The sequence below is a fragment of the Vitis riparia genome, chromosome 14, assembly GCF_004353265.1.
Source record: "Vitis riparia cultivar Riparia Gloire de Montpellier isolate 1030 chromosome 14, EGFV_Vit.rip_1.0, whole genome shotgun sequence".
Lineage (NCBI taxonomy): Eukaryota > Viridiplantae > Streptophyta > Magnoliopsida > Vitales > Vitaceae > Vitis > Vitis riparia.
In genome coordinates this window covers 17,995,995-18,068,083 of record NC_048444.1, presented here as the reverse complement: position 1 = coordinate 18,068,083, position 72,089 = coordinate 17,995,995, and the positions used below count along the sequence as shown (strand labels likewise).

Genomic DNA, 72,089 nt, shown 5'->3' with positions numbered 1-72,089 from the left:
CAACCAAATTAATTGATCTTGATTTACAGATCTCGCCCTTGTGGTCTCTAACTCCTCAATCTTTCTTGCATATGTGGAAACATTGGCTTGCAACTCATTGTCTAGATTTATGGAGCACATTCCATTTCCCTTAAGATTATTGGAGATAGATGTTGTATTCTTCTTCAGGAAATCATCCTTAGTCTAGGATCTTCCCAACTATTAGATATGTCTTCCATGCAATCTAAAAATTGAATGACTTCATTTGAATTCTTTCTAAGGAAATCTCCTTCACATATAGTCTCTACTATTTGCTCCATTTGAGCTAACATTACCTCAAAAATATGAGACCAACATCCAATTATCGAACCTGTGATAAGGGTAGGCTCCAATGGTCTCCTTAAATCTCCCTGAACATGGATTGATTTTCTTCCCATCTTTGGCCATAAAGTTTGAAATCTCTCACTTTGACATGCTAGTTCAATGGGTTGAGAAAATATTTTGAATGAAGATAACTTTTAAATCATTCCAACTTTTAATGCTCCTTAGCTTGATAGTGTTGAGCCATGCTTTTGCTCTATCCTTCAAAGTCAATGGGATGGGCTTCATTCTCATGATATCTAATGGCACATTAATGTCATTGAAAGTGAAGCAAATCTACTCTACATCCTTGATATATAGGGATGGCAATTTTTTGGGCTATCCGGGTAACCCGCCCCTATCGGGATAGTCATGAGCAAGTGATAATTGAGGATGGGATGAGTTTGGGAAAATTTTTAAAACCTAAATCGGGTTCAAGGCGAGGATGGGTTTTGTACCAACTCGCCCTGCCCATCCCATCAAGTTACAAATTTAGCCTTCAAATTTTATAAAATACTAAACAACTCCTTATAAATAGTTTCTTTTTTCATTGCCCTAGATCAATCGCTACTCTCTTCTCATTGTTCTCCTCTTATCTCCACATATTGCCCCTTTCTACTTCAACCTTTAGAAATCCATCTTCAAGGATGAATCCAAGAACAACAAAATCGAGAAGCGTTCGTGGAGAAACCCTTTTCTCCTCTTCAAATAGAAGTGGAATCACAACAATAATGAGCTCCATTACTATAGTGACAACTTTGACATTCATCAAGTGCCAAAGCCTTCACCCTCTATTTCAAGCCCTCTCATATTCTGAATATATTTTGATTTGGTTTTCAACCCTAGTTGTATTTTAGGATTTTGTCCGGTTGGATTGTGTAAAAATACTTTTTTTTTGGTGGAAAATTTGGATCATTTTTCCTTTCTAATTTAAGTTTTGGTTTGATAATCAACTTGCATCCCATATTGCTCCAAGTGTGAATCTATCTATCTCAGATCCATTCATTTTTTTTGCCCAATATTTTCTTTTTGAAGGTCATCGTGATCTCTCAAAATTTTTGTAGTGTTTTATGCTCTTTTTTCAAAAAAGTGTATAGGCATGAAACTTATGAATTTGTTCATTAAGGATTTTGTGGATTGATGTAATGTTGTTAGTTTTGGGAAAATCATCCTTCCCATCCAAACAAAAATACATATCCGGGTTGGAACATGTGGGGATGGGTTATCTTTCTTTCTTTTTTTTTCTGTAAATGAGGATGAGTACTCATCAACATGCCCCAACTCGGGTTTGGGATGGGGATGAGGAAATATTATATAATTGGGACATGAATGGGATAGAGGTGCCCCATTCCAAACCAGCCTTGTTGCCATCCTTATTGATATGTGCATAGGGGTTTTCATTCTCCATTCCTTTAAATATGAGCAACAAAGGTACAATATGAAAGCTTGATTGTGACATGCTTAGTAGGCATCATGAAGCATAAAGGAGTTATGGTCCTTGAAGGGTTAAGATGATCTCCTACAGACCTTTGTATTAGAAAGGAAGGCTATTTTTTTTACCACAATGGTTTTTGTGATTTTGATCTCCTTCCATTTCTGTCTTAGAATTGTTTACAACTTGATCAAATCTCCTCTCTAATCTCTTTGCAAAATTTATTTCCCAACCACTTTGTATGCAAGGTTAGTAGCCCAAGGGTAAACAAAAGCAACTTAAAAGAAAAATAAAAATGAAAAAAATTAAATACATATTCCTATCTGAATGAAAACCGAGTTAAATAAAAACTAAAGAAAACATCTAATTACAATTAGAGAGTTATCTTTAATCTTTTCAAAAAAGGTACTTGTAGTTCCTAGCAATAATGCCACTTTTTAGTTTGGTATCGAGTTGTTGAAAAAATTAGAAAACTTTATCTTTATTAATCAAGATCATGCTTTTGTTTTACCAACCAAACAAAGAAATAAAAATCAAAAGAAAACAACAACTATAGTGATAGCAGTTTTGTCGATCCCACAAAGACTATTATTATGTACTTGAACAATGTAAAGATCTAAGATAAATGCCTAAAACTCAATGGAATTCAAAATGTAGTATTTTTGTGAAGTTTTCTTTTAAAAAATAAAAATAAATAAAGGATTTACTATGTGAAATTAAACTTATCCAAATTTAGGGTCATTCCTAATATTGAATCTCAAGGGAAATAGGGTCCGTATTTTTGAAATCGAGTGCTAACTCCCATTTCTTATTGAATTAAATGAGGGTTCGGTCAATTTGACCCCTCCCTAATACGGCCTTCCCGGAATTCCGTCCAAAGCCTATTGAATAATTTTTAGTCCTTCGTGGCTCTGGTTCTATGGGCTTTCTTATAATTTGGAAGGAACTCAACAAAATAGCCTTGTAACTTCGGGTAGCGGAAGTTGTGGATTCAAGCCCCGTCAGTCCCTTAATGGTATCAAACTTAAGCATTCACATCTCATTTGAATTAAGGTCAAAGCTTCATGGTTTAGAAATTGATTTGGATCGTAAGGAGTTAACCCATTTTAAAAGAATTATTCACTAAACCTAACAAGCTCTAATCATGCCTTATACTAGTGGATTTATTAGCTAGAGAGTTAATTTTCCTTTTGAAAACATGAATTTGTGAATCTTAGAGTAGGAATTTGTTCTTACCACATCATGAATGCATTCCCTTAGGAGATTTTTCTCATGTGGATAATAGAGCTTTTAGCCACTCATGCTCATATGCCATTGATTAAGAGAATAATGAACATGTCTTGGAAAAAGAAGTATGAACTTATATTCCGCCACACATTAAATCCATTCTAAGGGCATGATCGTCATTTTACAATTCAAGCTGAAAATTTAAAGTGTAAATAAAACATACAAGTATCTTATAATTAAAATTTTACCAATTACCAAAATCCTATTAAAAGTAAGTAAAATATACTACTTTCATAACATCAAAATACTTTGATACTATCCAAAGTAACTTTAAACCTAAACAATATAACTACTCACTATTTGTTATCATTGAAACAAATAAGCCTAAAACAAAAGGCTAATGCAATTCCTAGCAAAAAATAAATTCCTATCTTAACCATCACTCATCGTGCAAGATTAGGGTACCTAAGCTCAAAGCTTAATAAAGAAGAATAATACAATTTCATGGATTAAATATTTTAAAATAAGAAGATATAAAATTTAACAATCATAATCATAAGACTTTTTCAAGTTCAAGCATGTAAACAAATTTTAAATTTCCATCAAAATATTATTTACATCAATAATAAATAAATATTAAATTAAATAATTCCAAAATATTTTTACTTTAGCTATCAAAAAGTACGAAATGGTGTCCAATTAACAAGGACTTTACAAATGGGTAGCTAACTTCAATTATTGTTTATTTATTTATTTATTTATTATTATTTTTATGGTGGATAGATCCAAATTGTATTAGTTTATAGCCTTTAACCAAATTCCTAAAGGTTAGGATTCAATGGAATTACGTTTCCCACCATAAGAGTGTAAAGCCAGATAGTGATTCCCTTGCCAACTAGAGTCAAACAATTTATTTTTTAATTTTTTATTTGCATAAACATATACCTCCATGCACTTTTTGTTATAAACAACCTAAGATGATCTAAACATATTTCCATACAAAATTTATTTAATCCATATTTGGAAACAAAATATAATATTCTATGTAGTTTGAACATAATAGATGAAATGTTAATTTCTCTTACCTAAAAAGACACTCATATTCTTAAATAATTTAAATATTGAAGAACTTAATCCTCACTTAATATAATATATGTAAAGTACAACTACAATAAGCTACTTACCTAAAATTATAGCTTGACATTCCTAATAATATTATGTGTTATTATTATTATCACATTTTTCTCCCTAATATTAAATTTAGGTATTACATCTTCCTCACTTAACAAAAGTTTAGTCTTCTAAATTAGACATACTTGGCTCCATGTAAATAAAGATGTTTTTCTCTTATCTCTTCCTTTAATTCCCATGTAACCTCTTAAGTACTATGATTGCTCCATTGATATTTTACTAGCTTGACAATGGAATGGCGTAATACCTTGTCTATCACATCTACAACATGAATCAGTACCTCTTCATAGGTTAAATCTTTCGAAATCTAAGTAGGCTTTATGTCACAAGATGCTTCAAATGACCCTTCCCATGGGCTTATATAGGAGGTAGGAAGCTTCTAAAGACCCCTGGAGACATCTATACTTAGATACAAGATGGTAAAGTGTGGAAGTTTCTAGAGAGGGCTAGAGATGTCCACACATCTCTACACTTAGTTAAGAGAGCATTGGAATAGTGTGGGTGTTCTAGAATTTTCCAAAGTCATCTTGTACATACCCTTGTACATAGACTAGTGTAGGAGATTCTAGATTATTCTTGATTTGTAAGGAACCCTCCAAGGTTCTAGAAACTTCCTAAGGTGCCTATAAATAGGTGAGGCCCTCATTTGGCAAAGGCACCACCCAAATCACTTCCTAACCAAGTGAGTTCCAAAGCACTTGTAAAGCTTCCTTTGAGTAATAAAAGCTTCTATTCTTTAAGAGTTGCTTACTACGCCTTCTAAATCTTTCAAGTCGTGAGCATCTTAGCCTAGCAAGCTAAGCATCGGGAATATGGTTGACTTAGCAAGATCAAGGGTCTTGGCTTGTCTAAGTGTTGCACGAGCTTAGGAAAAGACTAAGTCCATGACAATTGGTATCAGAGCACTGTTGCGAAGCAGGCATTGTGAAGGAAGCATGTCAAGGTCCAATGTTGAGGATGCTGGTGAGCAAACTCATGGAAAGGAGATCGAGCCTACTGGGATAGGGGTAGGAATGATAAGTCTCGTGATGTCGTGCCAACATGGAGGCAAGGTTAGACAAGGTGGAGCTAGCCATGGCAGACACTCAGGAGTGGTTGGACTTGATCGAGCAAGACATGGAGAAGGGTATGATGGATCTTAGGGAACAGATCTAAGATCTTCGTGAGGGGATGATAGTCTCATAGGTTCAACCAATGTCACATGAGGAGTTTATGTCATTCCAAGAAAAGGTCTTGAGCATGCTTGCTAGCATGGAGTCAATGATGGAGGCCTTGGCCACTCGAATGGAGTCCCGAGACCAAGAGGTTAGGTAGGAGTTGGCCATCTACAAGGCTTTGATGTTGTCACGGGTCATGGCCATACATGAGGCATCTAGGGTGGAGGTGCCGAACCCACAAGGGTTTAGTGGCAAGTGGGATGCCAAAGAGTTGGACAACTTTTTATGGCATATGGAGCAATACTTCGAGACTATCGCATTGATTGATGAGACGGCTAAGGTAAGAACTGCAATCCTCTACCTTACTGACACAACTACTCTATGGTGGCGTCAGAGGTTCGCTGATATGGAGAAAGACATTTGCACCACAGAGACATGGGAAGACTTCAAGAGGGAGATTAAGCAGTTCTACCCCAAGGACGTGGCTTACCTAGTTAGGAAAAACATGAGACGTCTCAAGCACACAGGCTCGATATGAGACTATGTCAAGGAATTCTCTTCTCTCATGCTTGAGATTCCTAACATGACTAGGGAATAACTGTTATTTAACTTCATGGATAACCTAAAAGGGTGGGCTGAATAGGAATTAAGGCGTCGAGGTGTTCATGACTTAGCCATTGCTATGGTAGTAGCAGAGTTTTTAAACAGATTACAAGACGGAAGACTCCTCCAAGGTTGAGTCTTTGGAGGATAGCCATGCCACGGGTGGGGGAGACGAGGTTTCAAAGGACCACAATGCTCCTAGAATGGGATCAAACAAGACACCTAACGTTCGGGAAAGAAGAGGCAAGGCAAAAAGGAAGAAGTTTATGCGTAAAATCAAATACTTCTTGTGTGATGGTCCACATTGGGCATGGGATTGTCCAAAGAGGAATACGCTCAGTGCCATGATTGATGAGAGGGAATAAGAAGACGAAGCACATATGAGCTCAATGCAGCTACTAGGTGCCCTCCAAGTCAACCCAAAGCCTAGTACGCCTAAGACTTTCTTACTATCTAGGATGCAAGTAAATGAGGCAAAAGGGGAGCGAGCTAAGGTAGCCTGCACACACATAGACAAGGTCACCAATGGAAATGTGAACTCAATGGGTAAGAGGAAGCAACACTCCAAGCATCGAAAGTGCAGGGGTCTGCATCCATCCAAGGCCTCATGAGAGAAAGAGGTGAAGAATATCCTGGTTGAACGGGTTACCAAGAGACAAGGGTCCCTCTTATGATAGAGTATCTAGTCCAATGGAAATGACTACCTAAGAAGCAGGTAAATTGGGAACATGTGGATGCTTGAGAAGGTTCTGGAAACACATCGAGAGGTTTCAAAAAGAAGCAACGACAAGGATGTCGATAGCATGGGTGGGAGAGAGTGTCACAAAATGCTTCAAATGAACCTTCCCATGGGCTTATATAGGAGGTAGGAAACTTCTAGAGACCCCTAGAGACATCTATACTTAGCTACAAGGTGGAAAAGTGTGGAAGCTTCTAGAGAGGACTAGAGATGTCCACACATCTCTACACTTGGTTAGGAGAGCATTGGAATAGCGTGGGTATTCTAGAATTTTCCAAAGTCATCTTGTACATACCTTTGTACATAGATCAGTGTAGGAGATTCTAGATTATTCCTGATTTGTAAGGAACCCTCCAAGGTTCTAGAAACTTCCTAAGGTGCCTATAAATAAGTGAGACCCTCATTTGGCCAAGGCACCACCCAAATCACTTCTTAACCAAGCTAGTTCCAAAGCACTTGTCAAGCTTCCTTTGAGTAATAATAGCTTTCATTCTTCAAGAGCTGCCTACTATGCCTTCTAAAGCTTCCAACTTGTGAGCGTCTTAGCCTAGCAAGCTAAGCATCGGGAGTAAGGCTGACTTAGCAAGATCAAAGGTTTTGGCTTGTCTAAGTCTGTGACATTTAGCTACAAAATTTGAAAGGGATTATAAACATACTTCTTCAAAGCAAACACATGGAATACATGGTAGATCTTAGATAAACTTGAGGGTAAAGTTAATTTACAAGCCAAAGTGTATACCCTATAATCTCAAATGGTCTCATAAATTGAGAATTGAGCTTCCATTTCGTCTAAAATCTCATTATAGATTTTATGAACAAAACTTTTAGGAAAACATGATCACCAATCTCAAATCTAAATCTCACTTGGGATTATTTCCATAATTTTTTTTTTTTTTTTGGTCTATTTTGAGTTGCTATTAATCTTTCTTTAATTAAAACAAACTTTTCAAGAATCAACTATGCAAGTTCAAGCCTTTTAAAGTTTTGTCTCACTAACATTGTCTCAACAAATAAGAGATCAAAACCTCCTACAATATAAACCCCCAAATGGTGTCTTTCCTATACTAGTTTGAAAGTTATTATTATAGGCAAACTCTATTAAAGGTAAATAATCATCACAATTGCCTTTTATGTCCAATACATATGCTCTCAACATATCTTTCAAAATCTAAAATACCCTCTTTGATTGAGCATTGGTTTGAGGATGGAAAGTAATCTAAACTACCCTTTGATCAACTCCAAAATAGGGTTATGCTCTAGTGTGCATCATCATATCAAAGATCAAACTTTACTCACATGTACCAAAAATAGATATATCTCAATATGACCTCAATGACTCCTAATCCAAATGTTCTATGAGAATGAGTAATTTGTTTATATCTCAATAAAAGCTCTTTGAAGTAATTATGCCCCAATACAAATTGTCATCTAAAAAATCCACCACCAATGAGTAGGTTATGCCTTAGTGTAGAGTCATCTTATAACTCTTGATCCATCATAAACTAAGTGATCTCTAACCAATCGCAAGTACTACCCATGTGTGAGCCATCAAGCACTACGCATGATGTCAAAGCCTTAGGTTAGTCTCATGACTCCAAACGTAATATAAGCTAAGGTAATTAGGTAAAATAAATGAAAGGAAGTTAAGCTCAATAATCCTAATGATAAAATCCCCATGAATCTAGCGTACATAATGCAACAAATAAAGAATGCTCTAAGATCATGGACTTCACAAATCCTCTATGATACGAATGACTGAATGAATGAGAAGATTGATATCAATAAAAAAGAATAATAAACCAATAAAAGTACTACACAAGTATACAACCATCCACATGAATAAGTTAGCTCAAATGAAAAAGATTGGAATGAAACTCTTAAATGGTCTCAAAGGTATCAAAGGAATAGTATAGAAGTTAGAGGTAAAACACACAATGTTGATGGATGATAACTCAATACCAGAGCAAAAACCAAGGACATAACCAAGGTAAATAAGGATAAAACATCGAATGAGAAATGCAATCAAATATGTGAGCCAAAAAAAAATAAGCCATGAATAGGGATGAAACCCAAACTCAATTATAACTCAATGTATGGATAAAAATGGATACATACCATGGGAAGACCAAAACTATCATAAAGGCTGACTACAAAGACTAATATAAAAAAAAAAAAAAAAAATTCCCCTTTTTCTTTTCGTTCTTTTTTTTTTTTTTTTACAATAATCAAATCACTAAATCAAGGAAAAATATACAAGGGTTCCAAGATAGCCTAGTGAAATATCTCAATATATACATATAGAAAGGTCAACTCATATGTACAAATGAACTCATGATGATGAAATACAGAACGATAACTAAATAGATACAACAAACATGGAGAATGAGGTATAGATGAAAGAATACAGATGATCACAATGAACATAATGAATACAAAGGATGAATCACTTGTGAAGTCCACAACCTAGGCAATCTATCTATAAGCAAAAATGTGTCAAAAGGCCCCAACCCAAGGGATGAGAAAACAATTGAGAAGGGTGATGAATGAAAAGGCTAAGTGCACATGACTCAACTGGCTAGCAAGAGATAACTCTATATGCAAATGTGATAAGGTAAATATGCTCATGAAATGATGACCACCCATCCTTTAAGCACCAACTTAAACATCATGCTCTCAAACTATAGCATGGTCGACACTAAAGACTGGTATCCATCCAAATATAGTCATGTCAACCCTTTGGAATCTTGTGCAAAGGTCACAATCTGAATGCTTTGTAACAACCTCAAGATGCTTCTCTCAACCACAGAATAGTCAAAGATCTCATGTACAGTCAACCAACTCGCTCATCACAAACCACCCCTCATCATACAAGATCAACTTCAAGCTCAATCTTCTTAAATTCTACGTAGTTAGATCAGAGAAATGATAGAAAGAAAAGATATAGTATTATACTAAGCAATATTGTACAAAGCTTAGAATAGGTAGGTCTATGTTTGAAAGGTCAAGGTGTGAACAAATAAAGTATTACTCTGATTATAATACAAATGGGTCCATAGTCTCAAACTTTTTAGGTCGATCTTCTAATCCTAGGTCAATAGGCTTAATTTCCTCAATGATAGGTCAAGTCCAATGATCATGATATGAAAATGATGGATGTTTTAAGTCGAAAATACAACATAACACATGATGTGGTTCCTATGATGGCAATCAAATACTAGATGTATAGTAAAAACTTTAGAGTCATAATGGTGACCACTGTGAGATTGCTACAAATGTGACTAGAGAATTTTTATCAATAACTTAAAATGAATGAAGTACAAAGAAAGTACTCAAACGCACTAGAATAACTGTGTGTCTTGAAAATTACATGCAACTAGATAATGAGTTCTCTCTTAATTTACTAACAAGATATAACTCTACACCCACTCAAAGGCATTAGAATGGTGTTAAATATATATTGCATGAAAGTTTATGATATGAGCTTGTTTTATTCAAAAGGACCATAATTAAAGCTATTACAATATCCAAATGTTGGTTATCCTTCAAATCCTTATAAAACCTAATCTCATATTGGTTATGTCTTTAGCTATAGGGATACTACTATCTCATTGAAGATTTGTAAGACAATTAATAGTTGTCACTTCTTAAATCATATTTGTTATTCATGGAGCAAGCCATAAATGTGTTTGGTTAATACTATATTTTAACATATTTGAGGATTATGCAGGTCATCTTCCATCAAAGATAATCTAACCAAGTCACATGAAGATAATGTTGTTTGTATTACATAAGTTAAAGGAGGATTCTATTGGGAAACCATGGATTGCTCCATTCCCAAGCCCTAGATCGTTAGGAAGCAAGAAAATCTATACTTGGCTTTCTAGATTTACGCATGGTGAAAACAAAGCAATTTAAAAACAATATCGATATCAAAGATCAAGAAAATAGTCACATGCTTGTGATCTGAATGTTCCTAGATCGAATCCAATTGATATAGAATACTCCAAAATTGCAGTAGATCTCATAAACCCAGAGTCTTTCGCTCTATGACTTGAACCTTAAGTCTAAGCATTGAAATAGTAATGTCAAGGTTAGAGGCTAAGGTTCTCTCTCTAGACTGGAAAGAGAGAATGGCAAGACATGGAAACCTTAACCCCTAATTTATAAGTTTCCTACTAGGCTTAAGTGACTTGAGCCCACTAATGTCTTAGGTCACTTAATTCAACCCAAAAAGGTTTTTAATTGATTAATTAACCCATTAGGGCTCCAATTAATCAATTAACCCAGTCTAGAGATATCGTTCACTTATCCCTATGCAACCTTGCATAGTTACTAAAACACCCTTATGCACATAAGTTAACTAAAAACTCATCAATCCTCATAAACCATGCCATCAAGGAATATGAGCTTAAAGTGGGGACCATTGGGACCCATAGGAGCATTGACTCCCTCAAAATTCAATTCTGAAGTTGATTCAACATCCTACTATGGAAAATCAACTGAACTCTAATATTCTATATATATTACAACAAGACACCAAGTGCTCATGTTTGTGGCCTGCTATCCACTATATACAGTCTCCCCATGAACTTATCATTTGTAGTTTAACAATGTGAAAGCTATCAACTTTTCAAAACTACCTTTACAATCCGTGAGTTACTAATCCCTTTATTATGTGATCAAATGACATACTCTACCTCACTAAAAACATGTCAAATTCCATTAAAAGAATTACTACGAGCCCATAGATTTCATTATCACATGTCTTTAAGATCTCTTAAAGGGACACATTGTCTCAAAGTCTATAAGATATCATGGTGTCTCTATTGAGAATACCTATTACTATCGGTTTCCATTAATAGTGACATAATCCATATAAAATATATGATCAATTTACAATTTCACCCATAGGTCAAAGTCATTGCTAATTTCTGCATAAGCTCAATATTCTTTCAAGGTTGAAAGACTACATACGCTCAATATTGTAGATGGTTAATTGAAATACTATTGTAAATCTCCTCTTGACTTTTTATAAAAGGAAGACCTACTAATTAAATAAACCTGCTATTTTCAACATTCCAATTTCTTTCTTTATTAGTTATTCTTGTTTTATTCTACAACTTATTGACTTTAAATCTTTTTTTATTTTTTTTACTATTTCTTTACTTTTACTTTTTCTTTTTATTTTCTTTCCTTCACATTTTCTCTCTAATCTTTCAAAAAACAAAACATAGCCCAAGTCTTTAGCTTTTTCCATGAACAAGAATAGGGTGAAGATTCAACTCTGATCCATGAACCCATGGATAAAACATAAATTATAAATATAAGGACATCGACAACATCATATATTTAAGAAAAAAAGTAATAAATTGAGAGACACAAGTACAAATTTAAGTACTTCATGGGAATAATGAAAAATGGAGCTTTCCTTCTTCATCATTCCATGTAATCCACTTGAATTTAATCTTTTTCTCTGTCTTTAGATTCCCTTCCATTACTAACATCTGAGCCTCTTGTAGCATATATGAGGAAGTAGTCTTCTTGAAGGTAAACTTGATTCTAAATGTTTGCATAACATCATCATTTGTGACATTAATAAGTATTGGTCTACCTGATTATAAGATTTCTCGCTTGATTTGAGGAAGATTTGGAAGTAGATACTCTTTAACTTATTTACTAGGAAAAATGATTTCACTTCTATTAGGATTTGCGTCACTTGCTGATAATCTTTTTTGAATTGTTCATAGATCATGATCTTGCTTGACTTCCTTTGCTTTATTTACTGGAATGTTTAAATCAAATCACTGGATACCACCACCTTTTTCCATGATAAATGCTAATGAAATATCTTGAATGTAGGATGAAAGACAAGTTTAAAAGATGGTGATTCCATTGAGAACACCAATCTTAGTTTGGAACTGAAAAAACTTTTGTTGAGATGATGATTTAATCAAGACATCGACATGATGATATGATGTTGACCATATTAAACTTTAAGTTAGCCCCATTGAACTTTAGTGTAGCCAAAATGAAAGTCAATGACTATATGGTTCATGCGAGAATGAAAGATTAGGCTTGCAAAAAGATACATAGTCCCAAGATTGTCATAGAAGATTGTTGGTTTGGACCAAGTGATACCCACTTCTTAAAGAAGCAACTGAATCCAATTAATTTCAATAGCAAAGGTGCCAACTACTCGATATTTGGACAAGCATGCTACTGTTCATCACTTTCAAGAGACCCATGAGATAGGATTATCTTCAAGATAAGTGATATATGCTAATTAAATGTATGATCATCATGATTCCTTATGTAATTTTTTATCAAAGAAAGCATGAGAATTAAGTGAAGTTTATCTGCACATGAAAAAACTATGAGACATAATGTCTTCTGATGATGAAGAACCTTTTTAGCCACTGTCCAATAAGACTTAGAAAGCTTGTGCATGGATTGAGATAGTTTGTTCACAAAAAATGACATAGTTGGATACATGAGAGAAAACTACACTAACAATACTCCTACAAGTGTTGACATCAAGTAAGACAAAGCAATCATTCAAAACTAGGGAGTTATTGGTAAGTATGGTACAAAAGACTTTTCGACTCTAAAGATTTGAGTCCTCTGAAGAAGGTCCCTTATGTGTTTATGTTGTAAGAGAAATAAAGCATGACTTGTGAGAATAGCCTCACCACTAAGGAAGTAATTTAAAGAGTCAAGATCTTTGAGAGAGAACCTTGTCACTAGTGAGTCAATGAACCTCTAAATAAAATCTAGATTCTCACTAACAATTAGAAGATCATCCACATAGACAAGAAGATAAATGGTTATCTTATCTTGAAAATAAATAAATAAGGATGTATCAAATTTAGAGTTGACAAAGTGAGTATACATTAGGAATTGACTCAATTCTCAATGTTATGCCTAACCACATAAATATCATCTTTCAATGTCCCTTAAGAATTCACTATTCACATCTAATTGGTGACTCAGGCAACCCCGAGAAGCTAGTATTGAGAAAATCATCTAGTGGGGATTGGTTTTACAACTAGGGTAAATGTGGCATGAAAATGTATACCAGGTCAATGAGGGACTCTCTACGAGAAGTACTTTGTAGTGCAATCTAGTGCCATCAAGATTTCTTTCTATATGAAGTATCCATTTTCAACCAACAACATTTTTTATTTCTTCATTTCTTTTGTTTCATTCAAAATAGGGTTTTGCTTTCTTTTTTCGCTTTTGAGTCATTTCCCTTCCTAAAACTAAAGAAAACATGGCTACAAAGGATAACACTATTCCCATAAAAAACAAAGAACCTACTTCTCATCCTAGGAGTTGTAAGGTACGAAAGAGTCCATTTTTTGTCTTTCTCTCTTATGAGAATAGGATGGTGGAACTGGTTCCCATATTCCATTCCAAATGAGTGTATCAAATTCTTCACTCATGGAATGATGCCATTAAGGGTGTTTGAGAGCTTACAATTTCAAAAAGTCAATGGTGAATTGAATTTTTTGGGCTAGAAGATGTTGTTATGAGATCAGGTAATCATATGATGTATCCAAGTCGTAGGATGTGATGTAGGAATAGTCAAGCTAGTGGTGAATGGGTCTTTGCTCGAGTAAAAGATGTACCTCATGAAATTTGGATGTAAGAGCAACTTGTTATTGAACTGGAGACTCAACTTCATTATTTGTAACTTAAGCATTCATGTTTTGATGGGATGAAAGAGTTACCAGTTTGTTGAAGTGAGTAGGTTGATAGGGAGGCAAAGTTGATAACCCAAAAGAGTGATGATAGTACTAGTGTTGATCACTAAGGGAGATGTTAGTGTATGAGTTTGAAAGGGAAAAGTGTTTTCAACAAAAATAATATATCATGAGATGTATGGTTTGTTGTTGGAATGATCTAGATATAGATAGGTACTCTGATGGGATGAATATTCAAGAAAAATAAGTAGTGTGGATTTTAGATCAAGTTTGTGTGAGTGTAAGGATGCAACCAGGGGTAAGAAAAAAAACCAAATATATATATTTTTTAGCTTGTTAGAGTGTGGTTTTTAAGAAAACATATTTTCAAGAGGAGGGACAAAGCTAAGCACGAGTGTGGGAAGCCTATTAATGAGGTATGCGGTTGTTAGAAAGGTATATGACTAGTACGAAATTGGTACAAATTCTTGATGAAGCAATGCGAGCCCTATTTCAACAATGTGTCAATGTCATTGTTAAATAGAACCATTATGTTGATGAGTGTATAATGGAGTTTCTAATTGTTGAATGTCATGAGAGGCAAGTGGGGATTGAAGAGTTGTATACTCCTCATTGCCATCCAAGTTATGGTGACAATCGAAGCATTGAAGAATTTTCTCTAAGACGTGAAATTTTGGAAAAAGTGAAGATATGTTTGATTTATTATAGAGCAATTGGATTCAATTGTACTTGATAAAATGGTTTTAAAAAAATACATAATAGTAGAAACCATCAACAAAAGGTATGGGAGCAGGGCCTAAACATCTATATATTAAGTCAATTTTTCTGCTAGTAAAAGAAGAGACACCTAAATAAAAATGATGACATTTATTGCAAAGACAAGAATTCTAATATAAAGTATAAGAAGAGGATGACACTTTGATACTTTTATGAGATACTAGATTGTGTAGAATCTTTATAGAAGGATGAACAAGAATTATGCCTTCTTGGAAAGTAGACTTGGTGCTAACGTAGCCTTGCAAATTAGAAACTTGGGTGGTGGAATACCCAAGCCACTCATATACATTGTCCTTGCTTCGACCTTTAATGAGTTGTGCCCCCATGCTGAAATCCTTCACAACAATGCTCGTCTTGAACAATTAAGAAACAAAAACAAGAATTTTTGCATTGATAGAACACAAAACATGTTATGTAAAGAAAAACTTATGGTTGGTGAGGTGAATCACGGAGTCTATGTGAAAAATTGGAAGGTTAGTACCATCATCGATGATAATATCATCATTCCCATTATACTCAAAATGAATTACAATGTTGTTAAGGTCAAAAGTGACACAATAAGATGTCTGGGTTGATCGACTAGTTTTGAGCATTGAATTCTCCATGTGGTTTGGTATAATTGGCTTGTGGTGCTTTAGGAGTGATTCGTGCCCAACTGGTGTATGTCCTATTGATTGGTGTTCAATCAACTGGTGTACTCTGATTTCAATCCTCAGACAGGAGTAATCAACAAAATTTATAAACCGATTTCACCATATACTAGGGTAGCATTAGCTAGCATAGCATAGTGGCTCTTGGATCGTCCACAGGGGTGGGTTTTCAAATTACAATTGATATTAGTTCAAAAACTGAATTGGTGTTTTTTCTTTTCAAGGTTAGTTTTAAAAGAAAACATAAATATGTTTGAAAAGTTTGGTTTTAAGTGTAACCAATAATAAAGTAACTGAAATTACTTACAAAGAAAAGTGTTTCTTAGAGTTTTAGATCACTAAGCTCAGGTTCCTTATACAAAAAGGGAGATTCCGGTCACTTGGATCTTTTTCTCGCATTGGGGATTTAACGTATAGTTATTTCCTGAACCGGTGTGGTACAGATGCTTCCCCTTAATGGGTTCAAACACTAAATCCCTGTCACTGAATCATCTTGCAATGGTTCATCCCTCTCACCTAGTATTGGCCATTCAGGGTGATCCTTAACCTTGAATTACCCATCCAAAGCTCGCAAGAGATAACTAATGGATGTCTCCTAGGAGTCCAAAAGCTTACCAAGTGTTGGCTATTCTAGATAATCCTACCTTTAAACCACCTTTTAGAGGCTCGCAAGAGATAAACTAGGGTATCTCAATGGACGGAGACCATTTGCCTTACCAAGTGTTGGCCCAGGTGAATTTTAAGGAATTTTAAGTTAACTAAAAAGATAAAAAACCAATAATGGGTCACACTTTTTCTTCATTAAAAATTGAAACAACAAAACTTCCACTTTTGTATTCGGAACCTTAACTAGCTTCCTTCACTCCAAGAAAACAAAAAGCCTAGCCACTCATCCTCTGGGAAAACATCCTCAGAGTTTGATTTGCTAGAAATAAAAATAAAAGAGAAAACAAAATGAGTAGGTAAGGCAGAGCAAAGCTCTGTGTATTACTTTTTGAAAAACTATACAAAGTGTCGTCCCTTAGAAAAACTCCCGAGAGACTCTTTTAAAAGAAAATTACAATAGATTATATAGAGAAGCTATTCACCCCTCCTACTAACTTCCCAACCAAGGAAACTTGTCATTGGTGGGTTACAAAAAGAAAATAGGGATTTATACACAAATATCTGAAGATAAATATCAAACGGAGTTAGTGCGCAAATATCTCAAATTACAGGTGGATTTCGCAAGTTCAAATGCAACTTGCGAAAATTTCGCAAGTTAAAATTATCCATTTCGCAACTTGCGAAATTGTCCTGCAACTCATCAGCTCTCTGTTCTGCAGCGATTCCTTTCCCTTTCCTATTTCGCAAGTTGCGAAAATCTCGCAAGTTGGATTTTACAACTTGCGAAATTGTTGGATGGTTGATTTCTTCTGTGCTTTTCCTCCTTGCATCCTCGTTTGGTCTTGGAAAAGGGTTATGAAGCTCCAAAGCTTAGTTTCTTCATGAATTTGAGCTTCAACTTGGTTTGCCTTGAACTATACAAAGATCTCCCTCATTCTTGGATTGCTTTGGTGATAAAAAAGCTATCAAAAACACCAAAACTTAACACAATTTAATTAGAAACAATTGCAAGGGTCCTTAGCATGCCAATTGAGTTAAAAGGCAATAACTACTACTCAAAAGTGTTTAAAAGAGTTAATTACAAGCTATAAAATGGCATTTTTTTTTTTTAGTAGTAATCAAGGAGGATATTCTCAAATTTGATAGTATTTCTTAGCATTGTGACCAGGTTTGTCACAAAGTTGACACACCACATTAAATCAAGGCTTGGAGCAGATATGGTTGAAGTTTTGGTGTCCTCACCCATATAATAAAATGGATTCATGATGTCTTCAAATTGACCACCTTTTGAGAGTAATTGAAAGTGAAAGGTGAGTTGCATGTCCAATTGTGCTTCTCCTTGGAGGAAGCTTCCTTGTTCAATCAATGCATCATGAAGCTCTTCAAAGGTCTTGAAAGACTAACAATTACAAACCCATACATTTTTATACTCCTTCCTAAGACCAAAAAGAACATGAAGTTGAAGATCATTATCATCAATATGAACATTGATAAGAGATAAAACATTGATTCTGCACTTTATCATGTGCATCTACTTATAATGATTTTGTCGCCTTTGGTTGCAAAGGTCAACTTGTCCTTGAGACCCATGATTTGAGTTTTAGACCAATTGGCAAAGTTGCTAGCTTGGTCCATGCTTGATGAGACATCATGGTAGCAGAGACAAGAGGTATAACGACTTTATAACGTGGTGCACAGATCACATGAAGTAAGAGACTATCTTATTGTATACAAAGATAATAAATTGGGTTATGTACCCGTGTTTCTTTTTTGGTGATGGTACTTGATGATGGACATAGAGACCTTTCCTCAAGATACCCTAATAGATCCTATCCCAAAAATAATGAATGAATAGCACAAGCCAAGATAGATAAATATTTGGAGTAAGTTTCATAAGCAAGGCATTGATGGAGATTAACATGTTGGGATTAGGAGTTCCAACCTTCACCACAATAGTGAGAGGGGTTCCTGTAACCATGGTTTCAATGAGGATGATTGAAGGACACAAACAAGCTAGAGAAAAATATTAGAGAATACATTATAATAGATTTTCTTTCTATTTTTAAATTCTTGTAATATGTTGTACTTTCCTATTTTTGTTCTAATCCCCTAATTCTAGGATTGTTTCCTATTTTTGTGTTTTAGGTTTTGTGTATATATATTCATTCTTAATCAATGGAAAATTCAAGCCATTGTTTTTCAATAATTCTCTCTCTACTTCAACATGGTATCAAGAGCCTAATCTTCTTGGGCGTATTTTCTTCCTTTTTTTTTCCCAGAAACAGGAGAAGAAATCTACAACCAATCATCTTAATGGCTTCCGGTGCATCCCTCTCTTCCACTAATGATCCTATCATCATCCAAAACTCTCAAGATCCTTAACATCCCCTTCTTACAATCAATCTCTCAAATATTACCAAATTGTCATCCACTAATTATCTCACATGGAGCCTTCAAATCCAATCTCTTCTTGAAGGTTATAATCTTCCTCACTTCATTGATGGCACTCATACTCCACGACCACCCACCGTCACCATCACTGGTGTTGCATCCCCAAATCCGACATACACAACCTAGAAGCGTCAGGATCATATCATCTTTAGCGCTCTCCTTGGTGCTATCTCTGTTTCACTACAACCGCTTATTGCCCATACCACCACTTCCCTTGATGTATGGCAAACCTTAGCCAATACCTATGTCAAACCATCTCGTGGTCATATTAAACAATTGAAGGAACAATTAAAGCGGTGTACCAAGGGCTCAAAATCAATTAGTGAATATATGCAGGCGATAAAGACTCATGTCGATGAACTTGCCCTTTTGGGGAAGCCAATTGTTGATGAGAATCTTATTGATTAGGTTCTTGAAGGACTAAGTGGTGAATACAAATCCGTCATTGATGCAATTAATGCTCGTGACATATCAATTTCTTTTGTTGAACTCCATGAGAAACTTCTCAACAAATAAGCATCTCTTTAAACCGCTCAACCATCTCCTCTATCACTACCAGCAACGACAAATCCCACAGCCTTTCGGAATCATCCAAATTGGCGTCCACCAGCCACCACTACACAACAACTAGGCCCTACCACTGCATTTTCTCCTCATGATCAATGTCAACCCAAACCTTATTTGGGTCGTTGTTAAGCATGTGGTATTCAAGGACACACTACCAAACGATGCCCAATGTTTCGACTTGTCACTAATCAACAATCCCCAACACTTTGTCCTTAAGGCACTCAGGGATATCGCCCCTTCACACCCTAGTAACCACAAGCCAATCATGTTGTTCTCGGCAACAACACTACTCCTACTTGGCTGCTGGATAGTGGAACATCTCACAACGTTACGTCTAACTTGAGCAATCTCTCTCTTCATAGCCCGTATCAAGGATCTGATGATATCATGATCGGCGATGGATCGGACCTTCCCATCACACATACCGGTTCTACCATCATAACTACTTCCTCTCGCACCTTTACTTTACAAAACGTCCTTTGTGTCATTTCCATGCAAAAAAACTTAATTTCAATTTATCAATTTTGCACTAATAACCATGTTTTTGTTGAATTCTCACGCTGTACTTTTCAGGTGAAGGATCTAAACACGGGGTCAATCCTTTTGATGGGTGAACCTAAAGATGGCGTATATGAGTGGCTGACTACATTTCCTTATGTTACCTTTTCACCGTTGCTTGCATTTTCTAATGTCAAGACCACTTCGTCCGAGTGGCACTTTAGACTAGGTCATCCATCATTTACTATTATGAAAAATATTGTCTCCAAGTTTTCTTTACCATTGTCTAGTCCGATATCCTCTTCCACACATTGTAATGCCTGTTCATGTAATAAAAGTCATAAAATTCCATTTTCTTCTTCTACCTTAACCTCATTCCATCCACTTAAACTTCTTTTTTCTGATGTATGGACTTCTCATGTTTCTTTTGTTGATGGTTTTCAGTACTATGTTATTTTTGTTGATCATTATACACAATATATTTGGTATTATCCACTTAAAAAGAAATCCCATGTGTATGATGTCTTTGTGCGCTTCAAGGCATTAGTCGAAAACAAATTTAAACACCGGATTGTTACCCTCTATTCAGATAATGGTGGCGAATATCAAGCCCTCAATAATTTTCTCTCCACCAATGGTATATCCCATCTTACTACACCACCACATACACCTGAACATAATGTTTTTTCCGAACGACGTCAGCCATATTGTTGAAACCGGTCTATTTCTTCTTACTCATGCATCAATGCTTCTAATTTATTGGACTTACGCCTTTGCCATTGCTGTATATCTCATCAACTATATGCCCACACCCACACTACATCTCCCATCTCCTTTTGACAAACTCTTTGAGTCTCCACCCAACTACACTAAACTTCGGGTGTTTGGTTGCTTATGTTATCCGTGGTTTTGTCCTTATTCTCAACATAAACTTGACTCTCGTTCCACTCTTTCTGTTTTTCTTGGTTACTCTTCAACACAAAGTGCCTATATCTGTCTTGATCTGTCCACTTCTAAAACATATATTTCTCGTCATGTCAAATTTTTTGAAAACTCTTTTCCCTTTACCACTAAGCAATCCCATCTAGCTCGTCCCACCCCAAAGATCATTTCCAACTGGCTTTCCCTAATCCAAACTCTAACCATTTCAATTGGCTCACTCAATATGCCTCCACAAAGGGATTCTGAGACCTCTTCTGTTTCAACCACAACTCCACCCACCCATCAAAATACCCATCCCATGACCACTAGAGCCAATAAAAAACATCCACAAACCCCTAACCAAGATGAATCTCACTGCTGTCATTTCTCAACCATCAGACATTGAGCCTCATACTGTTAACCAAGCCTCAACCGATCCCAAATGGAGACAAACTATGAATGATGAATTTGATGCTCTTGTTCGGAATGGAATTTGGGAGCTTGTTCCATTTACTTCTATGCAGAATCTTGTTGGATATAAGTGGGTTTTTCGTATTAAATAGCTTCCTGATGGCTCTATTGATAGGTACAAAGCCAGATTAGTTGTCAAAGGTTTTCATCAGCAACCTAGCATGGATTATCATGACACCTTTAGTCCGATTTTCAAGCAAACAACAATACGACTTGTTCTAAGCCTGGCAGTCAGTAAAGGTTAGCAGTTGCGACAGTTGGATATTAATAATGCCTTTCTTCAAGGCCATCTTTTCGAAGATGTCTACATGGCCCAACCTCCAGGATTTATTGATAGAGACAATCCAACACATGTATGCAAATTAAAGCAGACTATATATGGACTCAAGTAGGCCCCACAGGCTTGGTATCTTGAACTTCGCCAGCTCCTCATTGAGTTTAGGTTCACAAACTCTCATGCAGACATTTCTCTATTCATTCTCCACTCAAGTGACATTACTATATATCTACTTGTTTATGTAGATGACATTATTACCACGAGTACCAACACCAATATTACTCAGCGCTACATTGACCTCCTGGCACATAGATTTTCAATCAAGAATCTTAGGGTCTTATCCTACTTTCTCAGCATTGAGGTTCTTACCACTCCATCTGGTGTGTTGCTTACTCAAATATGCTACATTTTTTATCTTCTTGCCTAGACAAAAATGTCTGGTGCAAAACTTGTTGCTACACCACTTGTTACAGATAGAAATCTCACACTTCATTCAAGTACAAATCTGACTAACTGCACAGAATATAGAACCCTTGTTGGTAGTCTACAGTATCTTCGTCTCACTCGCTCAGACCTATCATATGTTGTTAACAAGCTATCCCAATTCATGCATTGCCCAACGTCTGAACATTGGAATGCTGCAAAACGACTGCTTCGATATCTATGTGGCACATTGACTCATGGATTATTTCTTCATAAGGCAAATACACTTTCTCTTCATGCCTTCTCAGATGCATATTAGGTTGGCAACAAAGACAACTATACCTCTACGAGTGCCTATATTGTCTATCTTGGTCATCATCCAATTTCTTGGTCATCCAAGAAACAGCATACAATTGCTCGGTCATCCACAGAGGTTGAGTATCGATCAGTTGTCGTTACTACTTCAAAAATCAATTGGATTTGTTCCCTTCTCACAGAGCTTGGCGTCACTCTTCCTACACCGCCTGTTATCTATTGTGACAATGTTGGTGCCACTTATCTTTGTTCTAATCTAGTCTTTCATTCGTGCATAAAACATGTGGCAATTGACTATCACTTTATTCGGGATCAAGTTCAATCAGGTGCTCTTCATGTTACTCATGTTTCCTCAACAAATCAACTTGTCGACGCTCTTACTAAACCGCTTCCACGAAGCCGCTTCCAAGAATTACGGGTCAAGATTGGCGTCTCCTTCGGAGCTTCATCTTGAGATGGCATATTAGAGAATTCATTACAATAGATTTTCTTTCTATTTTTAAATTCTTGTAATTAGTTGTATTTTCCTATTTTTTTGTAATCTCCTAATTCTAGGATTATTTCCTATTTTGTTGTAACCCCCTAATTCTAGGATTGTTTCCTATTTTTCTGTTTTAGGTTTTGTGTATATATATTCATTCTTAATCAAAGGAAAAGTCAAGCCATTATTTCTTAATAATTCTCTTTTTACTTCAACAAAAAGAAGAGAACAAAGATGAAGATTGCTCGTGAAAGCTTCCAGCTCTGATACCATAAGAATTATAAGAATTCAAGTGAATAAAATGCACCACACTTTCATTGACATGCATTATAGATATATAAACTCCAAGAATAATACAAAATAATAATAATAATAATTAACAGTTCATGAAAATTAAAAAATCTTGATTGTGAGGAGGTAATTCTGTGATGACCAATTCAGGTAGTCTATGATCAACTTATGATTTGGGATGAGTTCCAGCTCTGATACCATAAGAATTATAAGAACTCAAGTGAATAAAATGCACCACACTTTCATTGACATGCATTATAGATATATAAACTCCAAGAATAATACAAAAAAAGGAAGAAAATAATTAACAGTTCATGAAAAATAAAAAATCCTTATTGTGAGGAGGTAATTCTGTGATGACCAATTCAGGTAGTCTATGATCAACTTATGATTTGGGATGAGTTATTAGTCAATAGGGAGGATTTTTCCAGTGTAGACTGTTGCTTAGCCCATTGAGGTGAATGGAAACAGAATTGGGGGACAATGAATGAAAGTGTGAAAGAAAAGTTGATCCTGCATACCCTTTTCACATTGCCATTATCAAACAAATGAAATTAGTGAGTCACTAGAGTAGAAGATTTCAGCTTTTCTCTTAGGAGGTCTTGGAAGTAGATACTCTCTACTTAGATGGTTGAGCAAAAGGACATAGAATATCACCACCTGTAGATAGTTTTTGTGAAATCCTTTATGGTGTGGAGTATTAGTCTACCTAAGCTAAGATTTTAGCTACGCTTTAATTAAGGAAAAATATAACAACAATGAAAAAGTCCAGTTGAGAATCGAGAGGAGGAATAAGAATTCTTGAATGAGCAACAACCATTGAAAAGTCAAATGTGTTGTTCATAATGGCATACTCCAATAGGATCCACAACTAAGAGCTGCAAAACTCCTAAAATCGGATACCTTCTTTAATTTGGATTTTGATTGGCACTACAATTCTTGGCGCATAGGGATTGTTAGATATTTATTTTAATTTTAGATTTTTTTTCAAAATATTTCATTAGAACTTCTGAGATAAAGAAATAATAGAAATTAGCATCTGCTCTGCCTAAATCGCATGGCCATGGCCCATAACATGTGGGGAGACATCTCATTTAAACTGCACCACTTATCTTGCGTTTAAGATAACAAAGGTCTCTCTCTCATTTAGTCTTCTGCATCTTACTTCTTATTTTCTTCTTAACTACTTTATTTCTCTTGGTTAAGTGTCTTTGATCAGGGAGTTGTGGTTCTGTCCCAAGTGCTTTTTATTTTTTTCTGCATAGTTCTCCCATTTTCAAATATATTTCCTAACTTTTATTTTTCTTTTTTTCTTTTTTTTTGGGTGTGCTTGGTTGTCAAGAAAAAAAATGCTAACTCTGGATGTAACTCTCCACTTTCATTGTCAACAAACATTTTTTTTTAACTTTGAAGTTATGTTTGTTCCAAGAAGATTATGAAAAAAGGAAAAATAAAATAAAATATAATTAAAATTAACTAAAAACTCATGCACTCTCATCTTTATATAAAAGAGTTAAAATAAGCAAATGAAATTAAAATAACATATAAAAATAATGTATTGACTTTAATTTTTTTTATTTTCTTATATTTTTTATTTTATTTTATTTTTTCTTTTTATTTCTTTTCCTTTACATTTTTCCTTAAATTTTCCAAAAACCAAACATTTTCTTAAAAATCCAAAAAAAAAAAAAAAAGGAAATGAGAGAAATTGGAATGTTAAAATGGGTGCAAGGCTTAAACCCCAATCACCAATGAGAAACAGAGAAATGTAAATAAGTTATGATTTGAGAGGAATAATATTAGAAGTGTAGGATCCTAACTACAAGTTAAATTCTCAGCTTCAATAAATTCGTTATATATCAGTAAGGGCTACTAAAGCTCCATTCGATCTTAGAAACTATGAGGAAAAAGACAAGGAATTGGAAAACGGAAAAGAAAGAAAAATATAAGGGAAAAAGAAGTTAAACGCCCCTGATTTTTTCTTTTCTCTTCTTCAATTTTATTTAAATTTGAAATAGGAAATACTATGTTGGAAACAATGTTAAGAAAATCAAGAATTATCGGCATGATATTCAGAAAGATATATCAACCAAACGATATTTCGATACATATTTCTATTTATTGCAATTTCTTTGCGAGTTTCCCATATTTCATCCATTCATCGATGGTCAAATTGTTGGCCTAGAGTTCAAAAGTAAGACCATACTCCGTCATGCAAACACGTTAATTGGTAATATAATGGCCTACATTTTATATATTTTATGTTTACACTTTAATTTGATGTATATTTTAAAAATTAAAATATTAAAGTAAAGTTTTAATAACTATATTTTTTTTTCCAAATTCCACTTAATTCATTATAAAAAAAAATAGAAAAATCATGAATTGTATACAAATTATCATTTTATTATTAAATTTATTTTCAAATTCTACAAATTATCATTTTAGTATTTGAAAGAAAACATAGCAGAACAAAGTATTTTGGAAGTCTGAAAATTTGTTGTGTATTCAATGGATCAACTTAAGGGAAGAAGATGCATATATACAAAGTATTGGTTAGCCTATTCTAGGAATCTATGTGCAAACGTATAAGTTACAATCAATAAAAAATAATCTTCTATATATAATTAAATCTCATCCTCAAATTATGGGATCCTTGATTCTTTTCCCATAATACTCCCCCTCAAGTTGGAGCGTGTATGTCAAGAACACCAAACTTGTTGAGAAGGGACTGAAAAATTGATGAATTAAGTGGCTTGGTGAACAAATCAGCAAGCTGGCAAGACGATGGAACATGAGCAGTTACTATGGCACCTGATTGAATTCGTTCTTGAACAACATGGCAATCGATTTCTATATGCTTGGTACGTTCATGGTAAACTAGATTAGCAGCAATATGGAGTGCTGTTTTACTATCACAGAACGGTTTGGCTAATTGCGAGTGTTCTACCAGCAAGTCATCCAACAAATACTTGAGCCATGTAAGTTCACATGAAATGGAAGCCATTGCTCGATATTCTGATTTAGCTTATGACCTTGACATTGTAGTCTGTTTCTTGGTTTTCCATGAAATAAGAGCTTCTCCAAGAAAAATGCAATATCCAGTCATAGATCGTCTTGTGATCGAACATCGAGCCCAATCTGCATCACAAAATCCTCTTAGTAGCAAATTTCCTTTGGCAGGAAAATATAATTCTTGTCCAAGTGCACCTTTCAGATACCGCAGAAGATGATGAACAACATCCAAATGAGGCTTTCTTGGTTCTTGCATAAACTGGCTTAAAATGTGAACTGAATAACTTATCTCTGGCCTTGTAATGGTAAGATAAATGAGTTTTCCGACCAATCTTCTGTAAATGGATGGATTCTTCAATAAATCTCCTACTGTGGGCAAAAGTTTATTATTTTCTTCCATAGGTGTCGACAATGGTTTGGCCCCAAGAAAACCTACTTCATCTAAGATATCAAGAGTGTATTTTCGTTGGGATATCAAAATACCATCAGTAGAACGAGCAAAATATCATGTCATCTACATAGATGAGCACGGTTGTGAAAGAATTACCAGAGATCTTTGTGAAAAGTGAATAATCAGCCCTTGATTGATGGAAACCATCTTGTTGAATGGTGGCAGAAATTTTCTAAAACCAGCTACAGAAGGCTTGTTTAAGCCCATATAATGACTTGTTGAGTCGACATACCATAGGTGTCTCTCCCTGTCGACGAAAATTGGACGGCAGTTGCATATAGACTTCTTCAAGCAAATCACCATGGAGAAAGGCATTTTGAACATCCATTTGATGAAGTGACCAGTGTCGGACAACAGCTATAGCAAGTAAACATCGGATTGTAGTTAACTTAGCCACAGGAGAAAAGGTCTCCTTATAGTCAATCTCTTCGTGTTGAGTGAAGCCTTTCGCCACCAACCGAGCTATGTATCGCTCAACTATGCCATCAAAGTTATATTTGATCTTATACACCCATTTGCACCCAATTGGACGATGACCGGAAGGGAGAGGTGTGAGTGTCCAAGTGTGATTTTGTTTAAGAGCATGGAGTTCTACAGCCATAGCTTCCTGCCATTTTGGATCCAATACTGCCTGTTCATAAGTTGTAGGTTCCACAAGAGTGGTGATGGCACAAACAAATTTCCGATCTTTTGGTGAGAGTTGTGCATAGAAAATATACCGAGTCAAATGGGACACGTACTTGACAAGGAAGAAGATTGGATGGAAGCAACCTTGGATGTGTGGTAGAGATGAAAATTCCGGAGTTGGACATTTGCTTGCTTGATGCGGTTAGAACGACGAGTAGTAGGAGGTGGAGGTGACACAATGGTGTCAAGATCAAGTGTACGTTCATTAGAGGTAGACTCAAGAGGTGAAAGTAAGGGTGGTGGAGACAAAGACTGATCATCGGCTTGGGGTTTGGTTGTCTTTGTGGTTATGGGTTCTTATGAGGTTTGTGGTAAAGGAAGAACGACCACATCATGTTGTTTTCCTTGTGGATTAGTGTGGAACAGAAATATATGTTCATGAAAAACAACATTTCGGGAAGAAAAGAATTTATTAGTTTCAAGATCATAAACCCGATAACCCTTTTGACCAAGAGGATAACCAACAAATATGCAACAACGAGCTCTTTGATCCAATTTATGTGTGGGTAAGAGATTGATGGCATAACAAAGACATCCAAAAGTTCATAGATGATGATATGAAGGTAGCTTGTTATAAAGAAGTTGGTATGGCAATTTCTGAGAAAAAAGGGGTGTAGGTAAGCGATTGATTAAATAGCAAGCAGTTTGAATACTTTCCCCCTAAAATTTTAACGGCAAGTTTGCTTGAAAACGAAGAGCTCTTCCCACATTTAAAAGGTGACGATGTTTCCTCTCAACCACCCCATTTTGTTGGAGAGTGTAAGCACATGAATGATGGTAATTGATCCTCTTAGTATCCAAATACTGTTTCATGGAGGAAATTTCAATCCCATTATCAGTTCGAAGAGTTTTAATGCAACGATTAAATTGTGTTTTCACCCAAGAAATGAATGATTGCAATATCCCTTGTGTTTCAGATTTAAAACTCATGAGATGTATCCAAGTATATCGAGTATGATCATTAACAATTGTTAGGAAATAACGAGCCCCAGAATGAGAATTTATTCGATGTGGTCTCTAAATATCACAATATATCAAATCAAAAGGTGCATGAGAAGAAATGAAACTAGATGGAAAGGACAAACGAGTTTGTTTGGCTAAAGGGCAAATTTCAAAAACATGCTTGGAATAAAAATAAATTTCAGGATTAATTTTAGCAAGAACTTGAAGAGGACCGGATGATGGGTGCCCAAGACGTTGATGCCAAAGATCAGAATGTTTGTGAATGGCGTAAGGCAAGGTTGGATTTTGGTCTTGTGTGAAGTAGTAGAGGCCATTATGTTGCTTGCTCAGGCCAATCGTCTTCCTCTTAGTAGCGTCCTGCACAACACAAAAATCGGAAAAGAACATCACTATACATTGTAATGCCCGCGTTAGTTTACTAACCGATAGTAAATTAACTTGAAATTGTGGAACTTTGAGTACATCACCAAGTTTAATGTGGGGGTAACATGCAATGAACCAATTGACTCAATATGTGCTTGACCACCATTTGGCAAACTAATGTAGTGGTCCTAGGCAAATTTTTCGGATCTAATAATTCAGCTGAGGAAGTCACATGATCCGTGGCTCCACTATCAATAATCTAACACATATTTGAGTGTGGGCAATCTGGAATAATTTTGGATGATGGCATATTTATACCTGTGGCATTTGCAAAATGTTGTGAATTACCACCATTGTTTTTCCGAATCATAGCCATTAATTGGTTATATTCCTCAGCTATGAGCCTTGGTCCATCACTTGTTGGAAAAAATTTTGCTTCTGTCTCCACAACCTTATTTGTTTCCACTTTCACATTGTTTGCATTTGAGTGACATTGATTGGGAGGCTTCACGTTCTTCCCATGAAGCTTGTGGCCAATTTGAAAGCCACGTAGGTAGTAACACTTCTCAATGTTGGGATAATCACGGTCACAATAAGAGCAGTGCAGTGGAGTCTTTTACTTTTGAACCTGGTGTGCTGAAGTCGCCTTATTGTCCTGATCTGCAAGCTTGGCATAATGGTTCTTGTTCCCATGACTGAGAGAAACTTCAACTTGTTTTTCTTGTTGAAGGACAAGTGATTAAACTCGACATATATTAGGTAGAGGTTGCATCAATAAGATTTGTCCACGAATGGCAGCATAACTATCATTCAATCCCATGAGAAACTGTATAACTCTCTCTTTTTCATCCATTTCCTTAAGTTTCTCTAATCCTCCACAAGAGCAGGATAACACTTCATGATAGGATGAAAGTTCATCCCAAAAAGCTTTAAGCTTTGTGTAATAAACTGAAATTGATTGTTGCCCCTGCCTATGTTCCACAATGTCTCGCTTGATCTGATAAATTCTTGAATCGTTTCCTTGCGAAAAACATTTTCATAGATCTGCCCATATTTCTGCTACTGTTTTGGCATAAATCACACTACTGGCTACGTCTGGATGAATGGAATTCAATAACCATGAGATCACCATATCATTGCAACGTTGCCAAGAAGGAAAACTATCATCAGTCAAAGAGGGTGGCTTAATGGAACCTATGAAGAATCCAATTTTGTCTTTAGCACTCAAACTGATTCTCATAGCCCAACTCCATGTGTTGTAGTTATCTCCTTCAAGTACTTTGGAGACAAGTACCATACTTGGGTGGTCCGAGTGGTGTAGAGAAAAGGGATCTAAAGCTTCTATGGTATCCTTAGATGATGTGAATCCCGTTTTGTTGATGTCCATGGCAGCAGTTGTAACGAGGAAATAGGTTGCGGAAGTGCTTGGAAGAATTCAGAGTCACCAAGTTTGGTGCTCTGATACCATGAAAGAAAACAAAGCAGAACAGAGTATTTTGGAAGTCTGGAAATTTGTTATGTATTCAATGGACCAACTTAAGGGAAGAAGATGCATATATACAAAGCATTGGTTAGACTATTCTAGGAATCTATGTGCAAACATATCAATTACAATCAATCAAAAATAATCTTCTATATACAATCAAATTTCATCCTCAAATTATGGGATCCTTGATTCTTTTCCCATAATAGTATTAAATGCATTTTCAAATATCACCTATTATTATTATTATAAAATATCATAAATTATATCATTTATATATCAATTTTTGCATATTTCAATTATAATATAGGTATTATTACTTCTTATATCATTTCTTAGAAGTTTTCTAATTTTTTTCATAAGTTTTTATAATTTTTTCTTCACCGATATTTTGTGTCAAAATATCTATCAATATTTATCGATATATTCGTAAAACCAAGTCATTGACATATATGTGAAAACCAATATTTTCATCCTTAGTTGGAAATGCATAAGCTTAAAACAAATACTATTATAAATGGAGAATTGGCAATGATAGGCATGTTCTTCATTGTGATATCATCACGGAAAATTAATATTTACTTATTGGATTTTATATTTAAGATTTTTAGATTTTATATTTGAGATTTATATTTAAAAATGCTATAATAAAAATAATTTTCATATTTTAATAATAATTAATTATATATTTGAAAATTGTATTTAAAAATATTTTTAATAAATAAAAGAATAGTTTTAATATTTTAAATTGATCCTTTATCTATTTGAATTTATATTTGTTTTCGCCTAATAAAGATTAAAAAGTGTAAATTATTAAATAATAAATTGGTTGAAAAAATAAACCATAAAGTATACTTTTCCATTTTTTATTTTCAACTAAACCCTAAAGTTTTTTTTTTTTCTTCAAATTGTAAGCCAATTGAAATGACAATAATCTATCACAAATGAAAACCAAAATTGTAGTATATGTGTCACAATCTCCATGTGACCCAAAACACCACCTGTGACCCTAGGTCAAATGTTTGACCATAAGGGTTACTCTATCCAAACTAACAATAAACTACTCAAACAAATTTCTCTAAATAATTTAATCTTAAAAAATAAATGAAATAATGCTTCATAGTTATATTATAGGAATCATCTAGGTAAGTCTAAATTACTACAAAAAATTAGTTGTAGATGTTAAAGATTACAATACTTCAATAATAAATTGCACTATACCACTCAAATATATACCATTACATTTGGAATCCTTACAAGTGAATCAAGGTAATTGTAGTTTCCATTGAAAAGCCTCTTCAAGAGCTCCAATAAACACTAATATTTTAATCAACTATAACTGCATCTAAAAATGTTTAGGGAAAAAGGGATGAGTATTTCGACGTTGCTCAATAATAGTACTATTTCCATCCGAGGAAAGGTATAATAACTTAAATTAATCAAGGGTTTAACATGAACATTAAAATACTAGAATTACCTTTCATTAACACTAATTTAGTTTTAACAAGACATACATGTCCAAAGTTTGATAATAACATAAAATATTTATATGATATTAGCATATTTACAACCTAACGTATTTATGTCAAGTAAAAAACATAGGAAATTTCAATTCATTGAAACACTCACCTTATAAAATATTTAAACTATATAAAAGTATATTACTCACCATAATTAAAACATTAGAAAACTCAAATATATAAAATTTATATTCATGATAATGCTCGTGTACACATAATCATACAACGCGATTTTATTTTCAAGCTTTCATTGAAGGATGTGTGTGTCCATACATTGATATTTTTAAAATAAAAGATCTTAGAGACACAAAAGTTTATTCTGAGAATACTTTGAATGAAGGCCTTCATTCAAAGTATTCTCAGAATAAACTTTTGTGTCTCTAGGATCTTTTCATTTCCCATTTCTTTTTGTTTTTATTTTTTCTGTTCTTTTCTTTTTCACAAATTGCTCTCTTTAGGGTCTTCTCATTTGAGTGCAATAACACACCCTTCTATCATATAATTCATACTATTTTTGCAAATAATCCACAACACATTTTCAATTTCTATACATGTTCAATGATCATCCCTACTCAACCAATAATCATACCATTATATACAATAAGCTTCACAACAAGATCCACACTAAGATAGTCAATATTATTATTATTACAAATTAATTTCTTCCACGCTAAGATAGTCAATATTATTATCATTATCAATTAATTTCTAACATGTTAGTTTATTCTAATAAAATATTTTACCAATCATAATAATCCAATAAATTATATCACAACCAGCAACAACTAAATATCAACAATTCTAATATTTTGACTTTGCAATAAACCTTCACCTATTTCCTATTTAGCATTTAAGAAAAATGAATCATTTTACATGTTTAAGACAACCCAAATGAAAACCACATGAAGATTTACTGCAACTCAACAACTCATCCACTTCTATGGAGGTCTTTTTCAAGGTAAAAAAAAAAAAAAAAAAAAAAAAAAAAAAAAAAAAAAAAAAGTGAAATGAAAAGCTCTAGAAAAAAAAAAAATTAAGCTAAAATTTGGAGAAAAAACACCCCTACCTGTACTCTAGAATCCAATCATTGGATTAAAAATGCAACTCTATAGAAATATTCACCACATTGAAGACTATCAATGTGAGAAAATTCATTATGATCGGAGGTTGTTCCATTATCTAATCGTCAGAGATGCAACATAGTCAACCCATCCATTTGTTTTTCTTCCTTCCCTTCTATGTATTTCCTCTTCTTGCACCTCCTTACTCAGCGTCCTTCCTTTTCTTTTATACTTTTCTTATTATTATTATTATTATTATAACGAATCTAGAAGACCATGCATATCCTTTTAAAACCAATCTTCCTCTCTTCGTTGTTTTATCTTCCGCAATTATTATTTATTCCCAACTAATGATTTTCTCCTTGTTACCACTATACACTTTGTTAAATCTGCTACAAGTTTGTTCTTCATAAAATATAATTTGACGTTAACCACCACTACACTTTTACTCTGAAATTTACTAAAGACATGATACTATAAACCATGGTTTTAAAAACCGGATCAGATCGGTCGGTCCGACTAGTCATGGTTTCGATCTGGTCTAATCAATTGGGGCTAAAAGTGGTCAAACTGAAATTGGACTTATTAAACTAGTGGTCCAATCAGCAAACCAAACAGTTCCTTCCGAACTGTCCAGTTCAATTTTTTTTTTTCCACTGTTGTTGTCCCTCGCCAACAAGACCCACACCCCACACTGGAAAAACCCTTCCCCTTTTTTTCAGTCGGAACACTCTTCCCCCATCGCAACCCCACTCGCCCCTTTGCTTCATTCTTTCCAAATTTTATTTTTTTTAATTATTTGTTACATCATCTCATTATTATTTATTTTCTTTTATATTTATTATTTTTTTACTTCATGATGTTTAAAACTTATGATTTTAATTTAAATTAATGAAAACATTACACTTTTAAATAAATTTATGATTTTAAAATAAGTTTTTTATTTAAAAATGAATTTTAAATTAAAATTATGATTTTAATTTAAATTTCTAATTTAAAACTAATTTTTTTGGTTTTTAAATGAAATTTTAATTTTTAAATATTATAACTAAAGTAATGAATGCCACCACATTAATTATAATAAATGTTAATTAAGTATTATTTATAACTTCCATTAATACTCATTAATGGAAACCATTAATGTTATTTATGAGTTCCATTAATATTCTTTAAAGGGAATATTAATGGAAGCCAATTGGAAAGCCTATAAAAGAGTTTCCCATCCCTTGTAATATGTATCCCCTAAGCAAGAAAGAAATTTCTTATTTTCTCTCATTCTCTCTATCTTTCAATCTCTCAACTTTCTCAACTCTCTTCTTTGATTCCTCCTTCCCATTATATATATTATTAAAGTAAGATATATTTTATCTCTACTTTGCATTTATCCTAATTTTACAACACGTTATCAGCACGAATTACTCTAAAAGAAATTTTCGGATCTTAAATTTGAAGTTATTTATATAGAATAAAATTTTACATATTTATATTATTGTTGATTTGTTTTGTTATATATTGTTAAAGTTATAAACAAATTATTTGATTTTGTTTATAATCAAAGTTATACCAATGCTATCAATTTATTATAACTGATTCAAATAATATTGTTTTTCATATATATGAAGTTATTTTACAATGTCGAATCTCACAAAACTTGAATTTGTGGCACTTGACATTTCGGGAAAGAACTATCTATCTTGGATCCTTGATGCTAAAATACATCTTGATGCAATGAATCTTAGAGCTATGATCAAATAAGGAAATCAAGCATCCCTGCAAGATCACGCAAAAACACTGATTTTCCTTTGTCATCATCTCCATGAAGGTTTAAAATAATAATTATAATGAGCTTTTGATGAGAAATCACCAGCCTCGTCCAACTAGATTTAAACCATTCCTTGAAGTGAATGCAATATCGTCCTAAACTCGTGGACGTGGACAAGAACGAGGACATGGTCGTGGTTGTGGAAGAAATCCCCGATACCATGGTTCTTATAGTAATAATTCATCAAATTCACAGAAAATGAAAGTCTCATTGCACCACAAGAAGTGGAACAATACTGAAGCACAACAAGAAAATGGGAAGTGTTTACAAGATAAACCTCCTAAGAACCATGAGAATAATTGTTATAGATGTGGTATGAAGGGGCATTGGTCGCGTACCTGTCGTACGCCTAAACATTTGGTCGACCTTTACCAAACATCAATAAAAGCAAAAAGAAAAAAGATAGAGATGAACTTTACCGATGGTGATGGATTGGACCTAACTTACTATGACATTGATTTCTTGGGAGGTCCTAGAGAAAAAAACAAACCATTTAATAAATGATGAGAAGATTAACATTGATTGATGTTACTTTATATATCAAATGATATTATGTCTTATATTTACATCTAATTTTCTTTTGTTATTTATATTATGCCTTGTTTTTTTTAGTTATATTTGAAATCCATGTGTTATTTGGTTTTAAGATGAATGAGGATGATGTATGTCTCGTAGACTGTGCAACCACGCACACAATTCTTTGAGATTAAAGATATTTCCTTGATTTGACATTAATAAAAGTTAATGTAAGTACCATATTTGGTACTACAAACTTAGTTGAAGGCTCTAGAAGAGCAAACATAACGCTACCAAATGGAACTAGATTCCAGATAAATGACGCTTTGTATTCTAGCAAATCCAGAAGAAATTTGCTCAGTTTTAAAGATATCCGCAGAAATGGATATCATATTGAAACTATGAATGAAGATAATATAGAATATCTTTACATTACTTCCATTATATTTGGCCAGAAGCTTATAATGGAAAAACTCTCAGCTTTCTCCTCTGGGTTATATCATACAACTATAAAGCCTATTGAATCATATGTTGTCGTGAACTAGAAGTTCAACGACCCAAAAGTTTTTGTTCTTTGGAATGACATGCTAGGTCACCTAGGGTCTTCAATGATGCATCGAATAATCGAACACTCACATGGGCATCCATTAAAGAACCAAAAGATTCTTTTGCCCAATGAATACTCATGTGTTGCCTACTCACAAGGTAAATTGATAGTCAGACCATCTTTTACTAAAGTCATATCTGAGTCACCGGTCTTTTTAGAAAAAATACATGGGGACATATGTGAGCCTATCCATCCACCATGTGGACCATTCCGTTATTTTATGATCTTAATAGATGCTTCTACTAGGCTCACAATTTCCAGATTATCCAATTAAGACAATACATCTTGATAATACTGGCAAATTTACTTCTCAAACGTTCATTGACTATTGCATGTTAGTATGGATAAATATTGAGCATCTTGTTGCTCATACTCATACCCAAAATGGTTTAGAAGATTCATTCATCAAACGTCTCCAATTAATAGCTCAACCATTACTAATGAAAACCAAATTACCTACTTCTGCCTGGGGACATGCTATTATGCATGTTGCAGCTTTTGTCTGTATTCGACCTACAACTTACCATGAATACTCTCCTTCACAACTTGTGCTTGGAAAACAACCAAATATCTCTCATTTACGAATCTTTGGTTGTGCAGTATATATACCAATTGCACTTACACAACGCACTAAAATGGGTCCTCAACGAGGACTTGGGATTTATGTAGGTTTTGATTCTCCATCTATCATAAGATATCTTAAACCTTTGACAGTCAATGTTTTTACAGCTCGTTTTGCGGATTGTCATTTTAATGAGAGTGTTTTCCCATCATTAGGGAGAGAAAAGTCGATTCTTGAAGAACGACGAGAAATTAGTTGAAAGACATCTACTATGACCCATCTTGATCCTCGCACAAGTCAATGTGAACTAGAAGTTCGAAGAATCATTCATTTGCAAAATCTTGCAAATCAACTACCAGATGCATTCATTGATACAAATAAAGTGACAGTAATATATCTCGATTGCAAATACTCCAGCACAGTTAACAAATGAATCTAAGATATACCTAAAGCGGGGTAGACCTGTCAGCTCAAATGATGTAACTTCCTGGAAGAGGATAACCCAAGAAAAACTTGGCACTCTAAAAGAGGCCATCAAAACGATTAATCAGTTTAAAATTGATAAATCTGTAGCCCTAGAAGATGCACAAATAATACAAAAAGCCCCTGGAAAGGCACATATTGAACAAGAAGCCCCTGAAGAGGCACATATTGAACAAGAAGCCCTTGAAGAGGCATAGGTACCTAAAAATTGTGAGATCTCAGTAAGTTATGTACACACGGGAGAAAAATGGGATCGAAATAATATTGTTATTAACAATATTTTCACTTTCCAAGTGGTCTCTGATATCATAAGAAATTATGAAGATCCCAAACACGAAATGTGGAAGAATACCGACATAGAAATGATTAGCCAAAATGGAAAGAAGTTATATAGGCAGAGTTAAACTCATTAATAAAATGAGAAGTTTTTGGACCTGTAGTCCAAACACCTGAAGATGTAAAGCCTGTTGGGTACAAATGGGTATTTGTATGAAACCGCAATGAGAATAATGAGATCATAAGATATAAAGCGTGATTAGTAGCAAAAGGTTTCTCGTAAAGACCTGGTATTGACTACGAGGAAACATACTCTCCCCTCATGGACGCAATCATATTTCATTTCTTAATTAGTTTGGTAGTCTCAAAGGGACTAGATATACGTCTCATGGATGTTATCACAACATATTTATACAGATCTATGGATAATGATATATACATGAAAATCCCTAAAGGATTTAAATTGCCTGAAGCAAATAGTACAAAGTCTCGTAGCATATACTTAATCAAGTTACAATGATCTTTGTATGGATTAAAGCAATCTGGACGCATGTGGTACAATCGCCTTAGCGAATACTTGCTAAAAGAAGGGTATGTGAATAACCTTATATGTCCATGCATCTTCATTAAGAAATCAGAAACCAAATTTGCAATTATTGCAGTGTATGTTGATGACTTAAATCTTGTTGGAACTCCTAAAGAGCTCACAAGAACAACAAATTACTTGAAAAAGGAATTTGAGATGAAAGATCTTGGAAAAACAAAATTTTGTTTGGGCCTGCAGATTGCGCATTTTCCAAATGGAGTTTTAGTACATCAATCAACATACATTAAGAAAGTTTTGAAGCGTTTTTATATGGATAAAGCACATCCTTTAAGTTCTCTAATGGTTGTTGGATCACTTGATGTGAAAAAGAACTCATTTCGTCCTTGTGAAAAAAATGAAGAATTACTTGGTCTTGAAGTACCATATCTTAATGCTATTGGTGCACTTATGTATCTTGCCAATTGTACACGTCCAGACATTGTTTTTTCTATCAATTTACTAGCAAGATACAGTTCCGCTCCAACTCGAAGACATTGGAGTGGTATCAAACATATATTGTGTTATCTTCACGGAACTACTGATATGGGTCTATTTTACCCAAGGAAATCAAAGCAACAATTGCTTGGATATGCAGATGCAAGATATCTTTTAGATTCACATAAAAGTAGATCGCAAACAAGGTATGTGTTTAATTGCACTGGTACTGCTATTTCATGGAAATCTGTCAAACAAACAACGGTGGCCACATCATCAAATCATTCAGCAATACTAGCAATTCATGAAGCAAGTTGTGAATGTATATGGCTAAGATCTATGATCCGGCATATTCGAGAATCATGTGGACTCTCCTCTATCAAAGATTACCCGATAATATTATTTGAAGATAATGTTGCATGCATTGCACAAATAACAGGGGGTCATATTAAAGGAGATGGAACTAAACACATTTCACCAAAATTCTTTTATACACATGAACTCCATAAGAGTGGTGAAATTGATGTGCAACAAATACGCTCAAGTGATAATCTAGCAGATTTATTCACAAAATCATTATCAACCTCAACATTCGAGAAGTTAATACACAGGATTGGAATGCGTCAACTGAAGGATATCGACATGAGGAGTATGCTTGTAAAAGGGTGTTAGTGTATTGTACTCTTTTTTTCCTTCGTCCAGGTTTTTTCCTACTGGGTTTTACTAGCAAGGTTTTTAACGAGGCAGTCCTAACATACCAAGAGCAACTTGAAGAATTATAAGAATATTGTACTCCTTTTCCTTCGCCTGGTTTTTTCCATAGGGTTTTTTACTAACAAGGTTTTAATGAGTCATATTCTTCAATGTGGTGAACATTCAAAGAGGAGTGTTATAATTGAAGTAATGAATGTCACCACATTAATTATAATAAATGTTAATTAAGTATTATTTATAACTTCCATTAATACTTGTTAATGGAAACCATTAATGTTATTTATGAGTTCCATTAATATTCATTAATGGGAATATTAATGGAAGCCAATTGGAAAGCCTATAAAAGGGTTTCCCATCCCTTGTAATATGTATCCCCTAAGCAAGAAAGAAATTTCTTACTTTCTCTCATTCTCTCTGTCTTTCATTCTCTTAACTATCTTCTCTGATTCCTTCTTCCCATTATATATATTGTTAAAGTAAGATATATTTTATCTCTACTACTTCATTTGCATTGCATTTATCCTTATTTTACAACATTAAATAATATATAAATTTTTATTTTTATTTTTATAATTATTTTAAATTTTAATAATTTATAAATTATATATTTATAACGTCGCTGATTCAACCATGGTTTGATTGTCGATTCGACCAGTGAACCGTGAATCAGCAACTGTTCTGATTCAATGACCGATTCAATTCTGAAAACATTGCCATAAACTATAAAAAATAAATAGATCAATCAATTTTTTTCTTCAAATACCATATTTTAAAGAAAATGTCCAAGCATACATAAATCTCAAAAAATGTCTTAAGCGTTCATAAATCTTTAACATCCCCAAAGTTGAAATTCATAGGAACCTTTAATCCACTAATTTTACCAATATTTATTTACCGAAAAAAATTTAAATGATATTCTAAGACTTAATTTCATCAGTTTAGCATACCCAAAAAATATTGAATCCACTAAATTTCTTCCTACAATTTTCTCAATTTAACCAATTCAAATATGTCAACTATAATTCTTATTCCAATTCTTCCAAAGGCTAACACGGCAAGAATTCAAACCTTATATTTAGACCTAATTTCAACCTTTTAACATCCAATTAATTTTCAACACGTCTTTTGACTACCTACTTTTGACTAAATTTTCTAACTAGTTGGAAAAATAAAATAAAATTCAATATTGTAACCTAATGTGTACCCAAATTGTCGAGTATTACAATATGAACATTTTATTACGGTGAAATGAAAATTATCAAGAACACATCTATTTCTTTTTCTCATTGATCGGAGGGGCTCGGGAATGCTCATACAAATATTAAGATCATCACCAATTGATTCCCAAAGGAGATTACACGGAAACCCCGTGGAAATAACATTTCCAAACTCAAAATCCCTAGCAATATTTTACAAATAACACATAGGGCAATAAACGAAGTTAAGGAAATGAATTTGAAGTAAATTAAGATTGAAAGAAACAGCCACTTGTCCGTTAGATCATTAACATAAAAAACATACACTTCTTGACCGTGGAGTGTCTCGATCTTCAAGGCCTTTCACGAATGACCTAATTGCAAGATGCTCTGCAGCGTAAGTCATGAAAGATGCCAATATTAAGGCTCCAACAGCTATCAAACCTAACCTGTAAAGACCACCATGCACTTTCCCAATTATAAATCTGCAGGGTCAGTTACAAACCCAAAAAGAAAAGAAGAAAAAATAAAGAGCGCATAAATTCCATTTGACATACTCATTTCCAAGCTTAAAAAGACAGTGGAAAGATTAAGTGCATTACTACTTAAATAAACCAGTCATCAAAACTATAGAGGCAAAATGCACTTCTATTGCTTTCCTTCACATTATACCATTGAGGAGGATATTTTTCCAAGAAACAATATAAATCCAACGCATCTTAAAAGACAAAGTAAAAAGAGAAGGAAAACCAAGCGTTCAAAATATGGGACAATGGCATATCAAACCATTCAAGCCGAACTACATTCAAATGTGGGTATGTTAACTGTAGGACATTAGATTTAAATTTATGGTTCTTGTTAGTTATAACTTGTAACTTGTAATGCATATGGGTCATTTATATGCTTATATCTAGTATGTTTCATACATAATAATTTAGAAAAATTCAGTGGAGACATATGTACATATATGACAACAGAGCATGGACAACTCACTGACAAAAAAAATCTAGGAAAAGGATATTTCCATTACAATACAGTTCCTGTGAGATAAATGTAGACATGCTTTTAAACATGCTATCACACATAAAACTATCTTGATTTGTCTTTTTTCCTTTTTCTCTTTTTATTTTTCATTAACAGTGGATAAAAGTTTTTAATTTTTGGCAGTGAGGAAGCAGGAAATGGTATTAACAGCATTTTCTTCATAAGAGGAATGAACTCCTGCATATGCAAGAGTTTTGGAGTTAAAGAGGTTATCACAAGGTAAAATAAAAAATGGCAATTCTTTCACAACGAATAGAATAAAAGTAGTAGTAAAAAGATGCATCAAGAATAAACTGGTAGAAGTGATGTAGGACAATTCTAGGATAGTTGTCCACAATCAAATAAGTAGGGTAGAGCTTCACTTTTTGGGATTTAGGATGTAAGAAGAGGAATGAAGAATAAAAAATATGGCACCTTTTTTAATAGGTAAATTTTTCTCCCTATTGGAACTTGAACCTAGAATCTCTCACAAACCCTCCCCAACCTTTTACCAATTGAGCTAATCCTGAAACCTAACCTTTGTAGCAGCAGATTAGAACTCTTATTCTTTCCTAGAACTATTAAATCTTCTAAAAAGATTAGAAGAAACTAAAAATTTTCATTTAAGAATTAAGAATTTACTTTCAGAGTTCCCAATAAAGAAGACTTCTAGATTATAAAAAAAAAAACAACTAGAAACTTCAAAAAAATCACATTAATTTAGGAAATAGAAAGTTTAAAAACTTGAATTTTTAAAACTTTCCAAATTCTAAATTAAACTCAATCGACTACTAACTAATTAGGACATAAGAAAACATAAAATGCTGAAAAATTACCTATATAACCTTGATAGAATAATTTAGGCTTTTTTTAATTTCTTTCCATTGCTTGAATAGATATTGGAGATCCATCCTCATCAGGAAAGCATGATTAGTGACTATTAATTATTATAAGACAAGCTGAATTTACTATGAATGCATGATATAATAGACAATTGAATAAGTATAAGAGTTAGCTAAAAGGAAAAAAGAAAAAAGAATAAAAAAAAAGAGATATTAGTTAGGAAAAAAATAATTATGACATTGAATAGTGGTATTTCAAAACCTAGAAAGGACTCGGAAAAATATTCATGCACCCACCCCCCAAAAAATACATTAAGAAAGGACAAAAATGGAACTACACACTTGGCAGCCTAGGCAATTGTTCCTTACAATTAATAATTTGCATTATCACCCCGAAACTAAAATGTACTAGGAAAACACCCTTGAACTGACATTAGATTCAAAAGTTGGCAAGTGTTATATTTTACTTTGATCACAAACTTAACATTTATAATTTTCATGTTACATGGGTTCTGAAAATGAAAGAAGTTAGAATTTTAGTGCTAGTGCATCCTTGAGGATGTTATGCTCGAATATGAAGGACTAATATTGAGACTACCTCCTACCCAAATGGATTGTTAAGTGAAGGAAAATATATATATACACACACAAGAGAATCTTACTTCCACTATTTTGTGAGGCAATACCAAAACACAATGAATTATAAACTTGTAAGATTTCAAAAATGGGTAATGGCATTAATTCATCAAGAAAGTAATGCAAGAGAAATAAATTGTGTAACATCCTCTTACATTTAATTCATGTCAACACCTTTCCAGTAGTGAACAGAGCATAAAAATCATGTTATTTTAAAACTTACATGAAAGGAAAACCCTTGGATCAATTACTAATTTCTTACATATTAAACAATAGCACAGAGTGAACTCCAACCCAATAAGTAATATGATAACAACAATTGCTTTGATGGTCCAAAATCACAACATAAAGTTCTCAAATCATTAAGGTGTTGTTCATTTGTTTGTTTGTGTTTTCTAACTTAAGTCTTAAAGCAATTTGCTTTTAAGACTTAAGACGTTTTTAGAAGAAAATTTTGTGTAAAGGGAAAAAGTAAAATTTTTTAACTTTTATCTTAATGGAGAAAGTCACTTATTCTCCTTTCTTCTTTCAACTTTTAATTTTGTTACTTAGGTACCATTTGTTTTTTTCTCTTAGATTTAAATAGGCCTTAATTTAATTAAGTCTAAATAGATCAAAGCAACTTACTTTAAGAGTTTATGTTCTTTTATAAAAAATAAAAATAAAAAAAAAACACACAATGCACACCAACAACCCCTTAAACTTAATTTCTCATATAAAGTAAAATCAAATCCATTTTTAAAAATTTAGCATAACTTGTCTTGAAATATATATATATATATATATTATATATATATATATATATATATATATATATAAACCACCTCAATTTTGTGCAATTTAGATTACTATAAATTAGCCAAGTTGTCATCAACAAAAAATCAAACATGAATGAAATGAGTTTTGTTTGTCCATTTTTTCTCTTAATTCTCAAGAAAATTTAGATTCAAAACTCATTTCAATGAATTGTTACTCAAAAAAAAAAAAAAAATCCAAAACATAAAAATCATTTAATTTTGATAAGAAATATATCTAAAATAAATTCACAAAATTCCAAAATCGAAACCAAAATTCTACCACATGCAATTGCCATTTTTGCCTCATAATTCATCCAATTCCCAATGAAATTAATTTTTATAAATTTTATAGATTCATCATTGAAAAATGAAAACAAAAACACTAAAACTCATAAAATTTTGGTTAAAAATGAATTTACAACGAATTTCCAAAATTCAACCTCTTATTGTATAATAAAACCAAAATAAACTATCATCAATTCTAATGACATTTTTAGATAGAATTCCAAAATATAATTCACATTCATCTAAACATCCACTAGAATAAATAATTGTAATTAATACTCTTTCATAAATTAAAAATCCAAAGATTAATAAATTAATCTCAATAATGAAACACATTCAATACAAATCAATAAATCTGAAGATACACCTAAGAGAAACAACTGTTAACTTAGAAACCTTTCTAAGATTTTCTTATCAACCAAACATAATTACATAATTTATTATTATCCAACTACTAATTTTCTAACTAATTACATAATTGATCATTATAAAATTTTCATTGTGGTAATAAATTCTAACATTTTGGGATAACTGGAAATACGTTACATTATTATTTTTTTCAATTAGTAGGTTTCAAATTAAAAGAAGGCAGCATACAATAACCAATTTTATAAATGTTTTAACATGTAAAAAAAGCATTGAGCATTCAAACATGAATAAAAACAAACTTAACACTTAATAGCATTCAGACACACTTAATGGCGTTCAATTCTGTTCAGATTTAAGTTGAATTCAGGTCTATTCAGATTTCAAACAAAAAACAAACACCAGCTTAATGTTTAACTACCACAATGGTCATGAGCACAAGTATACATAAAGTAAACAATGGTGCAATCTGCAGCTCTTGGCACACAAGAAGATTTTAAATGAGAAGCCACCAAAATTGCAACAATGATACTGACATCACAACACAAAAATACATCAAACAAATTACCTCAAAAATAGAGCAGTGACACCAAAAACACATGGCAAAGAGGGAGCAGCAACTGCTAGAAATGCCATTCCTAACCCATAATACCATGTAGCAGCATCACAAGAAGACACCTGTCGCTGATGACCTATAGCACATTAAAAAAACCATTGAATGTTATAAAAGGAAATTAATAAGGTTAATTCATGCATAATCATGCAAATTAGAACTATTATTTCAAATCAATCAACCTTTGCCAGAATCATAATCAGCAGACACGGGCCGAGAAGCGAAGGATCCTGCTTGACTTGCAGTCATCTTTCCCCATTGATAAATCAAATGGAGATAACCTCCAAATAACAGAAAGAAGCTTGTGAATGCCCACTCATACATCAGGAGCAAACCAGTCCATGGCATCACTTGCCGGGGGACAACTGAAAGTGCAAGTGCGAGAGAGACCACAGCAACCATAAAACATATGACAACAGAAATTCCGCCCAAATAAACCGGAACCTTAGACTGTGCACCATTAGAGAACTGTTTAACATCACAAGCAGGGGTTTTAATGAATATAAAGACTAAAATTTAAGTTTAAATTAACAGAAGTATGTAAACCCAACAGCCAATACAAGAGAACAATAAGGTTGCATTTGAGTATGAGCATTTCAGGGAAGAAGATTTAGACATCAACCCCAAGTTCAAATTACTGGAATGCAGTTTAGAAAACAAAGATTTTTTTTAATCTAGGAAAGTCTATGAAAAGCTTAAAGAGTTTTAGTCCATGGATTTTAAATGGTGGGGAGAAGAAATTATTCCAAATTCAATCCTGGAGGAAGAAATTGGAATGGGACCCCACCCCCACTCTCCCCCTCCTAATTCTTGCTCCATGGTTTTCTTACAACCCTAGACCTTTATATTTTCTTAATATCTCTTTCAAAAAATTTGAATCAGGAGGATGAAACCCAAATCTGTTTCCCCAAATCTTCAAATCCATCTCCAACCTAAGTTATTGGATGGGAAAAGGGAGATGGTCAAGTGTCACTTTTGCAATTGTATGCCCAAGGGACATTTGCATTTTATCAAGAAGCCGATGAAGAGAAAGAAAAGTAAAAATAAATTTAAATAATTACACATACCCCATGAACTACACAGAAGAAAAAAAACTAACCTGTTGATTAGAATTAATGGTGGATGAGGAAGAAACACTAGAATAAGGAAGTGCACCACCAGATCTGAATTTATAATAAAGGTGTCTAAGAGGATCACACAATGTTGTTCTGCAAAATGAACCAAAGAACTCTCGTGTCTGAAAAAAAATAAAGATGCCTTTTAGAATCAACACAAAAATATCTATTTGCTTAGTTTCCAAGAAAAAAGATGGAACTACTAACCTGAAGAAAAGACCTATAGTAACAGAAAAGAAGAGCAAGCAATGGAATCAGGAAAAGAAATTTGACTAGAATTGTATCATTAGGATTTCTGCCCCCTTCAGTTCCAGGAAGAGATCCCTCAAGCTGTTCCCTGACATTCTGAAGCATTAGAAAACAGTGTTACATCATAGAATTGAGCATTAAATCAGTGACTAAATGCTCATTCACTGCATGAAACAATATATTTCCCCATAAGCTCCACACTACATTTGGTATCGATGATGCAACTCCACCAAGATTTTAAAAACCTCCCTCCAACCCTAAAAAAGTCTCTTTCACCCTTTCCCCTCCCTTCTCTCTCTATCCCTGTTTCATTAAAGAGAAGCAAATTGAATGGGTGAGAACAAAGCAGTCTAGAATAGATACCTGCCAGACATCAACAGGTTTTAGAAGCCAAGACGTCCACCAATCCCATGGTTTAAGGGGGCCAAGTGTGTAGTGAATAACACGGAGTTTTTCTTCATCTACCATCCACTGCATTTACCACACATAAACACATGAGAATTTTTTTTCCAATTGGCAGATTTAAAACAATCAGAAGCATGCAGGCCTCAGTCCTTCTACTAAGGATTTCTTGACATACAGCAGGCTTTTTCATGAAAAGCACAAAAATAGCACACATCTTTATAATATACACATTATTGAAGATTCCATTTTTTTTTACCATAAACAGACTCAGGAGTGACATTGGGCTTTTGCATGTTTTCACAGTTCTAGTGTTCCATTAGTTGCAAAGGTAGTTTCTTCTTAAAAAAAATCATCGAACAGGTAAATATCTTTCAAGTGGAGTCCCATCATGAAAACATAAATCCACTGATGATATGAAAAAGAACAAGAAAAAAGGAAAAATCAATAGCAGCTAGCGTAACAAGGAATTAAAAGAGTCATCCTAGCATCTGGACCCTTTCATCATGGTTAGATCTGAGTAATACTTGGGTGTACCTTTAGTCAGGTTGAACCACCATGCCTTAATCATATTTATAGCAAGGACACCCTTGTTTTCTTGAGGTCATTTAAACGATTTATATGTAGTCCTGCCTGAGCTAGTGAATAAGGGTAAGGCTGAAAATAATTTTAGGAACATGTGTAACCGGAAGTGAAAAAGAATGTAAATAACACTGTTTGCTTAATTATCATGTCAGAACAAAATATATATATATATATAGACTAGCCTATCCAACCATGTCCTTTATTCTAGGAAACTAAAAAATAACCAACCCTAACAATCTGGAGGATTGTTCAAATCCTAAAACAACTAGATCTAACAACCTGACCCAAATAATAACAACCTGATTCAAATAATAAAAGAAATAAAATAAATAAAACAATTCCTACCTAATCAGATCCAGTTAATTTGAATTATTCCGGATTCTTCTACACTCCCCCCTCAAGCTAGTCTAAAAATATCAATCAGATCCAACTTGTCTCCTAATTTTTCTAAGGTAGCTTTTGCAAGACCCTTGGTTAGCGAATCATCAACTTGCTCGATTGTAGGAACATATATGCAAATAATTATGTTCTCTCTTTTTTCTTTGATAAAGTATTATCTACTTCAACATGTTTAGTTCAATCATGATGAATAGGATCATGGGAAATGTTTATGGTCACTTTATTCTCACAATAATTCTTCATTGGTTGATCATGTGCTATCTTTAGCTCTTCTAATAGTAGCTTCAACCAAAGTAGCTCACAAATCCCTTGTGTCACTTCTCTAAATTCTACTTTTGCACTACTCCTAGCAACACCCGATTGCTCTTTGGTTCTTCATGTCACTAAGTTTCCCCAAACAAATGTACAATATCCAAAAGTTGATCTTCTATCATTGATAGATCCTGCCCAATTTGCGACTATGAATGCTTCTATACTCTTAACTTCATTTCTTTTGAAGAATAATCATTTCCATGGAGTTCCTTTTAGGTATTTCAAGATTCTATATACAACATTCATGTGCTCTTCTTGTGGCGTATCCATAAACTGACTAACTCACTTACTGCAAAAGCACTATCAGGTATAGTATGGGAAAGATAAATGAGCTTTCCTACTAGGCGTTGATATCTTCCTTTATCTACTGGGTTGTCATCCAATTGTTCTCTTAGCTTTAGCTTTGGATCCATCAGAGTTTCAACTGGTCTACATCCCATCATTCCTATTTCCTTGAAGAGATCTAGTGTATACTTCCTTTGTGAAATTGATATACCCTTCTTACTTTTGGCTGCCTCCATACCTAGGAAGTATCTCAAGAATCCCAAATCTTTTATCTCAAACTATTTTGCTAAAATTTCCTTTAATTTCTTCATTTCTTCTTGATCAACTCCAGTCAATATTATGTTATCAACATAGATAATTAGAATAGTGATTTTACCATCCTTATGTCTGTAAAATAAAGTGTGATTAGATTGAGCTTGTTTATACCCCTGTTGTCGAATAGCTCTAGCAACCCTGTCAAACCATGCTCTAAGAGACTGTTTTGATCCATACAGAGACTTCCTTAGTTTACATTGTCCCATTTCTTCTAGCTTCATCGAAACCAGGTGGTAAGTCCATGTAGACTTGTTCCTCTAAATCTCCATGGAGGAATGTTTTTTTTACATCTAATTGTTGGAGTTGCCAATCAAACTAGCAGGCAAGGATAGTAGAACTCTCAATGTTTTTAACTTTGCAACTGGAGCAAAAGTCTCCTAGTAGTCAATCTCATATGTTTGGGTTAATCCTTTTGCCACTAGTCTCGCCTTATAACGCTCGATAGACCCATCAGCTTTGTACTTTACTATGAAACCCCATTTACATCCTATTGGAATCTTTCCTTCTGGGTTTTGTACTAGGTTCCATGTTCTTTTCTTTTCAAGAGCTTGCATTTCTTCTACAACCACCTTTTTCCACTCTGGAATTTTCAGGGCTTCATGAACAGACTTTGCTCCACACCTGAAAGATTAGTGACAAGAGCTCAAACAGAAGATGGTAAATGGTCATATCTCACAAAGTTAGAAATGGGATATTGTGTACAAGATCTAACTCCTTTTTGTAGAGCTATAGGTATATCCAAATCATTAATTTCAAGAGTGAGATTTGGCTCTTGAGGTAAAGTACCTGAGTTCGGTTCAAATTCTTGTTCTTGCTGAAGGTTGACAAGGTTTTCTACCCCTTTTGGAATGTTTCTTTGTGAATAAATACATAGTTCAGGTTGCTGTTGTGTGTGTCCACTTTCATTGTCTAAAGATTTAGTCAGAATGTTGTTTTTTGGTATACAAGTATCTAAGAATATCATTAGAGATGGCAAAGAAAGTTCCATAAAATTTCCTTCATTCAAATTCTCCCTGTGAAGTGAATTTTTAGCGTAGAATGATTGGTTCTCAAAAAGTGTGACATCAAGAGAGACAAAATATTTTCTTTTTTCAGGAAAATAGCATATGTACCCTTTTTGAGTTGCAGAATATCCTAAGAGGATGCATTTATGGACTCTAGGGTCAAGCTTGCTATGGTTTTGAACAAACGAGATACATCCAAAAACTCATAGTGGTAAGGTGCTGAAGAAACAAATTTCTGGATAGGATTTAAGAAGTGTGTTTAGAGGAGTTTGATGCTGGAGGACTCTGGTGGGTACACAATTTATTAGATAACATGCTGCGAGAATGGCATCGTCCCAAAAAAAATGTAGGGACATTATGGGTGAACATAAAGGCACAAGCAACTTCTACAAGATGACGATTTTTCCATTTTGCAACATGGTTTTGTTGGAATGTATTGGTGCATGAACTTTGATGTATAATCCCTTGTTTTAAAAGAAAATTGCCAAGTATAGAAATAAAATATTCCCTTATGTTATCTGAACAAAGAACTTGTACAAATGTTTGAAATTGATTTTTAACCATGGAAAAGAAATTTTCAAAGATTTGTGTAGCTTCAATTTTTTCTTTCAAAAGATAAACCCGACAAACCCGTGTATGGTCATCAATAAAGGTAATAAACAATCGTTTTCTTTTTTTTAGAGAGTTTTTACATAGGGTGGCCCCCAAACGTCACTATGAATTAATGCAAAAGGCTTTGAGACTTTATTTGCATGTGACACAAAAAAAAATATATATATCGATGGTTTTTAGCCATCTGACAGATTTCACGTTGAAAATCAATTTTATTTTTGAACAAAGAAGGAAACAAATTTTTGAGATAAGAAAAACAAGGGCGGCCTAGTCTAAGATGCCACAACATCATTTCCCTTTCCCTAGACAATGAAGTAGATTCACAACTGGTTGTTAGAACCTATTTATTCACAGAGACATCATTTGTGAAGTATTATAGTCCCTCATGTTCCCTAGCATTGTCAATCCTCCTCCCCAATATCAGGTCCTGGAAAACACAAGCTGATTGTGAGAATTGTGCTGTACAATTGAGATCGCTTGTTATCTTACTGACACAGAGAAGGTTGCAAGACAATTTTGGGACATAAAGAACATTTTTTAGAACAATATTTGGGCTAATTTTTATGGTACCAGTCCCTGCAACTGTTGAAAGGGATCCATCAGCCATTCTTACTTTCCAAGTACCAGAACTAGGTGCATAAGAGGAGAAAAAACTTGCAAAACCTGTCATGTGGTCAGAAGCCCCTGAGTCTATGACCCAGGGTTCTTATTTCTCACTGACACTACTAAGGGCTGTCAAGAATTTAACTTTCTGAGCTAACAGAGAAGTTCCAGTGGATTTTGCAGGAGTTAACAACTTGTATAGCTGTTTGATTTCTTCTTTTATGAGGTTAAGGCTGCTTTATTATCTCCTTGCCTTTGAGATGTCATTGTAGTGTCTGTCATTGTCTGGAATCCTTGAGGATCACGCCTATTTCCTTTGTTGTCTCTCCAGTTCGGTTTACCATGCAAACGCCAACAATTTTCTTTGTTATGATTCAATTTCTTACAATGATCACACCAAATATTTCCTCTTCGATTATTGCATGGTTCTCCTCTGTTTGAATTCTTGAATCTTCCTACGACTAATGCCGAATTTTCTATTATGTTTGGAGATTTTCCTCTAAGCATGACACGTTCCGATTTTCTTCTCTTCTTACTTCAGCGAAGATTTCTTCAATTGTCAGAAGCGGTTTGATTCCAAGTAGAGGTCCCTGCACCTCATCTAACTCCTTATAAAGTCTGGCCAAGAAATCATAAATTCTTTCTTTATTAATCAGCTTTGGGTAATTTGCAGCATCATCTAAACAGCTCTATTCTTCATTACTGGACAGATCCAGTTCTTGCCACAATCTTGATAAGCCATTAAAGTATTTGAGCCTTGTTCCTTAGCTCAAACATTTGAGCAAAATTTTCAACATCCAAGTATGACCGGTTCAAGGCATCCCACAGCTCCTTCGCGGTTGAATAATAGAGGCAAGATTGCCTAATATGTTCCTCCATTGAGTTAACAAGCCAAGCCATCACCATTGAATTTAAGCATCCCATGTATGATAAGTTAGATCATTCTCTTTCGGTTTTTTTGCAACTCCATTGATGTAACCAATTCTTTCTCTTCCTTGAATAACCATTTGAACAGACTAAGACCATTGAAGAAAATTCTTTCCATTAAGTTTGTGGGTTGTTATTTGTAAGGAGGAGCTCTCAAAAAAAGCAATGGGAGCAATTTTAGGGTCGATTGAGAAGTTTTTGTCAAAACTCCAAAACCGTCACCCTTGCTTGCTCCTGCCATAGTTCTATTTCAACAGCAATCCGGCTCTGATACCATGTAATTGGAAGTGAAAAAGAACATACAAAACACTGCTTGCTTAATTATCATATCAGAAAATAAAAGGATTACATCCTGATGTATAGACTAGGTTATCCAACCATATCCTTTATTCTAGGAAACTAAAAAATAAACAACCCTAACAATTTGGAGGATTTTTCAAATCCTAGAACAACATGATCTAAACCTGATCCAAATAATAACAACCTGATTCAAATAATAAAAGAAATAAAATGAATAAGAGAATTCCTAACTAATCAGATCCAGTCACTTTGAATTATTTTGGATTCTTCTACAACATGCATATAGAAGGTTCAAATCAGCAGTAGTTTGGGATGCAATGGAAGAGAGGTTTCGTAAACATGGAAAAAACAATATATTTTTAAAGGGGAGAGGCTTACGTTAATTAGAAGTGCTTTATCCAGCGTACCAATCCTTTACACGTTCTTAATTGTAATCCCTAGAAAGGTCAAACTAAGATTAGACATATATCCTTTGGGAAGGTGAGAATTTGGAGAAAAAATATCTTTGGTTAGTTAAGCGGTTGTTTGCTCGGATAAGAAAAAGGGAGTCTGGGCATTAGAAGTCTCTCTTTTCTAAATGGGGCCCTCCTTGGCAAGTGGAGTTGAAGATTTGTTTCTGAAGGGAAAGTTTTTTGGAAGCAAATTATAGAGGGGATGTACATGAAGGAAGAAGCGGGTTAGCATCCTAGCAAAGCGAGAGATGGTTATGGAGTTGGTGTTTGGAAATCTATAAGGGGTTGGATTTTTTCTTTAATAGAACCTCTCTTGAAATGGATAATGATAGAAGGGTGAAATTTTGGATGGATAGATGGTGCAATGAGGAATCCTTATGTAATTCCTTTCCCTCCTAGTATGAGTTGGCTTTGTCAACAGAAGCTTGAGTGATAGATATACAGGAAGATGTATGAGCGGGGAACCATTGGAAGCTATGCTTCTCTAGGAACTTTAACGATTGAGAGTTGGACCTTGTTGAGTCTTTTTTCTTGACTTTGCTTGTGAAGTTGATTAGGAGAGAAGAAAACTAAAAAGAATCCCCTTTCCAATGAACATTATTTGGAATTCATGGGTCCTTTCCAAGGTGAACTTTTTTGCTTGGGAAGACACTTGGAAAAAAGTTTTGATTTTAGATCGGCTTTAGAAAAGAGGGTGACTACTAGCGAATGGATGTTTCCTTTGTAAACTAGAGGTGTAGACTATTGATCATTCATTGCATCAAAGCAAGAATTCTATGGCAATTGTTGTTCTCCTTATTCAGTGTAGTTTGGGGGATTCCTTCTTTGGTGAAAGATACTCTATCAAGTTGGCATGACTCTTTTGTAGAAAGCCGCTCCTCTTTGTATTTTTTGGACAATTTGGGAGGAATGAAATTGAAGAGCTTTTGAAAACAAGGAACTCACTGACCAAAAGTTAAAATATCTTTTCTTTGTAATCTTTCAGCTTGGATTAGTATGTACATAAGAGAAGACTCAATTGATTTTATAGATTGCGTGGGGACCTGTTGAGAGTTAAGGGTGGTTTTTTTGTGTCTTCCCTTTCAAGGCCTTTCATTTTGGTGCCCCTCCTAGATGTATTTGTATTTTGTGTACTTTTTATCATATTAATCCATACATACCTTTCTTTACCTATCAAAAAATTAGAGAAGGTTCAGATCATTTGACACAGCCAGTAAACAAACAGAGAAGAAAGGCACCACAGGTTAAAAAGGCAAACAGTGATTGAAAGTTATAAACTTTCAATGAAGTAGGAAATGAATGATATATAATTTCACCATAAAGTGAGTAGCAATCACCATGACAAAAGGAACTGGGAAGGCAGACGGCCCATTACAATGTATCAATTAAGCTGTTAATTTAAAGTATCCTACAATAATCTTCAGAACTCAAAGGTGACTACACTTGATAGGAAATCTTGCATTTTTCAGGAATAGGAATATAATGGATCTAAACAAGTTCTACATGTTCCATTTAAAAGTTCTGCATTATTCACTTTAGTACTCAGATGAAACCCCATGAGCAGACTTTATGACAACCAGACAGAAATGACTGATGTAATCCTACAGAACCTCAAAAATTGAAAAGCCTTTTATCAAATCATATTTCTAGCAACCATTTAAAATAAAAATCCTTTTTAATAAATAAGGTCACATTTCTAATATGGAACTACAAGGTCTCATTGCTGATCTCTTACAAAGACCCCATAATTTCAAAGAACCCACACAACAGACAAATATAACAAGGGTTAGGTTTAGGCAGTTTCATTGCTGTCTTAACTCAAAGGAACTGCAACAACTTGCCTAATTCATCAGGGTTTAAAATGACACTCAATCATCAATGATGAACAATTCAAAGTATGTGAAGTACCCATGCTCACAAAACAGAACAAGGGTTTGGGTTTGGTATACGTGTAGACATGCCTATCGATAATTGTATCCAGCAAGAATGTCCAACAAGGAGTAAGAACAAGCTTCTATCCCATTTCAAGTAACCTCTCATGTTTGAGATTTTATGTTAGTTATATACTTAATTTGGGCCTAGAAAGTAAAAAAGAAAAGGAAAATTAGACTATTTAGTTGAATCCAATGTCCTAAGATCTGGAAATTGAACATATCTGACACATAGATACACACCAACAACCAACATTTGTGCCTGAGTCCACGTAGCATTACCAGTCATAAAGGTAACCAGTTACAGCAAAGACGTCTTGCTAACAAAAGTATGGTCTTATGTTTTAACTTATTCATTTAAACACACATTAGGATCACGAGAGAGCATCACACCTTATGTACCAAGAAAATCATTATCAGTGTATGATTCACAACCAAGCCTAGGACTATATACACACATAAAGCCCAAGCAGATAAATCTGTTATATCAAAGCTCACAAAGGATTTTACTCAAACATAGAACCAATTCACCACAAGGTGAAAAATAAATGGAGCTCAAGTAGGAAGAGAAAAAGCAGGAACCTTGCTTTGCCTCCCATAAGAAAAAATATAACTCCTAGTCCTTTTCCCATCAAAAGAAATTTTCATTCGTCAGCTTGCCTTTTTCTGGCTTTGAAATAATTATTTGAACCAACAACAGAAAACAGTATTTACTATTATGGAAAGGGCATTTTGCATGTGTGTGTTGGGGGGAGCAAGGAATTTTTGCAAAATGAAATGAACAGCATTCTTATCAAACATCATCACCAACTTATTACCATTTTTAGCTGTGACTTACCTTGATTCTTCTAAATACAAGTACATTTGAGGAAAATCTAAATGCTCATTTACCTGACAAACATTTCCTCACTACTAGCTTACTTGGACTTCCATGTATGAAGAGCAGATTTGGTTCATGATACTGCTTCTTGTCATTGATGACAGCACCATTAGTTAAGTGGCTTCTTCTTTTATCTCTATTGAGGATCTCAAGAAATCCCATAATTTTTCCCATGGTAGAACAAGCTCTCATTTGATACCTAGGCCTATGCATTAATTAATGGTCCAGTGATTTAACCAAAGTCCTAAATAGAGATTAATGGAAAAAAAAAAAAAAGGGACCCTGTAGGCAAACTAGAAGTCGGACTATAAGGATTTAGTAATCTGTGATGAGTTGGACTCTAGAAAAATTGTCAGCATACATTTAACACTTGCGTGAAGCTGGTGACTAGATAACAAAGTTGTTCAAACTATCAAAAGTTTCACAGCAGTGACTTTTTCAAACACAGTAATAAAAGGTTATCCAAATGATATTGAAAATTTACAGATTGAATTTCTTTTATTGATAATGAGAGGACTAAGTGACCTTGACTAGTGAAGCCTTCACAGGCACTCCCTTGAGCCTTTTATTATTAGATTGGAACCTTGTGTGCAGGTCCAAGAGGTTGGTTGAGAAGACTCTCCTTGAATGATCACTGCCACCCAAGGGTTATGTCAAGTTAAACTTTGATAGATGTCCTTTGAATATCCCAAGATAACTAAGGATTTGGAGAGGCTCAGAGATCATTGCATACAGTGATAAAAAGCCTATTCTAAACTTACAACTGAGAGTTTCACTGTTGAAGCGGAAATTCTAGCTCTTCCAAAGGACCTTGGCCAGGTCAAAGTTTTAAGCATATTCAATCTTATAGTAGATAGAGATTCCACTGTTGTTATTTCATGGGTAACAAAGAAGGAAAGAGGCTCTAGAGGATTGATGTATAGCTTTTCCATTTTTTTTTATATCACTGGAGTTAGGATGTTTTTTTTTTTTTTTTTTTGATAAGTAAATAAGATTTCATAAATAAAAGAGACGCTAAAAAAGCGACTCAAAGTATACAATACCTATACACCCGCCTTCAACAAGGCCAAAAGACAAAGAAAACCCAATACCACAAACCTACTTAGAACCCAACCAATCAATAAAATTAGGTATAGTTAGAGGGCAATCATCTATGAACAACTTAGCCTCAGCCCAAAAAGTAAGAATAAAAGAGTGTTTCAATCTCCGAATTGACAAGGATTCATCCTTGAAAGTCAATCTATTCCTCGCCTTCCAAACCGTCCAGAAAATGTGAAGAAGAGCAGCTCTCCACGCCTTCTTACGTTTTTTGCCCAGGAAAAAACCATTCCAACTTAGAAGGGTCTCTCTAACTTTAGAAGGCAAGACCCAAGACACCCCAAATAAAGTAAAAAGTAGATCCCATAACACCCTTGTTCTTGAACAATGAAGAAGAAGATGGTTTATGTTCTCCTCTTTCTCAAGACACATAAAACATCTATTTGTCAAAGCCCATCCTCTTTTCTGGATCATATTCAAGGTTAAGGCTTTGCCCCACGTAGCCTCCCATGCAAAGAAACTAATCTTGGGCTGCACATTCACATTCCAAATAAAGCTTGAAGGAAACAAAGATGAACCACCCGCTTCAAGGGCTACATAGAGAGACTTAACCGAGAATTTACCACTCTTGGTTTCAGTCCAGGACACCATATCCTCCACATCCTCAATAACTCTCTTACCCTGAAACCTCTCCAAAAATCTTTTCGTCTCCTCTACCTCCCAATCATTGAACGCTCTTAAAAAACAGGGGTTCCAACCCCCCTCAGCCAAGGGGTCCTAAATATCCACGCTTCCTTCTCAATAGTCAAAGTAAAAAGAGAAGGAAAGGACATACATAGAGGAGAATCCCCACACCATCTATCCCTCCAAAAACTCACCCTTCTCCCATTACCAACTATGAAAGCCAACCTATCGCTCACCAACTTCCAATCTATCCTTATTCCTTTCCACAAACCCATACCATGAGCCTCTCTCACTTCCCGAGAGCACCAACCCCCTCTATCTTCTTCATACTTCCCTCTAATCACTTGATTCCATAAGGCCTCTCTCTCATTTGCGAAACGCCAATTCCATTTAGCAAGAAGTGCCTTGTTGAGAAGGGAAAGGCATTTGACCCCCAATCCTCCTTTTGACTTACTTAAATACACCAACTCCCATCTTACTAAATGAGGCTTTCGCTCCAAATTGCCCCCACCCCAAAGGAAGTCCCTTTGGATTTTCTCTAATCTTCGTCTAACTGAGCTTTGGTAAACACAACAATGACATTAGATAGATGGGTAAATTCGATAACGTGCTTCGAATAAGAGTCGCCCTTCCACCCTTGGAAAAATATTGTCTCTTCCACATGGCTAACCTTCTTCGGAAGCGCTCTCCCACACCATCCCAAACTGTAACTGACTTAAAAGGAGCACCCAAGGGCATCCCCAAATAGGTGGTTGGAAGACTACCCAGACTACAACCAAATTCCCAAGCAAGATCATCCATATTCTCTACCCTCCCTATTGGAATGAGTTCACTTTTTTCCAAATTTATTCTCAATCCTGAAGCAGCCTCAAACCACATAAGTAGCCAACTGAGATAAGTCAACTAATCATGTGAAGGTTTACAAAACACCAATGTATCATCAGCAAACAACAAGTGGGAAATTAGGACCCCTTCTTCACTCCGACCCTTCACCCCATAACCTGATAAGAAATCTCCCTCTATGGCCCTTTTGAGGAAAGCACTAAAGACCTCCATAGCTATGACAAAGAGGTAGGGGGAAAGGGGATCGCCCTGTCTCAAACCCCTGGAGCTTTGGAAGAAGCCCGTAGGGGTTCCATTGACCAACACGGAGAAACTTGCAGTGGATATGCACCACTTAATCCACCTGATCCATTTCTCCCCAAAACCTATTTTCTGCATAACTGTGAGAATAAAATTCCAGTCCACTTTATCATACGCCTTCTCTATATCCAGTTTACACAAAATGCCACTCTCATTGTTCTTAAGGACCGAATCAATGGTTTCATTAGCTATCAACACTGCATCTAGGATTTGTCTACCTTCCACAAACGCCCCTTGAGCCTTGGAGACCACCTTTCCAACCACCTTTTTTAGCCTATTGGCTAAGACCTTGGCCAGCCACTTGTACAAGCTTCCCACCAAGCTTCTAGGCTTAAAATCCCCTAACGCTTCAACCCCTGCTTTTTTTTAAAATTAAGACCATAAAGGTTGCGTTTAGGCTTTTAACAAATTTACCATTTTCGTAGAATTCCTTGAAAAAACACATCACATTAGCCTTCACGAAATCCCAAGCAAATTGCTAAAAGGCCATAGAGAATCCATCTGGCCCCAGGGCTTTATCCCCATTACAGCCCAATAGAGCGTCGAAGACCTCCTCCGTAAAAGGAGTCTCCAATGCACTAGCGTCCAGAGACTCCAACGTCTCAAACTACAGCCCGGAAACAGAAGGGCGCCATTCGCCCGGGTTAGACAACAACATCTTAAAAGCATTGGCAATCCCTTCCCTAATATCATTCTCCTCCATAAGCCAGGCTTCATTAATCTTAATTTTGTCCACGTTATTCCTCCTCCTGTGAGCGTTGGCCATCTTGTGGAAGAAACTGGTATTTTTATCCCCCTCTTTCAGCCACACTTCTCTAGATTTTTGCCTCCACATGATTTCTTCAAGTAAGACCCATTTTTTATATCCTTCCCTCGCTTCATTTCTAGCTTCCAGCTCTTCCAACGACAGTCTGCTGATTTTCTCCTTTGCATCCCAATACTCCATCTGCTCCAAAGCCATATTCTTTCTATATTCAACCCTTCCAAAGGTGTTTATGTTCCACTCCTTCAGCTTAGCCTTCAGAAATTTTAGTTTTTCGGCCAAGATAAAACTTGGGGATCCACTGAAGCTGCCTTCCTCCCACCAATACTTCAATAGGTCCTTTACACCTTCCACTTTCAACCACATTTTCTCAAATCTAAACGGGGTAGAGCCTCTTCTCAGGCCCCCTCCGTCCATAAGAAGCGGAAAGTGATTGGACACGGGTCTTGGTAGAACAAACTGCCTCGCATCTCTAAAGTGACTATCCCACCCCTCATTAACCAAAAAGCGATCCAGCCTTGAAAAAGACTGGTTATTCGCCCCTCCAGTCTAAGTAAAAGGTCCCCCAACCATGGGCAGATCCTTTAACTCTAGGTCTTCTATAACTTCTGAGAACCTTCTCATGATTGAATTCAAGCTCCCTCCTCTACTGCGCTCTTCTGGACTTAGAATGGCATTAAAATCCCCTGCAACACACCACGGCCCATTCCAAAGCCCCTTAATGGCCCCCAACTCCTCCCAAAAACTCTCCCTCTTCCTCCTCAAAGTTGGCCCATAAACCCCTGTAAACGTCCATATAAAACCATCCTCGCTGCTCTTAAAAGTGCACGAAATAGAGAATAATCCTTTTTGCAGGTCAACCAACTCCAACACCTTGTTATCCCAAAACACCACTATTCCTCCAGCTGCACTCCTTGAATCTACAACTCCCCATTCAAGGAATCTACCCACTCCTAAACTACGAACAATGCCCGTTGACATTTCCTAAATCTTGATTTCCTGTAGGCAAACCAGATCCACCCTATTTTTCTTTATCAAAGCTTTGATCACCTTCCTCTTGTCGCAATTATTGGCCCCTCTTACATTCCAGGTAAGCATATGGAGCTTCATTTAGTCCTGCTCATACTCCCCCACCCCTTGAATCTACAACTCCCCATTCAAGGAATCTACCCACTCCTAAACTACGAACAATGCCCGTTGACATATCCTAAATCTTGGTTTCCTGTAGGCAAACCAGATCCACCCTATTTTTCTTTATCAAAGCTTTGGTCACCTTCCTCTTGTCGCAATTATTGGCCCCTCTTACATTCCAGGTAAGCATACGGAGCTTCATTTAGTCCTGCTCATACTCCCCCCCCCCCTTCTCCTCCTCCTCCAATATAGTTCACTGTCCATTCCAACTTTCTCAATTCTCTTTCAAATTTTGACGACTTTAATTTCCTCCTTTTTCTACCATCCAACTTTCCTTTTTGAAGCTTCCTCTCTTTCATTCTTTTAAGCAAAAACAAGATTTCCCCTTCGCAGCCCTCCGTCGGCATTCCTAGATAGCGGCTAAATTTAGCCAAGCTACTAGAATGCCAACACAGTTCCCCCTCTTCAACCCTCTCCTCCTCATCCTCTTGGGAGACCCTTTCCAAAACCCCCTCTGAAGCCTCCTCGGAAGTCCCAGATTCCCTACCCGCCAAATCCGAGACCTCGGCCTCCCTTCCATCCGCCAATATCATCCTTAACGGGCCCATAGCAGCTCCCCCTTCAGCTTCTGAAACTTTTCCCCGGTCGGAAACCCTAGCCATGACAACACCTTCCTCGTCCCACCCAGAAGGAGTAGAAAAAAGAGAGATTTCCCGCTTCCCCAAAGAAAACAAAGGATGAGAGATTTGATCAGAATACCTAGAAGCCTCCTCCAACAACGCCTCGTCAGTGATTTCTGAGAGATTAACGGCCGGACGGAGTGACCCTAGCTGGGAACCAAACAAATCCCCCTCCTGCTCTCCGCCGACACTGAGACGCCCATCGGAAGCCCTAACTCCTTTTAAGTTCCTTAGAATGGGTCGTCCCACCCCCACCAGGCCTTTAGAAGGCTCCGAATTGGGCCGGCCCATCTCCTCTGATTTTTTTAAATCATCAATCACTTGGCCCTCCATAGCGGGCTCTCTTTCCCAGCCCGATTCTCTTTGCTGGCCCAACGGCAGATTTCCTCCAGGCCCAAAGCAAGAGCTTTTCCCCCAAGCTGAAAACTGGCCTCCTGTTGTCCCGTCAGCCTCTGTTACTGTTTCCGACATAATACCAGAGGGCTGAGCTTTCTTTCTACAGCCTCCTTCACCTACTTTGCACGGCTCAGCCACTTTTGCAGGTTCCCCATGCATCTGTTCCCTCACCATTTTGAATCCAGCACATGAATCTCCTTCTCCGTCATCCCTAACCTCCCGCTCCTTACCCTTCTCATTTCTGATCATCGGAACCACTTCCGACAGACCTGGTTTCACCTCCCACCATAGCTGGAAAGCATAACAAAGGGACCCAACTGCAACTTGCAAGGAGCTCAGCCACTCTAAGCCTTCAGATCTCACATCACTAGAGTTAGGATGTTCATTTTCTAGGCTCCTCATTTAGCCAACCAAGCGGCGGATCTTTTAGAAAATATAGGAGTAAAATTTTTGTGTCATTTGCTGCAGATTCTTGTCTCCTTCATTAGTAATTAGTGATTGTTTGGTTTGTTGTTGGGTTGTTTTCTGATCTTCCTCAGTTATGCAGCATGTATAGCTTCTCTTTTTTGGAGATGTTTTTCTAGTTTGATCAAATTTCGTACACTATGGAATGCTGTCTCATCATTTTTCATCTTTAATAATTAATAGAATGAAATGGTTTGTTTCCCATCAAAGAGCAAAAAAGTAAGAAAGAAAAAAACTTAACAAAGAGCTAAGACATGACCACATGTTCTCTATAAGGACAATGGTAGACCTTCATTTTTTTCCTTTGTTGTCATGTTACTACCATATAAGGCAGGATATCCTTCGTACTGTGGGAATGTGCGAGCAGCTCCCAGAGAGTTAAAGTCCATAGCAGTTCCTTTGGAGACTTTTAAGAGTGATGAGAGGCAAAGGCTTCTCTTATCTATACCTTCACAGCCACTTTGTCGTTTGTTGATTGTTTGGATTGAAAGGAACTATTGGGGTTTGAAGGGAAGAGCCTGGGGTTTGAGGGGATGGGAAAAGTATCCACTTCTTAAGTCATTACAGGCTCCATTTACCATTGCCTTTTTATCAGAGTTCACTTATTATAGAGTCAACCAATTTCCCATTGATTGTAGTTCGACGGATTAGTTTGCTCCAGTAGAGGTGGAGCTCTGAGAAGCCCTACGAAATGGAGATCCAACCCCAACAAACCCCATCCACCAGCCCCTGACATGGAATGCCAGATCATTGTTGACTTTGATGACCATGTACTGGCTACTCCGAGTCATCTGAAGATAGGAGGATCTGGGTGTAAGGAGTTGGGTGAGACAGCACAGATTCCACTCTTTTTAAGTTTTCCATTCCTCTTGGAGTGGGATTTGTTGCTGCCAAGGGCTTTTAGAGAAGCTCCAAGCATAATTTTCTCAAATTGCTTAATGGAAGGTCACCCTTCTGGTGTCATCTCCTATTCTTGGGGTTCTTGGAACTATCTGAATTGTATGAGGGGTGTTATTGGCCTGAATAAAAGATCAAGTGTGAAGCTTAACCAGATTTCTAGAGATCTGAACAGGAAGCCCATAACTAAGCCAAGATGATCCCAGGACTGGAATTCATATGGCACCTCCTTTCTCCCTTTATGATGTTGGGACAAATTCTGTATTAAGATTTCATTCTATTATTCTATTATTTTTCCCAGACTCCCACACAGTTCCCTCATCCTTCTTACCAATTTTTAATATTTTCCAATAAAAGATGGTTTTCTCATCCAAGATCTGGCCTGTCAATGATTGTGAGACAACAATTACATAAACAAAAATATTTTCATGGTTCAAAACCAAGCTTAACTTCAAAGAGAATTTATTAATGTCTTACTTAACAGTCTAATGCATCTGGTACTAGCCATTACACTGCAGGTGCAACAAGGTGCCAAAAAGACATCATTAAATAATATGAGCTGAGAAACATTTAAAATGTTCACATCATCACTAAATAGCTAATACTTTCTGTTAAAAGTTTGGGTTTAGTACCTTGTTAGCAAGCATGTAAAGACCAACATCAGCATTGTATAGCGTGGACAGCCGTTCCATTTTCGGAACTGGTCTAGCATTCCGCTCTTCAGGTGATAAATCTGGGTCAAAAACATGTGCACTGGCAAATCCAGTGTAGTATGAATTCAGAAAGCCCTGATCTCCTGTTAGCATAAAATAATTTTAGAGAGAGAGAGAGAGAGAGAGAGAGAGAGAGACTGTGAGTGAAGAACCAGAAATACTATTGGTTAAAATTTACAGCTCCCTTTCAAGATGTCAGCATCAGCAAAAATACACAGAAATTATGTTGTTGCAACTAGATAGCTGAAACCAAGAACTGTGCTCAACCATGGTAAAGTGAGAATTTGGGCAAGTTAGGTGAAAAGCAAGCGACCAAACTGTCATCCCACCACTATATCTTAACTTAAATAATTAGTATGTTCTGTTTTTTAACATTTTGTACCATGCAGACATTTTTATGTATGTCTATCAAAAAGTATTCCTGGAATTACCACCTACATCTTCATTATGTTAAGAGGCCGTGTCAAATGTATCAACACTGTTTTATTGTTGTATAGGGTTGAACAAATTTTACTTTCCAATACAAATGAATCCTAAAACTTCCTTCGGATGCCTTCTGAAATTAGTTAACAATGGATTGATAATTATTCTATAATGAGGAAGCCTAATTTCTTTACCAAATGAAAAAACACAAAATGAACTATAATAATTATGCCTAGATGAAATTAAACCTCAAAAATAGTTAACAATAAAGGAAATAAGGAGTATTCATAACATTTCTAAAAAACACCTTACCTCCAGTGTAAGACGGCAAAGTCTTAACTTTGCTCATCATATCATTGAAGACTGTTTCAGACGGTTCCACTACCATGACCCCTGAATTCAGCCTCTCAGAATGCTTCAAATTAGCACAGAATTTCCCGCATTTAAAGAGATCCTCAATACTTTTAACAACAATAGTATCAGCATCAAGATATACAACTGCAAAATAATAACAATAATCACTAAATAAAACTGTTCTTCTAGATACACTAATCAATCTGCCAAAAGACATGCCACATTGATTAATAACATAAAAAAAAAAATTAACAAGAAGAAAATTCAAATTGTGATCATCAATAGGCTCCATCTGGCAGGAGAGGAAGTGTGAAAATATAAAGAGACCTCAAATAAAAACACTGAACTGAGTCTAAGACAGCTACTCAGTAAGTTACCTGTCAATTGTCCCCAATTTTGGAATACAGAAAATTAAACAAGATTCAACATTTTTTTTTTTTTACTCCTTTTTCTCAGCATTGAAAAAGAGAGGGTAAGAAAAAATTAATTACCTTTCTTGTAGTTGGTCATGTTAAATATTTTTAGCTTTGTGTAGACACCCCAAAATCTCTTTGGCCGCACTTGATTAGGGTTTGCCAGTAAACTAATAAGCTCCACAATCCAACCATCAGCCTGTACACAATATTCACCAGAACCGATCCCCAAAGAATATTAGATAAGTAAAAACAATCACAGTAAAATAGCAGCAGTAGTCAAACATTCAACTGTCTCTACCTGCTAGCTTAGATAATGTGGGAGAAGAAAAATAAAACAAAATGAAAAACCTTGTATGTAGGATACAAGGAAACAAAATCTTCTACTCTCAATCCGCAAGTACTTGACTTAGTTGAGTTCTTTAATCTTCATCAAAACCAAGAGATTCAGAATTTTATTCTCATTTTCCTGATTATTTCAGCGACCATGTGGAGGTCACCCATTGTGGTTGGTGGTAAAATTAATGGAAAGAAAAGAAATTAAATTAAGATTTAGACTTTCCGTCGTTTAAGGTCCAAGGAAACAACAGCGTCCTCCCAAATGAAACTAATACAACTATTAAGTTGAGAATTTAAGAAAAATCATGGAAAATAAAAAGTAAACTTTATTTTTTAATTTGCACTTTTTTTTTCCCTTTTCTGTTAAGAAAATATGATACAAAAAAGCACCATAGCTCAGTTCTTTTGCTTAGTTCTTTCAGCAACCAAACAAAGGGTAACGATCATTAGCTCAGAGAACATAGGAAAAGAGGAAATGAAAATTATGATTTGTAATACAAGTATTGCCTATCAAAAAGGAAGTCTAATAAAACTATTAATCTTCAGTAGAGCTAAGCTTATCCCTCGCTTTTAAAAACTAAGAGACTTGTAAGATTCGGAATTTTCATCCTATTTCTATAATTTTCCTCGGTTTTGTCAGTAACCAAACACAGACTATATACACGGTTACCTGGAGGAGCTTCTTAGCATAATCCGAAACGCCATCAGAAACAAGAACAACCATGTCCTTGGTCGATCCGGTGTCACGGATCGATTTTCCGAGAACACGAACACCGAGCAGAAACTCATCGCCGTAGAGAAGAGTCACGTAAGCCTCAGATCCTGAAGCTCGAACAGGACTGGGAGATCGAATCCAGGCCAGCAGAATCAACAAAAACCAAAAATTGAAAAGCCTCGATTTCATCGTAACTCGAAAAACAATTTCGAGCCAAGATAAAGGCAGGATCCAAACTAGTGACGCTGATCCAAATTTTATCAAGTAAAAAGCGCGAATTTTCTGGAGAAAGAAGAAAAAGGGTGGAATTATCTGGGAAAAAAAAAGGGAAAAGAAAAAACAGAAGGAAAAGTTCAATTGAAAAGGGCTTTTTTTTATGGTGAAGGCCCCCAAAATTGAAAGTTCGAAATGGGCTTTGATTAGTTTTCGTCTATCCTCTTGGCTCCTGTAAGGTGATATTCTCTGCAATTTCTCCAAGCGAGGCTTCAACAGCAATTAGGGTTGACCGTTAAACTGAAAGAAGGGTCATATTTGTTTTCTGGAGTGGGAAAACTGGAAATCACTCACCCTTTTCCGTCTTTAAAAGCATTGAAAAATTATTTTAGAAAATCTGAAAATGGTCAGTAAATATGAAATAAAATAATAAGAACGCACCAACATCCACTATATGTACATCAAATGTTCTTAAATGTTATAATGGGAAATGATTTCATAAATCGACATCTTTGTCGCCATATCATAGTAATAAATATTAGTCTTGCCAATCTTTCGGAATTTGTTTTCATAAAAGAAATTAAGTAAAATATATTTAATGCTACTATATTTGCTTGGTTTTTAAAAAACACTTTTGACTGATAAAATTATTATCCTAAAAATATTTTTAAATAAAATATTTTTATTAAAAATGCTTCAAATAAAAATAATGTTCGACATATTCTAAATAGTATTCTTTCGTTTATTTAACATCTAAAATATTTATCACTCAACAATCTTTAAAAGAAATTCTACAAAATTCTAAAATATAGTTGGTTTTCATGACACAATGTAAGGAGAATGGTTAAAGGTATATGGTGTTGATGCAATTGTGACATGACCTTATTGAATGAAAATTTTTCTATCGGAGGTAGAATAATATCATTTTTATACTTTCTAGTTAGTAGAATTGTATTTGGTCTCAAATTAACAAACAATGCAATTTTTGATCATGTGTGTCAATCACATGATTATATGACATTTATGAATTGAGTAGTTATTGGTCATCTTGGAGACTAGAAGGTTGGTGTATACATCAAAATTTTTAGTGAAATAAATTATCACTAAATTAGTTTTCAAAAAAAATATGGTTCTCCTATTCAACAAAATTTGGAATCAATAAGCGATTGGTCTTATACACATTTGGTAGTGTCATATGTTAAAAATGTAACACGTGATGAAATTCAGAAGACCATAAAATTTAGTCTTCCAAATAAATTAAACCTTTCAATTGACAAATAAATTAAACCTTCCAAATATATTCTCTTATTGACAAATTCTTACAAAAATAAATATTTCAAGTGAAGTAAAATAAAAATAAAAATAAATAAATAATCTCTTGTTGGCAAATTTCATTATGAAGAAGACAAGTTATTGAAATCAAACAACTAAATTTTAGAGAACTCTACCTAAGAAAAGAGATTTCACAAAGAAAAAAAAACTTTACAAAATCTTTGTTTTTCATCTTTCAACAAAGTCATTCGGGAATAAGTTACTCTAAACCCTTAATTGACTTTGAAAAAAAAATATATATCTTTATCATCTACATACACGATCTTTATCGTTCAACAAGTTCATTTGAAAATAAGTCATTTGTGGTCATCCATTGATATTTGAAATCAAGAAAACGTCATTGTCATATTTGAATTTGTGATCAAGGTGAAAGAATCAAATAAATATTTTTTTTATAAAAAAAATATTATCACAAAGATTGTACCCCATAATTTATCAATTTTAATAAAATATTTTATTTTACATATTTTTGCTAATGTTTTGTATACATTGCAGGACCTTCACGAAATCTGTGGGTAGAATAGATATTTCAAAGTCAATAACCATTATGGAATTTAATAAATGTAACTTCTTAAAAGTTAGGTCCATTTGAAGAGGGCAAAAAATCAGGATACGCTTCCAATTTCCCAACTTATGACCATCAACCAGGGTCATAATCTAATTTCTGGAAAGTAGGTTGAATCCATATTGAATTGTGTAAACTCCCAGTTAAGCCCATTATCATCCAAAAATGTTAATGAAAATTTTGGGTCTTGGGCTTGGCATATAGAAATAATCTTTCTGTAAAGAGATGTTAGATTGAAAGCTTAAAATGATGCCCATTTCTAGTAAGCAGTATTCTTAGAGGTTTTTTTTCACTTGCTATAAACACATGCTCAAGCTTTTAATATTATCCATGCATATCCAATTTCCTGTCGTAGCCTCTTGTTCACATCCTGTTTGACAGACTGTTCTATAAGAAACATATGATATGCTTACATGCCATTTTCTGAAAGTAATGTTTGAGAATGGATACATTTTGTTCTTGATTTATAGTTTACATTCATGATAGAATCCTTTTTATTGACTGGTAGTCTTCTCTGTTGGCAAAAAAAAATCTCGACAGTGAAAGAAGTTGTACACTTCAAATAATATACATGGAGCTTTGGTTATTAAGCTGCTTGTTCTCTCCACTCATGTTCTATTGGGAAATGATTTTGGATATGGGAAAAGAATAATAAGTATAGGCAGTGGGAGTCTTATAATGCGTTTGACAGTAATTCTAGAAAGTGTTTTTAACCTTTTTATATTTGAAAGATAAAAAATTTTAAGTATTAAAAATAGTAGAAACACTTGTGAAAGGCTACTTAAACTAATTTAAAGATTCCACTAGAGAGGATAGATTGAAGGTGGGTGATAGGCCTGTGTTGAGGAAAGGACTTCTGTTTAGCAGGAGGGGATGTTTACAGTTTTTACAGTGTCACTGACAAGGAAGCTTGTGTGAAGATTAATCTTTGTGGGCTAAGGAGTGCATGTACTTGGAAGGAAAGAAATGAAGAGTTTTTGAAATTTTAGAATGTCAAGATGCTGGTTGAAATTGACTTTTTTTTTTCTGTCAAGGAAGATTTGTGTTTGTGGGTGCGTGAAGTTGTTGAAAAAGAGAAAGAGAAATAAAACTGAAAAATGATGGGTTTTTTTAAAATATTTTCAAAACTGGATTGAACATTGAATCAAATTGGATATTGAATCGAAAAAGTTACCAATTCATAGTTCATTAGTCGGACTGATGGTTGAACCATGATTAAATCGGTGATGTCATAAATATATAAATTATATATATATATATATATATAAAATTAAAATTTTAACAATATTTTATTTTATATTCGATATATCAAATTAAATGATAAATATAAATATAAATGTATTAGTATATTAAATTTTATTAAATAGAATATGTATAATATTTAAATATAAAGGTATATTTAAAATGAGAAGAAAATTAAAATATTTAATTTAATTACATATCTATGTATTTATTATTTTAAAATTTTAAAATATATTATATTAATTAATTTATCTTATTTTCATATTTATTATTAATAATTATTACAAAAATAAATGTACATATAAATATTTATATTTGTTTAAATATTTTATAAGATAAAAATTTAAAAGGAGAAGATATATATTTTTTCCACTTTGAAACTACTCTCTAGCTCTATGGTCCTCTCCTTAATTTTCATACTTTGTTTGGGTCTTGAACTTAAATATGCATGATATATGAACCAAAAATTAACATTTGGTCCATATATCATGCATATTTAAGTCCAAGACCCAAACAAAGTTGAAAATTAAGATGAAGGATATTATCTTTCATTAATCCTTAAAATACACTTAATCCTTACATAGGCACAAGTGAGTGTGAATTTTATTTTATTTTTTGTGTTTTTTTTTTCCTTTTTCTATTCCCTAATAAGTATTACTCATTTCTAACTTTTTTTTTTTCTTTTTCTTCCAATCTATATTTCTACTTTATGTCAAATAAAAAGCAATAATGTTTTTTTGTTTTTCATTTTTAAAGATATTGAATCTTTTTGCTCTTATTATAAACAATGATAAAAATTTTCGGATTTTTCATCTAAATATTTTTATCTTTTTGTATTTATCTTTTAGTTTAATTTTCATTTTTTATTTTAAATTTATATTACCCTTTCATTTATATTTTCTCTTATTTTTTATTTTTTCTACATTAACCATATTTTAAAAAATTTTAAAATTGACAATCACTTCACTTTATTATATATATATATATATATATATATATATATATATCCTTTTAGCTTTTTAATTTTTAATGTTTTTATTTTAAAATTTTTAAAAAGATAAATTTATTGAAAAAAATGACTAAGATATGAAGTCTAATATTATATTAATAATTTTCTTATGTGGACATATTAATGCAAAGTATTTTGACTCACAACAAGAAAATTGTCAATACAATTTTTTAGTTAAACTTTAGAAATTAAATTTCAAATTAAATATATTATATAAAATTTTATCTAAAAATTATTGAAAGTGGTATTTATTTATTTTTTATTGACTTTCAAACTTATCTAATTTTTTACTTGAAAGGTAATAGAACATGTTTACAAAAAAAAATTTAGTTTTTCATTTTTTCAATAAATGAGTATAAATATATTAAAAGAATTAAAGATAATCTTAGTAAAAAATTTGATAAATATGATTATAATTTTAAATATGATTCTTTATTTCAAACTTTTATTATTTCTCATATATATTAAATAATTTTTAAACACCTCATAAAATATTAATATTATTTGTTTGTTCTAACTTGTAAATTAGGTATCATCAAATATTATATTTTTTCAAATTTATAGAACATATAATAAATACTTTTTAAATACCTCATAAAATATTATTAATTTTTTTTTCTAACTTGCAAATTAGACACATGGTGTTTATTATTTTGAAAATAATGTAAACACTCACATGCATATATATTATCATAATCAAGAAGACAATATTTTTAATACTAATTCACCAACCTTCCAATAATTTTGAAAGTATAAATAGGGTAATTGGCCGAATTAAAGTCTTCAAAATATTCGAAATTTCTCCATTCCAAAATTACCTAATTGCTCTCCACACTAATCCTAAATATTTTTTTAATAAAGATTTAAATATTTAAAATCATTAAAATAAATATTTTCTTATTAAAGCAATTTTTTCAAAGTAATAAGATAAAAATCATGAAATCTTCAAAACTATAATTACAACAAACATTTTTAATTTTAAAACTAATTTCATAATTTAAATTAATGATTTAAAAAAATAAAAATGTTATAAAAATAATTTTTGTTTATTTTTAATTCCATTTAAATATGATTTTGTTAATTTCTATTGATAACAATGAAATTATGTTTATAAAAGCAAAATAGTAAAAATATATATTTCATTTAGTTTACTTATAATGAACAATTCAAACATAATTGATTTTAATTTTATTTCATATGTGTTAATTTTTGTATGGAATGTCTTAATGACATAGTTTGGTAAAAAGAGAAAAAAAAAACTATCGATAATCGTCTTAATGTCAAATTCAAATTGTTTAAAAATTGTACGGAACCTATTAGGAGTCTTGTACACCCTTGTACACTTAGCACATTTCCCTTATACAATTAGTGTAATACCATTGTATAATGACACAAATTTCATATTTCTCATAAATTATATGTTTATGTAGGTGTATTAATCATATTTTCAATGGTTTGGTTAATAAAATGGTGGATGACTTATGATCAATTTTTTTTTCCCAAATATCATTATTGGGGAAAATATTAGAATTTCCATGTGAGAGTTAAATAAAATGCATGACATAGTATACAATCCTTGGGTGACAAGGAAAATAAAAAAGTGGTTTAGAATTGATTAAAATAATTCACAAAGGGTAATCTTGTATACCTTTGTACAATTAGTATATTTGCCTTGTACAGTTAGTGTAATACCCTTGTACAATGACACAAATTTCATATCCCTCCTAAGTTATGTGTCCATGTCCACATAGGAGTGTTTAACCATATTTCCAATGGTTTAGTTGAGAAGATGGTGGATAACTTAATGTCAAATTTTTTTTCCCGAAATATAATTATTGGAGAAAGTATTGGAATTTTCATGCGGGAATTAAATAAAGTGCATGACATATATGTGTGAGTGATAAGAAAAATAAAGGAATGACTCATAATTTATTATAATCTTTCACAAATGGTAGTCTTGTACGCGTTTGTACACTTAGTATATTTTCCTTGTACAGTTAGTGTAATATAGTGATGTAATAAATGAATAAATAATTTTTTTTTCATATAAAAAAAATTATACTAAACAAGGTTTTCAAATTTCATTTTTAAAAATAGTTTTCATTTTTTAATTAAACGTATTTTCAAAAAGAGACAATATAGAAAATAAAAATTATTTTTAAAAATAAGAAAAACTAAAAAAATATTTTAAAACCAAACTCAAATATATAATTTTTAGTTACTTGTTTTCATCTAAAATAAGTAAATATACCTTTCAACCCTTTTATATAAGAAAAATTCAATCTCTATTATGTATTGATATAATCTACTTCTAAAATTAGGTCATATGATAACATATTAATTGAGTACTTAAAATAAAAACTCTCCATCCATCCTCTTTATTTCTTTTCCTTTTTCTTATTTTAATAAATTTTCAATTAATTCAAATCATTAAAAAAAATCCATAACAAACAAATTTGTAACATTTCATATAACTTATTACTAAAAGTCATGTTCAAAAAGTTATTAAAATAAGGAAGGAAGAAGATTAAAAAAAAAAATTAAACTTTTTATTTTATAATAGTAAAAAAAAACTTTAAAATACTTTTTAGTATAAAAAAATTAAAATAGTGAATATATTTATTTTAAATGGTATTTTAATCATTAAATTATTTACTTCTAAAATGTAAAAGATAAAAATAAATATAAAAGATAATTTTTATTTATTTAAATTAATATTTTTTTAGAAAGTATTTTCCAAAATAGTCTTTGAATCATTAATATAATTTTTGTTTATTTATAA

The 72,089-nt window shown here is 34.0% G+C and overlaps 1 protein-coding gene across 1 annotated transcript; it reads right to left on the bottom strand.

Annotated features, from left to right (window-relative positions):
- Positions 1-39,918: 39,918 nt before the first annotated feature.
- On the bottom strand, positions 39,919-65,508 carry LOC117930774 (inositol phosphorylceramide glucuronosyltransferase 1). The gene is made up of 10 exons (XM_034851485.1): positions 64,902-65,508; positions 63,971-64,091; positions 63,438-63,623; positions 62,622-62,785; positions 46,149-46,256; positions 45,744-45,881; positions 45,521-45,658; positions 44,604-44,889; positions 44,377-44,500; positions 39,919-40,308 (listed from the first exon to the last, which is right to left on the bottom strand). Exons 1-10 carry the CDS (start codon positions 65,133-65,135, stop codon positions 40,167-40,169), a joined length of 1,641 nt encoding a protein of 546 aa, XP_034707376.1. The 5' UTR covers positions 65,136-65,508; the 3' UTR covers positions 39,919-40,166.
- Between the last annotated feature and the right edge of the window lie 6,581 nt (positions 65,509-72,089).

Bases quoted from the DNA above. Each gene is read 5' to 3' on its own strand.
- LOC117930774 (XM_034851485.1), bottom strand. From the start codon at position 65,135: ATGAAATCGAGGCTTTTCAATTTTTGGTTTTTGTTGATTCTGCTGGCC. The intron at 45,659-45,743 runs GTTAGTAGTTCC...ATTTTTTTTCAG, and splicing joins ACTATAGGTCTTTTCTTCAG to ACACGAGAGTTCTTTGGTTC. The intron at 44,890-45,520 runs GTTAGTTTTTTT...GATGTTAAACAG, and splicing joins CCATTAATTCTAATCAACAG to TTCTCTAATGGTGCACAGTC.